General features: G+C 44.8%; 3 protein-coding genes across 3 annotated transcripts; all 3 read right to left on the bottom strand.

Moving 5' to 3' along the window:
• Positions 1–24,739: 24,739 nt before the first annotated feature.
• On the bottom strand, positions 24,740–29,637 carry LOC135885594 (perilipin-3-like). The gene is made up of 7 exons (XM_065413416.1): positions 29,575–29,637; positions 29,006–29,201; positions 27,329–27,411; positions 26,769–27,021; positions 26,116–26,312; positions 25,761–25,883; positions 24,740–25,147 (listed from the first exon to the last, which is right to left on the bottom strand). The coding sequence occupies exons 1-7, from the start codon at positions 29,635–29,637 to the stop codon at positions 24,740–24,742; spliced, it is 1,323 nt and encodes a 440-aa protein (XP_065269488.1).
• A 15,248-nt stretch (positions 29,638–44,885) lies between these two features.
• LOC135884812 (perilipin-3-like) lies at positions 44,886–49,801 on the bottom strand. Its single transcript, XM_065412362.1, has 7 exons — positions 49,733–49,801; positions 49,164–49,359; positions 47,497–47,579; positions 46,937–47,189; positions 46,291–46,487; positions 45,931–46,053; positions 44,886–45,293 (listed from the first exon to the last, which is right to left on the bottom strand). The coding sequence occupies exons 1-7, from the start codon at positions 49,793–49,795 to the stop codon at positions 44,886–44,888; spliced, it is 1,323 nt and encodes a 440-aa protein (XP_065268434.1). The 5' UTR covers positions 49,796–49,801.
• A 6,290-nt stretch (positions 49,802–56,091) lies between these two features.
• On the bottom strand, positions 56,092–60,713 carry LOC135884780 (perilipin-3-like). The gene is made up of 7 exons (XM_065412330.1): positions 60,645–60,713; positions 60,076–60,271; positions 58,674–58,756; positions 58,114–58,366; positions 57,468–57,664; positions 57,111–57,230; positions 56,092–56,499 (listed from the first exon to the last, which is right to left on the bottom strand). Exons 1-7 carry the CDS (start codon positions 60,705–60,707, stop codon positions 56,092–56,094), a joined length of 1,320 nt encoding a protein of 439 aa, XP_065268402.1. The 5' UTR covers positions 60,708–60,713.
• Between the last annotated feature and the right edge of the window lie 235 nt (positions 60,714–60,948).

Below are 60,948 nucleotides of genomic sequence, written 5' to 3'. Positions count from 1 at the left end.
CAGAGGCTATAACAGGGACCCGCAGCAGTGCCGCATGAAACTTAAGGAGCTCAGGCAAGCCTACCAAAGAACCAGAGAGGCAAATTTCCACTCCAGGTCACAGCCCCAGTCATGCCGCTTCTATGATGAGCTGCATGCCATTCTAGGGGGTGCCCCTACAACTACCCCACCCCTGTGCATGGACTCCGTCAATGGATTCTCACGCAACAGGGATGTGGATTTTGGGGACGAGGAAGATGAGGAGGAGGAGGTTGAAGATAGCGCACAACAAGCAAGCAGAGAAACCGTTTTCCCCGACAGCCAGAAACTGTTTATCACCCTGGAGCCAGTACCCTCCCAACCTACCCAAGGCGGGCTCCTGGACCTTGAAGGCGGAGAAGGGACTTCTGGTGAGTGTACCTTTGTAAATATAATACATGGTTTAAAAGCAAGTGTGTTTAATTATTAATTTGCCCTGAAGACTTGGGATGCATTCATGGCCACTACAGCTACTGGAAAAGTCTGTTAACGTGTATGTGGATGGAGTGGAAATCCTCCAGGGACATCTCAATGAAGCTCTCCTGGATGTACTCCCAAAGCCTTTGCAAAAGGTTTCTGGGGAGAGCAGCCTTATTCCCTCCTCCATGGTAGGACACTTTACCATGCCAGGCCAGTAGCACATAGTCGGGAATCATTGCATAACAAAGCATGGCAGCATATGGTCCCAGCGTTTGCTGGCATTCAAGCAACATCTGTTCTTTATCTCTCTGTGTTATCCTCAGGAGAGTGATATCACTCATGGTCACCTGGTTGAAATACAAGAATTTTATTAAGGGGACATTCAGAGGTGGCCGTTCCTGCTGGGCTCTTTGCCTGTGGCTGAACAGAAATCATCCCCGTTGTTAGCCACGCAGTGGGGGGTGGGGTGAAGCGATCATCCCAGAGAATTGGGTGTGTGTGGGGGGGGGTTAGTTGGGTTTGTGCTGCATGTTAACCCGAAAACCTCCTTTTAAATGGCCAACCCAATGGGTGCTTGGTATGCGAAATGAGGGCGCTGCTGTTTGAAACCATTCCCACATGTTATGAAGGTTAAAGAAGCCAAAAGACTGTGGCTTACCATGTCTGCCTGCAAGCCAAATTCTGTTGCCTGCTGGCCCTGCGTGTGTGATCTCTCACACCAAACCGGCAGGCCCTCAATATAAGAGGCAAAATGCGACCTTGTAAAGAAAGCACACGTGCTATGTAATGTTAACAGCTTGGTTCACTGTGAAAGAGTCTACCCATTGTTCTCTAAAATGTGTCTTTTTAAATACTACTCTCCCTTTTTTTCCTCCCGCAGCTGCAAATGTTTCAACGCTCCCCCTATCATTTCCGTCCCAGAGGCTAGCGAAGATTAGAAGGCGAAAAAAACGCACCCGCAATTGAATGTTCTCTGAGCTCATGCAGTCCTCCCACACTGAAAGAGCCCAGCAGAATGTGTGGAGGCAGACAATGTCAGAGTGCAGGAAAGCACAAAATGAACGTGAGGACACGAGGGACGTGCGAGAGGACAGGTGGCGGGAGCAAGAGGAGAGGTGGTTGGATCAAGATGATAGGTGGCATCAGTGTGATGAGAGGAGGCAGGAAGCAATGCTGAGGCTACTGGAGGATCAAACTGATATGCTCTGGCGTACGGTTGAGGTGCAGGAAAGGCAGCAGGAGCACAGACCGCCGCTGCAGCCCCTGTGTAACCACCCGCCCTCCTCCCCAAGATTCATAGCCTCCTCACCCAGACACCCAAGAACGTGGTGGGGGGGCCTCCGGGCACCCAACTACTCTACCCCAGAGGACTGCCCAAGCAACAGAAAGCTGGCATTCAATAAGTTTTGAAGTGCAGTGTGGCCTTGTCCTTCCCTCCTCCCCTTCATCACCCCATCCAGTGCTTCCCTCCTCCCCCACCCCTCTTGGGCTACCTTGGCAGTTATTTCCCCCATTTGTGTGATGAATAAAGAATGCAAGAATTTGAAACAACAATGACTTTATTGCCTCTGCAAGCGGTGATCAAAGGGGGGAGGGGAGGGCGGTTGGCTTACAGGGAAGTAGAGTGAACCAAGGAGGCGGGTTTTCATCAGGGAGAAACAAACAGAACTTTCACACCGTAGCCTGGCCAGTCATGAAACTGGTTTTCAAAGCTTCTCTGATGCGCAGTACGCCCTGTTGGGCTCTTCTAATTGCCCTGGTGTCTGGCTGCGCGTAATCAGTGGCCAGGTGATTTGCCTCAACCTCCCACCCCGCCATAAACGTCTCCCCCTTACTCTCACAGATATTGTGGAGCACACAGTAAGCAGTAATAACGATGGGAATATTGGTTTCGCTGAGGTCTAACCGAGGCAGTAAACCGTGCCAGCGCGTTTTTAAACATCCAAATGCATATTCTACCACCATTCTGCACTTGCTCAGCCTATAGTTGAACAGCTCCTGACTACTGTCCAGGGTGTCTGTGTATAGCTTCATGAGCCATGGCATTAAGGGGTAGGCTGGGTCCCCAAGGATAACTATAGGCATTTCAACATCCCCAGCGGTTATTATCTGGTCTGGAAAGTAAGTCCTTTGCTGCAGCCGTTCACACAGACCAGAGTTCCTAAAGATGTGAGCATCATGTACCTTTCCCGGCCATCCCACGTTGATATTGGTGAAATGTCCCTTGTGATCCACCAGTGCTTGCAGCACCATTGAAAAGTACCCCTTTCGGTTTATGTACTGGCTGCCTTGGTGCTCCGGTCCCACGATAGGGATATGCGTTCCGTCTATCACCCCACCACAGTTAGGGAATCCCATTTCAGCAAAGCCATCTACTATGACCTGCACATTTCCCAGAGTCACTACCCTTGATAGCAGCAGGTCAGTGATTGCGTTGGCTACTTGGCTCACAGCAGCCCCCACGGTAGATTTACCCACTCCAAATTCATTCCCGACTGACCGGTAGCTGTCTGGCGTTGCAAGCTTCCAGAGGGCTCCACCACTCGCTTGTGAACTGTGAGGGCTGCTCTCATCTTGGTATTCTTGCACTTCAGGGCAGGGGAAAGCAAGTCACAAAGTTCCATTAAAGTGCCTTTATGCATGCGAAAGTTTCGCAGCCACTGGGAATCATCTCAGACCTGCAACACTATGCGGTCCACCAGTCTGTGTTTGTTTCCCGGGCCCAGAATCAGCATGCCATGGCATGAACCTGCCCCATTACCACCATGATGTCCAACTTGCCAGGGCCCGTGATTTGAGAGAAGTCTGTGTCCATGTCCTCATCACTCTTGTCACCGCGCTGCTGTCGCCTCCTCGCCTGCTTTTGAAGTTTCTGGTGCTGCATATACTGCAGGATAATGCGTGTAGTGTTTACAGTACTCATAACTGCCATTGCTTTCACGGAGGGAGGGGCGACTAAAATCATGGCTTGCAGGGTTGGCTTACAGGGAATTAAAATCAACAAAGGGGGCAGGTTTGCATCAAGGAGAAACACACAACTGTCACACTGAAGCCTGGCCAGTCATGAAACTGGTTTTCAAAGCCTCTGTGATGTGCAGCGTGCCTTGCTGTGCTCTTCTAATCGCAAACAGCCTAGTCAGCAAACAGCGCCACTGAGCTTTTAAACGACACAAGGCACATTCTACCACCATTCTGCACTTGCTCAGCCTATAGCTGAACTCCTTACTACTGTCCAGGCTTCATGAGCCATGGGAGCAAGGGGTAGGCTGGGGTAGATGTGATCGCACGGTGCTGCTGGCTGGGAGAGCAGCCTGAGGCAGAAGCCTCCAGCTCGCATGATATTCCAGGCAGGACTGAATCTCCATGAGACAAAACTTAAAGAAGAGAATGACCTGGAGTCACTCCCATTTATGTCTAGGCGCCCCTGACCGACCTCACCGAGGCCGGCCGGGAGCACCCATGTCTGCCCAGGCACCCCGACCGACCTCACTGAGGTCTGCCAGGAGCACCCATGTCTGCCCAGGCACCCCTGACCGACCTCACCGAGATCGGCCAGGAGCACCCAGGAGATGACGATGACGGCTAGCAGTCGTACTGCATCATCTGCTGCCGCGAAGGCAAGGAGCTGCTGCTGTGTAGCAATGCAGTACCGCATCTGCCAGCAGCACCCAGGAGACGTACGGTGACGGTGAGGTGAGCGGGCTCCATGCTTGCCGAGGTATATTGTCTGCACAGGTAACCCAGGAAAAAAGGCGAGAAACAATTGTTTTCCATTGCTTTCACGGAGGGAGGGAGGGAGGGGGGCCTGACGACATGTACCCAAAACCACCCGCAACAATGTTTTTGCCCCATCAGGCATTGGGAGCTCAACCCAGAATTCCAATGGGCGGCGGAGACTGCGGGAACTGTGGGATAGCTACCCACAGTGCAACGCTCCGAAAGTCGACGCTAGCCTTGGTACTGTGGACGCACTCCGTTGACTTAATGCGCTTAGTGGGGGGACACACAATCAACTGTATAAAACCGATTTCTAAAAAATCGACTTCTATAAAATTGACCTAATTTCGTAGTGTAGACATACCCCCAGTCTATACAAACACATGATAATACAAGTATGCTAGAAGTGAAACAATAAGAAAGCAGCACTCTACTAGGTTGAATGGAGAGCTTAGCAGACTGAGAAAGAAGAGGCTAACTCATCACGTTATTTTAATTAACTATCTTTTTCTGGGATTAACAGCAGCCTCCCATTCATTTGGAATCACGCTCTGCCTAGCAACCATTGCTAATTAGGAGAAGTTGTTTTTCTTGCTAACAAAGAATAGACACTGAAGGAGCAGCACTGCGTGGTTTCCCAGCTGATTTGCTTTGGGTTATTTAAAAGGGGCATTAGTCTCTCACAAGTTCTAAAAATAATACATTTTAACCATACTAATTATTTGTAGGAGCGTGTTAATGCAATTTATTAGCAAGAGACCTTAGTCTCACCCTAGTTAAGGTTAAAGCTAGCCTTCCATAATCAGTCTGTTTTGAACCCCATTGCCTAAGGCCCTGGTCCTGCAAATACTTGTCCTTTATTAAGGTCCTCCCTTGTGAATAGTTAAGCATGTGCACAAGTCTTTGAACTAAATTTACCAGAAATAAACCAAGTTGTATGACATTTCTCTTATGCCAGGGTAGAATTTTTTTCAGATGTTTGAGACAAATTAGGGAAGGTATGTGGGAGCTCTGCATATACCAAGAGGAGATGATTTTATTTCTTAAAAATGTATCTTTTTGACTTGGCTCAAATTCCAAAACATCTTGGCCGAAACACTCCATGGGATTTGCCTTGGCTAGGGAAAGCAGTTGTATTTAGTTTAGGCTTACCTAATACAAGCCCATCTTTATTCTTAGTATAGATGCAGGAGACTAGGCTATAACTCATCCATCTAAAATTGAGATTAGGTCAGCATGTGTCAGGTCACGTAGGTCCAACCCTAAACTCAATCTCTTTACCTAGTCACGACATTTATTCTCCTCTCTTCTTTTGCAAGGTGGTGTGTGGGTTGTGGAGGGGATCATTGGTAACTTTGATTATTTTTTCTTATGGCCAGGGGAGTTATTAAAGGCAATTTATGCATTCATAAATTCTGGGGTCCCTATATTTTCTTGTTGATTATTACAGAAACTAGGAATTTAAGAACAGCTAGATCAAGTATAGGAGTTGCATCTCGCACAGCTTTCGGCATGTGGGATTTTTATGGAGCAGAGTTACATTATACAAACTCCTGTAGTGATTGTGCCCCTGCTGGGAAGTTCACAATTGCAGCCCAGTAGCACCTAGAGGCCCCACCTGAGACTGAGCCCCATTGTGTTAGTTACTGAGTATAAGCACAGCGAGAGCTTTCAAAGTACTTCATAAGCGTCATCATTCCCATTATACAGATGGGAAATGGAGGCACAGAGCATTGAAATAACTTGCCCCGAGTCACATGATGAGTTAGTGCCAGGACCAGGAATAGCAATTCAGATCCCTGAATTATAGTGCAGTGTCCTATCTTATCCATGGGATGACACTCCTTCACCCTGCTCAACTCTTCCAGGTGCCCCTCTGAGTTTTGTCTTGGCTTTCAGCTTGAAGTGCAGCTTTCTTTGGAAGGCTTGGTTTCTTGGAGTTGGCAGTGTATTAATGCACAGAACATAGGCTATATTTGCAAAGTCATGATAAGAATGTAAAGAGTGCACTTAAGAATCAGGCCATGACAAAATTAAGCTCACATTTACAGATTTAACTGCATCTTCTTTACATGGATGCAGTATGGTACAGCCTTACATACATGATCACATAGCATTTATCCCTTCTCTCTAAACCTGACAGAGTTGCAACTTTTTCCAGTCATGTATATTTATGTTTAACTATTTTCACAGAAATGTCCAGTTTATCTTTAGATTTCTTACCTGTGTATTTAATCATTACCCATATAGCATACAATTTATTTCTTCCGCTTTAAAATCTGACGGCTGCTTCTGAAGTACAAGTGAGGAGCATAAGGAAGCGAATTATGAAAAGAGCTATATGCCAACTGCATTTGCAAGTCAGAGAGTTCGGTTACATTTGTTTGGTGTAATGTTACACAATAATGGTTACTGTGTATATTTCATACACGAGTGATAGGAAGAGTGTTTGACAGGTAGACCAGAGGTTGTGGAAGAGCTATATTACTTAGTATGCAATCTAAAACTATCACTTTGTAATGCCTGCTACGCACAAGGGTTAGAATTGAATGGACAGCCTCTACTTTGGCATTTCCTGTGCTTGAGTGCTGAAGCATGCAACCTTGATAGAGCATCCAAGTGATTTACAAGGTGTTCAAGAGTACTATAGCATGGAACTGTGGGGCTATATGCCACTGAGAGACAAGGTGGGTGAGGTACTATCTTTTATTGGACCAGCTTTTGGTGGTGGGAGAAACAAGCTTTCGAGCTACACAGAGCTCTGCTTCAGCTCTGGGAAACATACTCAGTGTCACAGCTAAATACAAGGTGGAACAAATTGTTTAGCATAAGTAGTTAACACATTTTTTTGATAATACATACAATATAGGAGTAACATTTCACAGGATCATCTGTAGGAGAGAGCTCCTCGAATGCTGGCCTTGGAAACATTTTATGAAATACACCTCTATGAAGTCTTTATTAATGTTTCTCTATAGAGATGAGTCAGACAGGCACTCCTGTCATACGGTGTGTAGTGTACCTATGCTAGGAAGAGTGGCAGGAATTTTACTAACTGTACAGTGGGAAGAGAAAAAATAAGGAGAGGTTGGGAAATTTCAGCAAATTAGGACAAATAATTAGTCCTTGGCCGTCCCATTGATATGTCCAGTGTGACTAGTTGAAGCTGTTCCACTGTGGATAAATACTTAGAGTCACTGGGGCAGAGAGAGAGAGAGAGAGAGAGAGAGAGAGAATGACTCTGGAGCCTGGCAAGTAGGGCATCCAGCTGGCAGAGTTGGGGGTAAAGCATACAGGGTCCAGTCTCCCGGCTCCAATCACTCAACCTAGAAACAACTCAGCTATCTAAGCCACCTGATTCCAGGACAGGGGCACTCAGTCGTGGATCACTAGCAGAGATAGGCATTTAGCTCTATTAGAGGGATGTGGCTTACGACACATACCCCTGTTACCAGTATCTCCTATTTGACTAACTTAGGTGGCTCCCCACCTAATGCACTGGCTCCTATGAACTGAATTCTAAGGTGCTTAGCTCTCCCCCTTCATTGCATAGGGAGCCTAGATGCTTAACTTAGGAAGCTTCTGCTACTCCTGTCCACAAAGCCTAAAAGTGTGTGGGGGCTATTGGCACCTGAACTGTAGTCCCGCCCCCCATGCCGCCCCTTCCCCCTGAGCCCCCACCCTCCTTCCATCCCTTCCCCCCCCCAGACCCCATCCCCCACTCACTCCTCTCTGCCCCCTCACCCATTGCTCGCCCCTATGGCCAGTAAAAAGTGATGGGACCATGACCTCCTGCCCCCCCCCCCCCGTTCTGGCACCCCTCTTTGGGGATTGCAGTGGTGTTCCTGTGATTGTGTAGGCCCTAAAAGTTGAGCATTGCAAATGCTCAGCATTCCAATGCCCTAAATTCCTTTGAATGAAGCCCCAAGTCATTACTGCAAGAGTTTGCAGATTCTAAAGACTGGAGGAGCATAAATAATGAAGAGGGTTACTGATGCAGAGTGATCTTGATTGCTTGGTAAGCTGGGTGCAAGCAAATAGTATCCATTTTGACATGACCAATTGTTATAGGTAAATAGTTATCATTTAAGAACAAAGAATGTACGTCATATTTCCAAGATAGGGGACTATTCTGCTAAGCACCAATTGTGAAAATGACTAGGAGAGCATAATGGATAATCAGCTGAACATTATATCCCAGTGAGACACTGTGGCCAAAAGGGCTAATGCAATCCTTGGATGTATAAACAGGTGAATCTTAAGTAGAAGAGAGGTTATTACCTCTGTTTAGCATTGGCAGAACTGGCACTGGAATTCCTTGTTCAGTTCTCCTGTCCACGGAATTCCTTGTTCAGTTCTCCTGTCCACAATTCAGGAAGGATGTTGAAGAATTGGAGAGTATTCAGAAAAAAAGAGAGTCTTGAGAAAGATTTAAAAAATTCCAAATCATTGTTTCAAAAATTTTACTTTAAATTGGAAAAAAAAAAATCTAGAAAATTTTGGTGTACATTTTTTTATTAAAGTTCTCTTTTAAAATTTTCATTGTGGGAGTTTTTCAAAGTGTTTTCATTACGAATCAGGGGAACGAGATTTGTAGTGTCAAAATTTCCCACAAAATGGAAATTCTGAATTTTGACCAGATTTGGTTGCCATACTCTTCAATTTTCATATCTTCCCTTTCTCTTACTGAAGTCAATGGCAGAAGCCTGACTTCAATCAAAACTCAATTAGGCCCTTACATTTTACAGACTGGTAGTTTTGAGGAAAGATCAAATTGGCTCAGTTAAAGATTTTTCTTTAATAACCTACTGGGCTAATATGGTGAAATTGTAAAATAGCTTTACAGAAAGCTATTGGTTTTCAAATCATTTGGCTCCTATGGGTATGTCAGTTGGTTCCTGGATTTAAAAAAAATATTTGAAGTATTTGTTCTGTAATGGAGCTGTGTAACAATATAATGCTGAATGCAGGAAGTTGGTTTCTTTTTGGCCTGCAAGTTTTATTTCAGGTGCCCCCACATACCAAGGCATACACAATGCCACTAGGGCAGTGAATGCCAAATATTGATGGCTTTTTTCAGAATGCTGGCAGATCAATCAGTATGCAAGCCACTGCCTAAACACAGCCAAGCATTCTATAAATTAGCTGCACCATAAATGTAGTGACAAAGGAAGGATGCTCATGAAGGTAATTGAAACCTATGGAGGACCTCCCTCCCAAGACATGTAGTCCTCTGTTTTCACACAATCCTTTCCCACTCAACACATCCTCTTCCCTGATCCCTCCCCAAAGTCTTCCTGTACAGACCACCTGATGGCCTCAAATAGTAGGGTATGAATATATTGTTTACACACATACACTCACTCCACATCCATAATAAATGTAGACCCTCTTCCACTATCCAGCCCAAGCCAAATTGTACAAAAGGAGCCCCTTCCTGCAGCTGCCACTGACTGGCTCACAGTTCACAAAATGCAGCAACTCCTTTTGAGAAAGGAAGGGCTAATGGTTTCTACTAACAGTGGCGGAGTACCTTCCTGTGGTCAAGCAAGATTCAGAAAGTGCATTTCCCTCTATGAAAATGGAGATTCAGGCACCTAAAATGCAATCAGGAGGAAGATACCATTGACATATCGTGTAGAGTTACTGCAAATGGTGGATCATCCTCTCTTGCCGATAAATCACAGTGAAACCGTAAATCCAAGAGGAAAAATGACCTATAGCCATCAAACCAAGATGACAAATCAACCTGGCACAGACTTATCCAAAGAGAACTTAAGGATAACTGAACCAGCCACATGCACACCCTCATATAAATAGCAAAGTTTAATTGTTAGGATACAATTTCAAAAGTCTCCAGAAAACACATTTTGTATCAAATAATAGAGAGACAACAGGTGGAGGTTCAAAAATCCTAGTCAAACAATGCCTCATATGGCTGCTTTCCCTCGTGCGTTATTTAGTACTACCCCCATAGGATGGTTATTTTTTAAAATCTTGACCAGTAAAACACGTAGAGTATTATAAGAGATACAAGATACCATATGCTCTCTTCTTCCCTCCCTAGCCATGGTGACTGATAACAAGGCTTGTTCCATTGCCACTCTCTGCAAGTGAGAGCTACACTAGGCAGGAGCCATCTCTTATGACTCCAAAGAGCAACTAACCCTCTGGATCACATGCAGTTATCACCAGTGTATGTAGAAGCATCTACCTTTTCTACACAGGGTGTGGCAGAGAAGGAGCTATCTGGCTGTGCAGGGACAGGCCTAGGAGGCTGGCTGAGGAGATTAACTATTGCTTCCAGCTGTTTATAGATGATAGCTGAGGCTACCCCCATGGCCCTCAGTTGTGTTTCCATGCTCTGTATGGCCTCAGAGTCTTCCCGATGGCTGGTTTCTAAGAACTCCAGTACTTTCTTACTTGTTGCACATGTGACCCTCTCACTCTCTGTAAACTGAAATGTTGTCATCTCCTCCTGAGCTTGATGGCTTGGAGAAGCCTGGCCCCCTGGTGCCGCTGCTGGGGGGTCATCCCCTTCTTTGAGGTTGCTCTTCCCAGTAGGTACATCACAATGACTCGGTCCTGCAGCAAACCTGTTACAAGCAGTATCTTCCGATTTCTCTCTGTCCTCCAAGCCGAATACAGGAATTATACTTCCTTCATGCTCCCCTTTAAGGTCAGAGAAATCCAGGATTGAGATGTCATCATCCTGGCTGCCATGTCTAATATTCACTTTGTTGCTCCCACTCTCAGGATGGCTGGACAAAGCATGAGCTGCCACTGAAAGCCCAGGTTTACTAGCATGTGCATTGCTGCTGGTCTGTGATGGTCCAGCCTTCTCCCCGTCGCTTTCATGGCTCTGACCTAACACACAAGAATGATTATTCTTCCAAAACAGCATTCCAAGATGCTGGCCGGTGCCAAGACCTAACCATGCTTTTCGCTCTGAACCAAGAATACACCACAGCAATATATCTTCAGAGGCCATATTAAGACATTGCATTTCACCTGGAACTATTGGAAGTACAGGTACTAGCTGAAAGTGTAAAGAGAAGTTCTAACAGATATGTATCTTGAATGCATACAATATACTAAGAGCATGAGGTGGGTGTATGGAACTGGGATACTTTGTTTTTTCATTAAAAATGTGACTCAGTCCCTTCTCAATTGGTTGTGTTACTCTCTGGTTGCAAAGGAGTTAATTTCTTTCTTGAACAGACAAGCAATGTAGTGCCGGGGGAAGTCACCACATAAACGTGAATGAACTATCAGGAGTTGTCAACCTATGAACTGAGCAATAGAATCATGGAATGTTCAGAGAGCACAGTATCAATTTAAAAAGTGATATTTGTATCGGTCTGAGCTAGGGAGTAGTTACTGGACTTTCCTGCAGGAAGTAAAGTGACTAAGGGATAATGAATACAAATGTCCAAGCCAGTAAGCCTCACCCCTCTTGGGGGAAACTGCTTAGTTGTATGGTATGACCTGGTTGAGAAGCCTGGCAAACAAGGAATCGAAAATCTGTACAAAGCAACCACCCTGATTTAGGAAGAGTGGGTCGCTCTGATTTACCCATGAACTGACACAGCAACCACAAGAGGGACAGACCCTATGGAAAGGATCTGAAGTACTTTGTTCCTATCAAAGTCTCCATGTGGAAGATGGATGGCTGCCTGATAAGACAAGCCTGACATGTAAACTGTTCACTGTTTAAGAAGTAATGCTTTTATTCTGAACAAATGCCTTGCTTTGTGAAGGTTGGATGGTCACTGGTTAACCCTGTCATGGCCCGTGAGAGAACAAGGCTACAGGTGTTGAACTGAAGTGAGGCTTGCTATTCCCATGAATTCAATTTCTTTAAACTGTATTTCAATTGAACATAAAACCAAACCAAAGGGCAGGAAGAATTGCAGCTTAAATCCCCAGTCTAGAGGGAGAGTGTCATGGGACTCCTCCTCAAGAAAGACAATGGCTGGAGGTCTGAAACCTATATAGGGTGCCTTCAAGGAGATCATGAAGGGATCAGAGGTGCAATTACCTCAGGAACCGTGACAGTTGGTACAAGGTGTTTTTGAACATTTTAAGATGTAATAAAAATCACTATATTAAAAAAAAAGTTAGTTCTTACACATACTACATGGTGTGGTGCAAAGGTTCTCCCCAGGAGGTGGGCACTTTACCCTGAGTTACAGAAAGTGTGTGAGGGAACATAAATGTTTTTAAAAGAATTACGGGGGTGACTCTCTCTCTCTCTAAGGGTAGGTGCCTTCATTACCATGTGCCTGATTTTTTCATAAATGCTGGGCACCCACAACTCCAGCTGTAATCAAGGGGAATTGTGAGGATGGGGTGGGAATACAGATTTATGATCCAGGGCTCTGAGGGAACTATAAAGGATTTGCCTTGAAAGAGAATGAATGCATGGCAAACCAGGGTGTAAATCTACAGCACATTAGAGTGCTGCACACTAACTGGCCATATGGACCTTGCTGCCGTGGACTAAATATTTTCCAGTGCACACTGATCTGCCCCTCTTTCAAAGAGTAGTATGTCATTGCATACTAGGTAAATTTTACTGCATAGTGGCAGGGTCCACACAGCCAGTTAGTGCGTTCGAGATTTACACCTGGTTTGCCACACACAAAGTCTCTGTCTCGACAAGTCCAAAAAGTGACTTCAAATAACTCTCTACATAGAAGTGCCTCTTCAGATCCTCTACACCTTCAGTCATCAAGACTTTCCAGGGCTAGAAGCAAAGTGCCTTCCCTATTAACAGCTGGGAATTGCCTCTTTTAAATTCTCTAAAATGCTCATCCTAGAGGGCTGAGAGATCTGACTTTAAGGATGGACATAGCGAGGTGAATATGGCCTCAGACAGAGTAATTTTGGGAGACAGAAGTTCCACATTTTTGGAAGTTAGAGAAAGAGGAAATGTTTTAGTGGCAAGCAGTTTTTCTTTTTTTTTCCTTTTTTTGTTTTAAAACCCATCAACCACCCCTAAGTTTGGAATGTTCAAATAAGTCCCAGAAGACTAGGTGAAATAGGGAGCAGAGAGGAGGGATGGTGGTCAAAGATTCATGAGTAATTAGCTGGTTACAGTTTTTCACCTACACTTTCTCTCTGTGTGCCTCTTCCCTGCATTGTGCCTTTATTTCTGCCTCATTTTTAATCTTTCAGAAAAAATACTATTCCCGTGAATTTGATTTCCTTAAACTTTGTTTCAATTGGACTTGAAACCAAACACAGACACAAAAACCCACCATAAACAAATTATTGAGAGGTTTGAGTCACAGGACCCTACAATATCAGCCTTATCATAATTTCTGGTAGGCTCTTTTCAAGGCCATATTACGATTGCAGCAGACAAAGTGAGGAAGAGCAACATGTTGACACTTTTGCTCTGCAGACATTTCCATTAAGTCATGTTGCAAGCAACACATTTTTATCCCTTCTTCTAAAATGTACCTCCAGCACCCTTCCCATTTGCGCCAGATATTACAATATCCAGTTCATGAAACTCAACCCACTTTCTCTTCCATCCCACACTTGCAAATCCTGCTGTGATCTCAGAGTTATAACTGCGACTTTAAAGCTCTGTTCTGACTAGAGTGTGAGGGAAGGTAATAGTAAGCTCACAGTGCTATTCATCTGTAAATCTCAAACTAATTTACAAAGGAATTCAAATATCATTGCCTCCATTTTATAGGAGGGTGGGGAGGGAAGCAAGGCAGAGATGTGAAGTAACTTGCCTAAGGTCACACAGCAGTCGGTTTTCCACATAGAAAGCAGTACATTCTAGTTGCAGGTCACCTCTGAGATAAGTACAGAAATCCAACTTCATCCCATGGTTTACTCACCTTGAGGTTCAAGTGTAGTCATAACTGGGGGTCTAGCACTGATGGCAGGATCACAGGCAAATGTGATGTTTCAGTGGTGCTCCTTTTCAGAGGTGGAAGCATGGAACCCAGGCCATGGGCGGCATGGACTAAGACCTGACTGAGGACCTTGCTGAATACATCCTACAAAAAGAAGCATTATGTCATTGACTTGGAGGAAGGACTGTCACTGTGGAGATTGAATCACCTATGTTTCCAGGAAATCAGTCCCTTTGGAGCTGTTGTGGATATTGACAATAGAAGTCTCTGTGGGCTGAAGACTCAAATTAAATCAAGCTACTTCACGAGTCTAGGTATCCACTGCAGGGATCTATTTAACTATGAGTAGTAGCCAAGGTAAGAGTACTTATATTGCTAGTTTGATGTGACTTGCAAGAGGCATTTATTAAAAATTGGGTGTGCCTTTTTGCTTCCTTATCATGTTTCCAAAGAAGGCTTAAACAGCTTTGTTATTCTTCTTGCCTATATCTCCATAGCATCACTGCAGGGGAGGAGGCAGAAGAGTAAGTCTGCACGTTTTTAATCTTAGAAATATTAGACTAAAATTTCCCTAGGTTTGCTGGAGTACCTAGGAGGAGAGGGGTGCTTAGAAAATGGACATTGTGCACTTCCACATCTTCCTTGAATTGGGAGAATTAAATCTTTTTAAATAACTCTCTTTTCCCACAAGTTGTATTATGTGTTAGACTTAGAAAGGTGTTAAGAAACAAGTTAACAGTATGACTAAACATCTCTTTCCCTCAACTGTCCAGTTTACTGTCTCTGTGTGAAAATGAAAATCTCAATGAGAGAAGGGTTAAAATTTCAAAAGATCGCCAACCAAGATGACTCTTCTGGAGAGGTCAAAAAAAAAAATCCTTTCATGTTGTTTCCATGTATTATAAAGCAGGGAAAAAAAGAGGAGGGCATAAGCTCATTCCCTCTCCGCAGTTCTCTTTCCAGGTTCCCTTAATATTTAGGGTCTTCCACTTTGAAAGCTAGAGGGTCATTCAGCTCAGATTGGACACATAGCTCTTCCAGGAACTGCCCCTCAACAAAAATGACTATTACCATTAATAAAATGTGGTTGATTGAGTCGTAATAACATCTGGGAGTAGCATTGTGCTTCAACATCATCTACAATTACCAGCCTTTCAAGTTTTTTCTAGAGCTGATTGGAACATTTTCAACTAAATGTAATTTCACCTCAATATGCTATTTAGTCAAAGCCAGAACATTCCACAGAAACTTAGCAGTTTCAACAAAGTTTCTGATGGGAAGGCCTCATATCAAGGGCTCCCTGGTCACTTCTGACCAGAGAGAGATCAAAAACCTGACCTTTTTGATCGCAAGACACATGTTTAACACAATTCTGTTTTGTGAAAACATTCCAAACTTTTGTTTTCGTTCTAATGTAGGACAAAAACAAATATTGAAACCTCAAAAGTTTTCGTGAGACCGAACTGTCATTCTCTGACCAGCTCTAGATTTTTCTGAAGCCACTACAGCAATAACAAGGACCAGGGCCGGCTCTGGCTTTTTTGCCGCCCCAGGCAAAAAAGCCTCCGGCCGCCCCCCCCCCCCCCCACGGGGGGGGGGGGGGGGAGGGAGGGAGGGCGGCCGGAGCCCCGGGGGGAGGGCGGTGAGCCCCAGCGGGGGCTCCGCTCTCCCCCCGGCGGCCGGGGGAAGGGCACCAGGGGGGAGGGCGGCTGGAGCCCCGGGGGGAGGGCGGCAAGCCCCGGCGGGGGCTCCACTCTCCCCCCGGCGGCCGGGGGGGAGGGTGGCGAGCCCCGGCGGGAGCTCTGCTCTCCCCCGGGCGGCCAGAGCGCCGGGGGCAGGGCGGCGAGCCCCGGCCGGGGCTCGGCTCTCTCCCCAGCGGCCAGAGCGCCGGGGGCAGGGCGGCGACAGGGCGGCAAGCCCCGGCGGGGGCTCCGCTCTCCCCCCGGCGGCCAGAGCGCCGCGCCGTCCCCCTCCAGGTGCCGCCCCAAGCACCAGCTTGGTTGCCTGGTGCCTGGAGCCGGCCCTGACAAGGACTGTATAATGTGACTGGTTTCTAGAGAGTAATGATACTGAGTACAACAATCAACTGGTGGCTAACACTCAAGAGTTCAGATCAGTAATTTACCTACAGAAGCCTAAATTTCTACTGAAGGCACCTACCTGCTTTGATTTCTTATTTGGCTGGGAAGATGTGTTCTAGTCAGATGAAACTGAAAAGCAAGAAAAATTATTGCAGGTCCAAACTGCAGAGTAAACAGTAGCCCAGCACCATACAAACAAAACACTGCAGCACAAGAACATTACATGCTTTCTATGTAGACAGAGACAGAAAGTAAGTCCCAACTGTACCCTTCTTACAAGAAGCTACTACAACTAGGATCTAAAGCAGACAAAAGAATAAAAAGGGGAGATGCATCATATCCAAATGTGTTTTTTAAATACACAAGAAACAACAACCACCAGCTCTTAAAGGTTGTGAGGCAGGCTTGACAGAGTCCAGGATTGATTAGTGGACAGACGGACAAACCAATAAAATCCACCTTCATTTCAACTCCCTGTTCAAGCCACATAGTTAGGGGCCACACCCACGCAGTCTGAATACAATTACAGTAGACATAAAAATAGCAAAGCAACACATGGCAATAACCATTTTTCTCCTGTATCTTTTGATATTAGCAATAGCTATAATCTGTGCTAGTTTTAGATCTTCCCATTTCACTTCAGACCTGTAGCAAGACAAAGATTTCACACAACATTCATAGAGAAAGTTAATTTACAACCGACCCCTCCAAGAACAATAATATAAGGAGCACCCCAGAACACAGATATATACTAAAAAGGAAGACATTCAACAATTTCTTTTTATGAAAACTCAAACATCATAACCCCTTTAATTATGGAATATAGAAATGTGAGAAATCTGAAACGGTGTTGCCTAAAATAAATGGTGAGTATTGTACTTCAGATTAGGAGGAGATCAAAATATTTGATCTAAAATACTATATCTAAAGGAAGCTAACACACGGATGGGGTGGGTGTGAGGAGAGAAAGGGAAGAGAGAAACATACTTACCAACCACCAAAGTCACTCTCACCACAAAAAGTTACTTCAAAATCTTGGAGACCTAAAAGAGAAAGATAGTAATTAAAATAATGTATGAGGTAGCCTATTTCTTTGACTGGCACTATTCTTTCATTCAACTGGACTCCTCTAGGATGCCACACCCTGCCTAGCAATTATTGCTAATTAGGAGAAGCTGTTTTTCCTTGCTAACAAAGACTAGACATTAAGGGAGCAGTGGTGTGTGGTTTCCCAGCTGATTTGGTATGGATTATTTAAAGTCTCTCACAACTTCTAAGAATACTATATTGTAATTATACTAATTATTTGTAGTAGAGTGTTAATGCAGTTTAATAGCTAGCGATGCTGGCCTTCCATAATCAGCCTGTTTTGCACCTTATTGCCTAAGACCCATGTCCTGCAAATACTTGTTCTCTGTTGCACAAAGTCTTAACCCTAAATTTACCAGAAATAAACCAAGCTCTATGACATTTTTCTTATGCCAGGGCTGAATTTGTCTCAAAAGTTTGAGGCAAACTTGAGATGGTATTTGGGAGCTCTGCATATAACAAGAGGTGTTTTCACTTCTTGAAAATTTACCTTTTTGATTTGATTTATCATAATTCCTAAACGTCTTGGCGAAACTGTGAAACACTCTGTAGGTTTGCCTTAACTAGGGAAAGTTTTGAAGTTACTTCAGACTTAGCTACACCTTGGTAGCTAAAGCCAACCTTTTTTTTTTTTAATATAGATACAGGAGCCTAGGCTAGAAATTGACCAGCTAATATGTTAAAGATGTTGCCCTGCGTCTGCACTAGGAAAATAGCTGAGTTTAGATCACTTAACTAGTATGCATTAGGTTACATGGGTCCAACCTAAACTCAAACTTTTTCTAGTTATTTTTTTCTCCTTTCTTCTCTCACAGAAGGTTGGGGGAAGAACTGGTAACTTTTCAGGAAAGAGAGAGGTAGGTGTCTTGGGATAATAGTTAAGGAGTTATTAAAGGTAGTTTATGCATACATAAGGAATTCTGCAAGGTTAATAAATATCTTGTCTAGTCTGCCTTTTGCTGGCATAACTGTCAGTTAGGAATGCTATACCAACAAAAGCACCCTGTATAGATGCAGATATACTGGGTAGGAAAGCCCTTTGCAAATATAGCTTATTTCTAGGGCTGCCAAGCGATTAAAAAAATGAATCACCATTAATCGTGTGATTAAAAAAAATTATTGCAATTATGTTAAACAATAATGGAATATAATTTATTTAAATATTTTTGGATGTTTTCTACATTTTCAACTATATTGATTTCAATTACAACAGAGTATATAAAGTGTATAGTACTCACTTTATATCAGGCCTGCACAACTCGTAAAGCGGCGAGGGCCATATTACTCCAAAGAAAATAGCCGAGGGCCGAAACCCCCCGGCCGTACTGAAACGCCCCCCCCCCCCGCGCCACCCAGCCCCGCCGAACCCCATCTCCCCCCCCCAGCGCCGCCCAGCCCCCGTGTAAGCAAGCAGGACTCACCCCGGCGGCGCCTCCTGCTGGTCTTCTCGGGAATTAGCTCATCCAGCCGTTGGAGGGTCCGGGGGCATTAGCTGCCTTCCCCGCGGAGCCTCTGGCCCCCCGGCCCGCTGGAGCGCAGCCGAGCGGGAGAGGTGCGGGGCTCCCTGGCAGCGGCGGGGAAGTTTATCGGTTTGGGGGACCCTGACCGGCTCCTCGCCCCTGTACGCCGGCCGCCCCGCCTGGGACAAGTCTCGCCCCGGCAGCCCCTCTCCGCCGCGTGTCTCTGATGGGTGGCCCACACCCCCGGGCCGCGCCGCCCACCCGGGCCCTGCCCGCTCCGCGCTGCCCCCGGACGCACCGTGCTGCCCCGTGGGCTGCAGGGCTGGAGCAGCCGCCGTGCTGCACTGCAGCGCTCCCGGCCCCGGCCGGCCATGGCCCGTGTGCCCAGGCTGCTGCACAGGGGCATCTCCTCCCCAGGCCCGGCTCCGGATCCAATGGGGCAGTGAGGGGGCGGGGCTGGGGGCAGGGATTTGGGGAGGGATCCAATGGGGGAAGGAGGAGGCGGAGTGGGGCGGGGGGGGGGGCTTGTGCGCCGGAGCAGAGGGCAAAATTGTTTGTTTGTCCAGTGTCCCGACCGAACATCGTTCAGGACGCGGGACAAACAAGCAAATATCAGGACAGTCCCGATAAAATCGGGACGTCTGGTCATCCTAGGAGCAGCCCTGGACAGCGCTGCAGCGGCGCTGCTCCAGAGAGGCCTGAGCTCCTCCCGCTCAGAGCCGTGTGGTAAGAGGGCGGGGCTGCGAGCTGCAGCCGAGCAGCGGGAGCTCACGTCCCGCTGGAGCCAGGCCGCTGCAGCGCTGTCCAGGGCCGCTCCTGGACGCGGCGCGCTGAGGCTCTGGGAGACGGGGGAGGCGGGGGTAAGCAGCATGGTAAGGCTCTCTGAGCTGGGCATCCCCCCCCAGCCCTGACCCCCAGCTCCGAGCACAGCCCCTGTGAGCTGAGCAGCCCCCGACCCCATCCCCCAGCAGCCCTGACCCCCAGCTCCGAGCACAGCCCCTCTGAGCCGGACACCCCCTGACCCCAGCCCCCCCCGGCCCTGACCCCTAGCTCTGAGCCCAGCCCCTCTGAGCTAAGCACCCCCCAACCCCATCCCCCAGCAGCCCTGACCCCCAGCTCCGAGCACAGCCCCTCTGAGCCAGACACCCCCCCGACCCCATCCCCCCGCAGCCCTGACCCCTAGCTCTGAGCCCAGCCCCTCTGAGCTGGACATCCCCCTGACCCGGACATCCCCCTGACCCCAGCCACCGTGAGCTGCGGCTAGAGCCCAGGCCGGATGCCTCCCCCCTCGCTCGGACTTACCAGGTCTGCCTCGTGCCCAGCCAGCGCTTCCCGCCTCAGCAGCCCTGGAAGCAGGGCCGGCTCCAGGCACCAGGCAACCAAGCTGGTGCTTGGGGCGGCACCTGGAGGGGGGCGGCGCGGCGCTCGGGCCGCCGGGGAGACCGGGGCCACAGCCGGGCTCGCCGCCCTCCCCCCTGCGCTCTGGCCGCCGGGGGGAGAGCCGAGCCCCAGCCGGGGCTCGCCGCCCTCTCGCCGCCCTGCCCCCGCCGGGGCTCGCCGCCCTGCCCCCGCCGGGGCTCGCCGCCCTGCCCCCGGCGCTCTGGCCGCCGGGGGGGGGAGAGCCGAGCCCCCGCCGGGGCTCGCCGCCCTCCTCCCAGGGCTCCGGCCGCCCTCCCACCCGGCGCCCTCCCCGGGGGGGGGGGGGGGGGCGGCCGGAGGCTTTTTTGCCTGGGGCGGCAAAAAAGCCAGAGCCGGCCCTGCCTGGAAGTGACGCTGGACGCCAGGCAGGAGGCGCGGGAGATGGCGACGCGTGTGCGGGGGGGGGGGGCGACCTCACAGCCCGCGGTGGGGGGCAGTTTCCGAGTTCACCCCCTGCCCGGGGGGCCCGACCTCACAGCCCCGCGCGCCGCGCTCTGACTGCCCTGACAGTCAGAAGCGCGGGGCAGGGGGCGAACCCGGCAGCCCGCTTCTGACTGTCAGGGCAGTCAGAGCGCGGCGCGCGGGGCTGAGGTCGCCCCCCCCCCCCCGCGCGCCGCGCTCTGACTGCCCTGACAGTCAGAAGCGCGGCTGCCGGGTTCGCCCCCTGCCGGCGGGGGGGGGGGGGGCGACCTCAGCCCCGCGCGCCGCGCTCTGACTGCCCTGACAGTCAGAAGCGCGGGGCAGGGGGCGAACCCGGCAGCCGCGCTTCTGACAGTCAGAGCGCGGTGCGCGGGGCTGTGAGGTCGGGCCCCCCGGGCAGGGGGTGAACCCGGAAACCGCCCCCCACCGCTTGCCCGCGGGCCGCACAGTGGGCCCACGCGGGCCGCATGCGGCCCGCGGGCCGCGTGTTGTGCAGGCCTGCTTTATATTTTTATTACAAATATTTGCACTGTAAAAAACTAAATAGTATTTTTCAATTCACCTCATACAAGTACTGTAGTGCAATCTCTTTATCATGGCAGTTGAACTTACAAATGTAGAATTATGTACAAAAAATAACTGCATTGTTTTATTTTCAATGTCCTACAAGTCCACTCAGGCCTACTTCAGCCAATCGCTCAAACAAACTTGGATACAATTTGCAGGAGATAATGCTGGCTGCTTCTTGTTTATGTCACCTAAAAGTGAGAGTGGGCATTTGCATGGCACTATTGTAGCTAGCATTGCAGGCTATTTATGTCCCAGATGTGCTAAAAATTCATATGTCCCTTCATCTTCAACCACAGTTCCATGGGACATGCATCCATGCTGCTGATGGGTTCTGCTCGATAACTATCCAAAGCAGAGTGGACGGACGCATGTTCATTTTCATCATCCAAGTCAGATGCCACCAGCAGAAGGTTGATTTTCCTTTTTGGTGGGGTGGGTTCTGTAGTTTCTGCATCTGAGTGTTGCTATTAAGATTTCTGAAAGCATTCTTCACACCTCGTCCCTCTCAGATTTTGGAAGACACTGCTGATTCTTGAACCTGGGGTCAAGTGCTGTAGCTATTTTTAGAAATCTCACATTGGTACCTTCTTTGCATTTTGTCAAATCTGCAGTGAAAGTGTTCTTAAAACAAACATGCTGGGTCATCATCTGAGACTGCTAGAAAAATGAAATATATGGCAGAATGTGGGTAAACCAGAGCTGAAGATATACAGTTCTCCCCAAGGAGTTCAGTCACAAATTTAATTAATTAATGCATTATTTTTTAACAAGCATCATCAGCATGAAAGCATGTCCTCTGGAATGGTGGCAGAAGCATGAAGGGGCATATGAATGTTTAGCATATCTGGAACATAAATACTTTGCAACACCAGCTACAAAAGTGCCATGCAAACACCTGTTCTCACTTTCAGGTGACATTGTAAATAAGAAGCAGGCAGCAGCATCTCCTGTAATAGAAACAAACTTGTCTGTCTTACCAATTGGCAGAATAAGAAGTAGGACTGAGTGGACTTGTAGGCTCTAAAGTTTTACATTGTTTTGTTTTTGAGAGCAGTTATGTAACTTAAAAAAAGGCTACATTTGTAAGTTGCACTTTCCTGCTAAAGAGATTGTACTTCAGTACTTGGAGGTGAATTGAAAAATACTATTTCTTTTATCATTTTTACAGTGCAAATATTTGTAAGAAAAGTTATATAAAGTGAGCACTGTACACATTGTATTGTGTTGTAATAGAAATCAATATATTTGAAAATGTAGAAAAACATCTAAATATATTTAATTGGTATTCTATTGTTTAAAAAAAACTGCTTAATTGCACTGTTAATCATGATTAATTTAAGTTAATTGTGCAAGTTAACTGCAATTAATTGATAGCCCTACTTATTTCGTTTGCTGAAGTCAAATGATATTGGAAACAAACTTTTGCTGGAATATGCTGCATCTCCCTTTCTAGCGTAGGCAAGGCATTCATGGTGGTTTTTATAGAATGTAGGTATTCCAGAACCACTAGATCAGTTTTCCCTCTGTAGAAAGAGTGGCTTAGAAAAAAATGCATCTGGAACAGCTTTCCCATTGACTTTGAGTACAGCTACATTGTGCAAACTTTAGCACTTGTGCACATTAAGAAGTTCACAGCTGTAATAGTTGCAGTTGGGGCCTCCATGTGCTACTCTGCCGCAACTGGGCCCCCTTGTGCTAGTTACTGAATATAACCAGATTTCAAAATACTGCATGATTACAGTGAATGGTTATCCCCATTTTACAAGTGGTATCATGTGGCCCTTTCACAGAGGCACAAAGCATAGAAATGACTCAAGGGCTGGGAATAACCTAGGATCTAGGTGGTAAATGAGGGTGCTATGATAGCTTAAGTTTGGCCTGGGTTTAGAAATGACTCACGGGAGTAGCAGGGCTGTGAATAACCTAGGACATTATGATAGGTGGTAAATGACCTATGTCCTAGGTTATTCACAGCCCTGCTACTCCCGTGAGTCATTTCTAAACCCAGGCCAAACTTAAGCTATCATAGCACCCTCAAGTTTGGCCTCGGTTTTAGATTAAAGAACTTTAAAAATAAAACTGGGCTGCTCTGAACTATAAAGTGTTTAAACACTGCTATGCAAGACCCATGTGACAGCAATACAAGTCTCATTTTCAAAAAGTGACTTCAGCACTTAGTGCCTATATCAGTTGTAAATGAAAGTTGTGTCTCAGGGAGGTCCTGCAATGCTGAGTGGAGCAATGCCTAAATACCTTTAAGCACACGGGCCCCAATGTTTTGGCTTTCCCAGGGTATGTGGTGCACTAAAACAGAACCCATATCCTCTGTACTATGGGCACCATAGCACCTTCATTTGAAATTCAAAAGCTCTTGTTTTAATCTGTATTATGTTACAAAGGTGGTTTGTAATGTATTTTTCATAGCAGTGATTGATACCTTTCCTAGTTGACAGGTAGATCTGAGGCTGTGGGAAAAGCTGAATTACTCACCCCTTTAACAAAAGGAATGAGGAGTCTGGTGGTACCTTAAAGGCAACAGATTTATTTGGGCATACACTTTTGTGGGTAAAGAACCCACTTCTTCAGATGCATCTGAAATGGGTTCTTGACCCATGAAAGCTTATGCCCAAATAAATCTGTTGCCTTTAAGGTACCACCAGACTCCTCAGTCTGTATCCACAAAAAGAACCCAATCACTGCTACCCCTCTGATACTTGTCACCCTATGATGTGGATTTAGAGGACCTGCTGTGCCTAAGGGCTAAAATTGCATGTATAACCTTTCACATTTCTAGCTGTGAAGTGTGGATTTATGCAACCTTATTACAGACTCCAAGTGATTTTGTAGGTGTTTGAGATTTATACACACTATGGCACATTACCCACCAGAATAACCAATATTTCATAGGCTGTGACATTTATGCCCTAGAGAACCTCTAGGGCCAGCCCTGTTTTATGAGGCATGCCTGGATTCCTTTGCCTCATTTTCTCCTGGCCCCTGCCCCAGGATTGAGCAACCCAGGTAGTGTCTAGCCAACCTGAGCTAGACTGGTGGTAGGAATCTTAAACTAACTGCCCTGTTCGCTTTTCAGAAGTGGTTACCTGAAATCCCAAGTGCAATTCTACCAGCCATATGAGAGCAACAAAAGTAACTTATTTCTGTTCTAAGTTTAACCAGAAACTAAAGCTTGTTTACAGGTGTGAGTAGTTGATCGAGAACTACTTAGAAATTAAGGCTCTAGATTTGGGTCTATGGTATATAGGGGAAGCTTCCCAGGCTTCTAAGTGTCTACATACTAATGCCAGTGGTTGCCACTACTGAGAAACAAGGCTACATATAGCATGACTAACTGCAGGCACAGATTTCTACTATAGAACTGGAAATCACCTCTTAGAAAGAGCAGATTAGACCTTCATTCAAATGCAGTGACATTTTATTTTGAAGACAGGGATATTAAACACAATCAAGTAGTATCAGAGCTGAGAAGTGATCTACATTATAGCAGTCACACACAACCTCCAGAAATTAGTAGAGATCTAGGCACAGTGCTTACTAGTACTAGCCATTGGTGTCTTTCCTGCAGAAGGATGCTAGTACACATGAAGTCAGAAGGAAGACTGAATGAATTCGCCTTCTTCCTCAGAAGTTGAAGTTTCATGTTTCTAGGTCACAGGTCCTCCTTAGCCTTGGAGGCTGTGAGGACTTCAGCTTCCTCAGCCTCATTTTCTTGGTTTTGTGGTTCAATGGAATCTGCAGACACCTTACCAGATGGGGTGAACGGTCCCACAACCCAAGACAGAGGAGTATTCTCCATCATGTATGCCATCAGCTCATCTACATATTCCTGGGCCTTGGTCACCATCTCCTGGCTCTGGGTTAGGAGGCTGCTGGAGAGATCCTGGAAGGAATGGGCAGTGGAGAAGGAAGCATGAAGCTCTTCCATGTTGTGATACACCTGTTGCACCTTATCCTGAAAGTTGGTGGGGAGACCTTGAATGCTGGATACTAGCATCTGGCAGGCATCCTGCAGCTGCTGGATAATGCTGCGGGACATAGCCAAAGTCTCCGACTCCATCTGTTGGAGAAATAGAAGTTTAATCCTAATGTTCAAAACACAATAAGATAATCAAACTTGCTGCTGTCGCCACCACCTCAGGTGATGTTGAAAGGTACTAATGGCAGTCATCAAGGAGGTCTGATGGAAAAACCATTGTCACCAACAAGGTCTGAAATAAGTGTGCCATACTCTTTCAGGAGAAATATAAAGAAACCAAATTGCGCCTTCCTTAAGAGAAGCAACTTGTGACAATGGAGGCTAACACCAGAAGCAATAAGCCATGTAAGCTAGGTCAAAACCGAGCTAAGCCAAGTTAGTTAACGGGTTTCACTGGTTGTAGATCATGGGTTTGTAATCAGTTCGCAGACTGTGCTGAGGGTTTTTAAAAAGAAAAAAAAATGAATCTAAAGAGACTACGCTTCTTGGGCAGACCTTGTTGGTGTGACATCACTTTAGGGATGTCTAATCAAGGAAGCCACCCATTATGCTCAAAGGGGACAACTTTTTGTAATAAAACTAAGATCATCTGAATTTATCAGCTACTTATCCAAAGATAAGCCAACCTGCAAGGCTCAGAATAATGGCTAACCTCTCAGACCAGAGCTGCCCTCTCCCCCTGAAATGTACATACCTCTGGTTTTGCCAGATCTTTGATCTCACTGCCTTTTGTCTGCTTTCTATTCCAGCTCACCCATATGTGATGGAACTTCTCCTGGACTTCTTGAAGAGTAACACCTTGCTTAAGGTATTCAATCTAGAAGTGGATTAAGAATATTGAGACATTTGCACATCAGTTATTCTAGTTCCACGGTTTATGACATGCCTTCACCCCAGAGTGGTATGCTCAATGCATCAGGAGTAGAAGGGTCTAGTTACATAACCATGAATGAGGTCTCAGCCACATTGTACCACATTCTATACAGGTAGAATTCGAGGTGTTCCCTGCCCTGAAGGGCATCAGTTTTAAGAGATAGTGGAGTTCCTACCAGTCCCATGGTTTGATGAAGCTGGGAAAGAGCCTCTCTGATGCTTTGACTGGTATGTCTCATCTTGTTTAGGGAATAGTGGTAGGCACGTTGGCGAAGTTTGGTTGACAGGGAACCTAAACGAACGAAGTAACTCCGACGCTCTTGTGGTTGTGCTGAAGACACTTCAGCCCCTTCCACAGATTCAGCAAGTTCAGCTAGAGGGAAGAAAGCTCAGGTTGTTTACCAATCTCTTAATCTGAGAGGGTGAAGGAGTACAAGCCATACTGATCTGCTAAATCTTAAGCTCCCTTGTAACAAGCATTTGTCTTAGCACCTATCAAGTACCACAGAGGTAACTTCAGCCTTAACACACACACACACACACACAAAACAAAAACCCATGCACCATACACTGCATACTTTGATAATGAAACTGACTAATGAATAGTCATGCCCATTATTCCTTCTAGTACCACCATCCCCACTTTTTGCTCAAATCATTTTATGCCCACCAACTAAAAGCAGAGACTGAGGGTTAAGATATGAAAATGCTGTAGGATGAGCCTGCATTTGGTGACATAAGACTGAGAAGCCTAGAGAGAAGTTTGGCCCAAAGGGAGGATTACCCTAAACTTTTAAAGATAATAGACCTGTCATTCATGTGTTCTGACCTAGTTCTTCATCGGTCATGGGAAGATAGTGATCCAAAAGCTCTTCAGATTTCTCCAGTACTGCTTCCATTCCACTTATGGCCAATTGGCCCATTCTTGATTCCACAACTGTGCTCATGCTGTCAGTTACCACTGATCTGGTGGTCTTCATACTGTCCTGCACAGCCTCTTTGGTCATATCTGCCATTCTGATCATGGTCTCCTTGACATCTGTCAGTCTGGAAGATGCCAACTCCTGTGTTTCAGATGTAACCTAGAGAAGGGTGATCAAGGAAGACATTATACAGTATTCAGGGTGATAATACCCCATTGACCCAGAGATTGCGGTTGGGGAGGGGGATTACCACCTGCTCTGCCCCATAGATGCTAAATCTTCAGGGGAAGAACTGCATCTTGCTGTTAAGCACCAGACCAGAGTTATGTTTAAACACTAGCTCCTGCCTCTTGACCACTTTTAGGATGGAGTGTTCCTCTGCTGGAGGAAGCATCTCATTATTGGCACCCCTTTCATAAAGGCATGACAGTGTCATTTTGTCTAGGGAGAGGGTGGTGAAAGTTACCTCATCAGCAGTCTGTTGAGGGATTGGTAGACTATCCTCCACTTTGTCAGGTACTTCAGAAGTACACTCCTCTGCTGTTGTCACTATAGAAAAACCAGAGTTTAGTTGCTTAATTGGTCAATTTTGTTACTGCAATATTGACAGAACCTGGCTCACATCTGTAATGAGAGCATCGGTTCTCCAACATGTTCAGGCAGCAATAGTTCTGGGTTGTAGGTGCTGCAACAGGGTCGGCTCTAGCTTTTTTGCCGCCCGGGGGGGGGGGGTGGCGGGGAAGAGAGAGAAAGCAGCTGCAGGGAGCACATGGAGGGTGGTCAAGGCGGCTTGCAGGGGGGTGAAGGGCCCGTGGGCAGCCCTCTGGCCTCGGGGTGCCTCTCCTGGCCAGGCAGAGGGAGCTCCCGGGGGCTGCAGAAGGTGCTGGCTCAGCCGCTCCTTTAAAGGTGGCTCGGCCGGGCTCAGAGCAGCGCAGGAGGCAGAGGCCGGTGCAGGCGGCGGCGAGTGGCGCATCCCGGGGAGCCTGGCGGCACGGCGGGGATCGCTAGTTTGTGCCCCTGCAGGGCTGGCCGCCCTAAAATTAGCAAGAATGCTGCCCCTTACAATGTGCCGCCCCAGGCACGTGCTTTCTCGTCGGGTGCCTGGAGCTGGCCCTGGCTGCACATTTACACTTGCAGTGATTCAAGACCTTCAGGGGGATTTTATTTCCCCCTTCCTTCCCCATGCAAGGTGGTTCCCTCCCTCTCCCCCAAGTTATGAACTTTTTGTAAAAAAAATTTCATGAAAAAGAGTGTCCCCTTCAATAGTTCATAGTTCCATGTTTCCTCCCATGCATCTTAATTCAGTTACCCAATCAAGATTGTTATGACTGGCATCTGAATACTTTCTCTTCCTATCTATACTGACTGCAGAATTGTCTCTTGCCCAAGCATTCTAGGCATTACTTTCCAGGCTCCCTCTCCAAGTGAGAGGTTTTTATGTTTTGAATAAAGCGCAATGATCTCACTCCACAGTCTTACAGCTCTGAAGCTTTTTGATCAAATGTTCAAGATCCCTCTAGAAGGCACCAAGAAGTTTTCGCAATGCCTTGGCTGCGATAAGTCCAACTAACTGTTCTCATGAAGGAAGCAAGTTAGGGAGTGGCTATTGCTACTGAGCTATTGCCTGATGTTAAGAAAAGTTTAACAGTTGTAATCTGTTTGCAGTGTTGTTGCAGCCATGCTGGTCCAGAGATTAGACAAGGTGGGGGAGGTAATCTTTTGTTGGACCAATTTCTGTTGGTGACAGACTAGATTTTGAGCCTCTCTAGTTGCAGAATGAGGAGATCTCATTTTGCAGTTAGGTACCTTTCAAAGGGTGTTGCTCCTTAAATGGAAAGAGCTTAACCCTAATCTCACCTCCTGGCTACAGTCAAGGAGGGTGCAGGTTCAGCAATAGTAATTAGTGTAAACAAAGCCCTTTGTTAGCCTCTAGGGGAAGTTAGTTTACATGCACCGGCTACTGTATTATGCCTGTATAGTCACACAGGCCCCACTGCCAGCTTCTCCCCCAGTACTGAAGGCATACTGATCTTCATGGCATACTGAGTTTTAGAGATGGAAGCTTCCTGACAGGGTGTCAAGATCCTACTGTTGAGAAATTGTACCATACAAACAGAAAGGTCTGCATATATGCTTTACTCACCCTCAGGTTCAAGTTTAGTTACAACTGGCTGTGCACTGCTAACTGCAACATTGGTTATGGACGTCACTCCCTTCTCTGCCATGTCACAGATGGACCTCACATAGGGATGGCTCTCCTTGGTGGAAGCGTAGGCAGTGGCAGCCAGATCATAGGCAGAGTTGACTAAAGGTAGGCTGGCCACCCTCCTCAAGACATTCTAGTGAGGCAAGGGACAGAACAGTGAGTCAGGGAGGCAATGTTCTATACTGAGACTGAACCATTACTTTTTCAAGTGGTTTTACCCTTGGATGTGTTAGCCCCCAATCAAAGGATTGTTTAATGGTCAAAAATCTGAAGAGCTAAGAGGCCCAACAGCTGCTTCTGAAGTTAGAGTACTGGATCACAAGGTTAACTAAAGCAAGAAGAATTTTTAAATATTCTAAACCAAGCTATTTTGCAGCATCTGGAAGAGCAACTGCACAAATCTCTAGACATTGAGGTGTGCATATGTGAAGCCTGCTACCAGATAACAGCCAGCCATCTTTTGTATTCACATGTTGAACCAGCAATGCTTAAAAGGGAGCACTTACCTGTTGCTCTTCCTCTCCATGCTCTGGGGACGCCATAGTTGTCTCTTTTCCATTAGAAGCCATGGTATAATCAGATATACCTGAAAAGGGCAAGAAGAAAGGCCTGAAGTTACAAGTTAAGTTTCTTAAGGAAAAGTTACAGCACCCTACTGTAGTTCTACTACAGCTAAGGAGAAAGGAAGCAGGAGGATTCCTTCTCATGGCACAAAGTGATTGAAAACCTTCCATTTTTTTGAGACTACATTAAAGGCAGTAGGTGTCATTACTGCTAAAGGCCATTTAATAGTTTTAACTACAGGGGAGGAAAGTTAAGAATGTGATCCTGTCTCACCAGCTAAGAGAGCTAAGGCCAGTGAGCATTAAGTTCCCCAGACTCAGTTTCCCCAATCCCTGTCCTACCCACAGCTTCTTAATACAGACATTTACACATCCAAATGTTTCTTAATAGCATAACTGCAAAGCCCTGACAAAGGAATTGTATAAACCATGGGGGGGGGAAAAGACTAAAAAGCCTCACCAACAAGTCCCACTCTTTCAAGAACCAGCCCCAAACCAACCCACTGACCTTTCTCAGTACTCCAGACAGTGCTTTACTCCACTCACCCCCCTGGTCAGATTTTATACACCCCTGGTGATGTAATTGTGAGGGGAGGGAGTGAAATACTCAGGACTGACAGTTCAGGGAATCAGTGAAAAGAAGGCTTTGCTAACCAATAGGAGAATGCAAATCCTTTGGGGCCTGCAAAGATTGGTAGTGAGTTATTCCCCAAATGTGATTCCAATTAACCCCACTGGGTCTTTGCTGTCATCCAGCTGAACTCACTTTGAGTCCACAGCCTGCCTAGAAACAGTTGCTAGTTAGGATGGGTAACATTTCAAAAACACCTATGTGACTTAAAAAATCATTGATTTTCATTGCCCTTTCCAATGGGAAAAGGGAGAGAAAAGTTCTTTTTAAAAGGTAGAGAAAAGGGTAACAAATTGAAACAGAACTTTTCATTTTGTTATGAAAAATCTAAAAAAAAACATTAAAAACCCAAACAAATAAAAAATCAGCCAAATATAGACCATCTCTGGTGGTTAGGTTGCAGATAGCAATGTGCCTGCTTCACCTGCATGTTGGCTATAGTTACAAAGTAAAAACTGGCACACTGGAACAAGGAGTGGCATATTGAAGACAGGTAGTTTTTTCTAGTGGTTAGGATACTAGCCTAGGATTTGAGCTGGATTCAATTTTAGGCTCTACCACAGACTTCCTGTGTGACCTTGTGCAAGTCACTTAGCCTCTCGGTGCCTCAGTTTCCCCTCTGTACAGTGGGGATAATATGGCTTCCATGCTTCATAGAAGTTTTGTGAGGTGCTCAGATACTCTGGCAATCAGGGTTATATAAATACCTTAGATAGATAGTGAAGCATTTTGTTGGGAAACAAGAGTTAGGTAGGGTAACTGGAAGAACTTGCCCTTCTCCACCTTCATCCCCCTTTCAGAAAAAAGGAAAAGTGTGCCACTTTCTGTTTCAGGGAAGGCTGGGAGAAAAGTGTTTTTATTCTTCTGTCACCCCTTCATTGTTCTACTTCAGTGTTTGAATTGGAATTGGATTGAATTGGGGAAAAAAGGGGTGTTACTGTCCCAAGCCCTGCCCACAATCCAAGCTCTGCCTATATGAGATGCTACTTTAGCAGATTGTGCTGGTGTACAAAACATGAGAACACATACTCTGCTGGTTTCCCCTTGGGGCTTGGGTCCCTCTCTGTAAGGTTCAGCTACACCACTGGATATGACCAGATTAAGATGGAGGCACAATAGCCACATGCCTGGAACCCAGTCATGTGATTATGTCAATCTCGGCTGTTATTTAAAAATAAATGTTTCTACTCCACATGGCTGCAAAGAAAAGCTTGAGATTATCCACTGAATAGAACTGAGACCGTGATCATAGACTATCAGGATTAGAAAGGACCTCAGGAGGTTATCTAGTCCAACCACCTGCTGAAAGCAGGACCCATCCCCAAACAGATTTTTGCCCTAGATCCCTAAATGACCCCCTCAAGGATTGAACTCACAATCCTGGGTTTAGCAGGCCAATGCTCAAAACACTGAGCTATCCCTACCCCCCCAAAGTGATGTCTGCCTGTATCTGCCCCCAGCCTCCTACGGAGGGAGAAGCAGCATCCATACCAAGGGAGGTAACTCTTTACCCCCGACTTGGCCCTTGCTGTTCTTGGTGTTCCCCCACCCACCTTCCCAGGACTTCGACACGTAAATGCCTAGCTGGCCTCTGTGGGATTGGTGGCATCTGGTCGTTTAGCCCCAATGGTCAGATGTTGGCCATGGGAGTGTGAATAGTTCCCTAATGACATCCACTCTCACCATGAAAATGAGATGCCACCCTAGGTAGATTATGCAGATCTGCAATCCTCCTTCTTTTTCCTTGCTTACTTTGATCAGCAGTGAAATAGTTAAAAATCTAGACATGTATATCACCAACACTTTGCATTGGAGTTACCCCACTTTGATGAATGGGGCAGTTCACACCTCTCTGAGCTCCTGTGTCAGGCTCTCTGCAGAGGCAGGCAGATGCCTGTGCATCCGTTTTTGCTCTTTTCATGTTTTCAAGGTTTTTTCCATAATCTGTTGCCACATTATATTGATAGACTTTAGCTCCATTAGCACTTGAAGACCAGCCACTCCAGATAAGGCAAGAAACACAGAAATGTAAGTCTGGATGGGACCTCTGATGCACCCTGACTGTTTTGGGGTTCTCCCAGAATGAGGCCGCTTTATCATATAACTCGCAAGGCACAACGTTTTCCAAGTAACTGAATTTGGAAGTATTTTACTGTTCATTCTAAACATATGAAGCTGCATTTCTCAAATGTGCTTTCTGGCTGCATTTTGTAATGCTTAAGGAAAAGGCCTCTCCCCTCCATTGACAGTTTATATGCCTTCAATACAGATAAATATCAAGGAAATGGTAAACATTTGTAAAATGAGCATGACTGCATGGAAATACAATTTCCCATTGGATTCCTTCTTGCTCACTGGACAGTACAGCCTTGTGGCACAAACCACTTCATGGCATTCCTTGTGATATTTTTGAAGAGGTGTGAGGTTCTGGTGCAGTTAGTTGGGGCAGCAAAGGAGTCATGGATAAACCAGAAGCAACTGAGTTTCTTTAATTTTGATACCCTAACCAGTGCTGAATCCATCTTAATTCCCACCCTTGTAGTCTTTTTATGTTAGTGCTATTGTAACCCACACATCTTCTGGGTGTGGTGTTCTGTCCCATCGAGTGGCACCGAGACCACTTAAAGAGAGAGCAATTAATGAGTCTGCTCTACAGCCTTAGCTAAGGGCCAGTTGACTTTTAGCTCATGCGGTAGAGGCTCATGCACTAAGCTCCAGAGGTACCCAGTTCAATCCTGGTGACTGGGGTTTGTCAGCGTTACACTATCACCGTCCCTTCTAAATGTCTATCCCAAATGGGCAACTAGATTGAGATTCTGAGATGCTGCCACCTTTCCCACTTGACATTGTCATGCAACAATAAAATATTTGCTTGCGGACTAGGACTGAGCAAATAATGAATTTTTCATTTCTGGGGCTGCACAAAAAATAAAATTAAAAACAATCAGATCAAATCAAAACGGATTTTATTTTTCAGTTTTTCCTCATCTTAATGGAATAAATGAACAAATGAGTTTCAAGCCAAAGAAAACAATTCATTTGACGCTAAATGATTTATTTATTTTTTCAGTTTTTCATTTCATGTAGGTTTTGAGTGCTTTTTACCCTCTCCATTTTTTTAAATCTAGCTAAATTTTGAAAAGAAACACCATTCCAAAATGAAAAAAAAAAGTGTTTCATTTCCAAATGGTCAAAATGACACTATTTGAAATGAAAAGTCAAAACATTTCATTTTGAAATGACCAAAACAAACTGTTTTGACCTTTTCAATTTCTTCTGTGTTCTGAAAAATGCATTTTTGGACAAATTTATGATTAAAAAATATTTTATCCAGCTCTAGTGAGGATTCTTCATCCTGTGTCAAACTGAGCCTCTGTTACCTGTGCTGAAGAATCCAGCTTCCTTAGCAAACTCATACACTTCTTTAGGTGGACTGGCTACTGGGGTGGTGGACAAAACGCCCTACTGTGTTAGGCTGGGTTACACTACCATTCTGATGTGGCAGCATTTCACACGCACTGTGCACAGGGGTAAATGACTACACAAGGTGCAAAGCAGTGGAGAAGCAGGCCTGTATTGTGCAAGTGACCCAGGACATATAGTGAAGGTCTATATATTCTTCTGTCTGGTCTGCCCACTCTCTTCCCACCTGCACTGGGGAAGGCAGTAGCAGCCCCACAGAGCCTAATATCCCATCAGCCACAGAACAGTGATTCCCTACTCAGCCACTCCTCCTGACCTACCTGGCTATGTAGGGCAAATCTCAATGTTGCCCTTAAAGAGCTTTCTACTCACAAGAGGAGACAACTGGAACTCTAACAGAATTTAAACTACAACAGGGTTCAAAAAAGAACAAGATAAGTTCATGGAAGATAGGTCCATCACTATTAGCCAGGATGGACAGGGACAGTGTCCCCCCTAGCCTCTGTTTGCCAGAAGCTGGGAATGGTGACAGGAGATGGATCACTTGGTGATTACCTGTTCTGTTCCTTCCCTCTGAAAGCACCTGGCATTGGCCACTGTCGGAAGACAGGATACTGGGCTAGATGGACCTTTGATCTGACCCAGTATGGCTGTTCTTATGTTCACAAAGTTCAAAGCTTTCGTTTGACAAACTTGACAGTTCTACAAATAAATTAGCTCCACCGGGAAGTCCTGTCCTGTAACAGCTTCCAAACTTATGCAGTCTAAATAGTGTCACTTGTTATGTGCGCCTTCTTATCCATATTCTGCAGTTTCTGTGGAGTCTGCTTATGTTCTACCTTTTAAAGCATTGAAGGGTCCCACAGACCAACAGAGAGGTGTACTGTACACCACATACTCCAGCAGCTCATTCATATGTTCCTCCTCCTTGGTCACTTTCTCCCATATTTGGGAGAGGATTCGTCTAGACAGATCTTGGAAGGAATCAAGAGTGGAGACTGAAGCATGGAGCACTTCTGTTGTATGGGAAACTTGTTGCATCTTGTCCTGAATGTTGACGGGAAAGTGTTCAATAATAACCAGTAGGATCAGGTAGATGGTCTTCAGGGGTTGGGTAATTGTATGAATCAAGGCAATGATGCAATATTTCAGCAACTGCAAGAAGCAAATTAATAGTGTGAAGGTACAATTTTTAGAAATATCTCTTGAAATGGGAGACGTCTACAACTACACTATTGTTTGATCCTAAAAGTGTTCCCCAATACAGAACCTTTGTTCCTGCGCTCTTTGATGTTTTCCATGCCAATCCAGCCCTGTTTGGTATGGTTCCCCCTGACCATTGAGGAGCTTCTGCTGAAACTATATACCAGTGATACTCAGCGTTCAGTGGTCCAGGAGCCACATTAGAGATCAACATTACCCAGTAGTGTGAATTCATTGTTTCATTTACTAGAGTACTATATTACATTTAGTTTTATATATATATTACTCACAAAGTAAATCAGTTAATAACTTAGTGCAAGTTGATAACTTAATTGGTTAATAACATAGGAAAAGCATCCTGATTGGTAAATAACTTAGATTGGTTAATAATTAAATCACAGTGTTTTAAAATATCCCATGCTGCAAAGAGCCACAGGAGACACATTAAAGAGACACTTGCGGCTCGCGAGCCTCAGTCTGAGTATCACTGCTATATACGGTCTGGAATGGGCCTAGATAAATAAGAAGTCTTGCAATCTTTGACTCTCACAAAGACTGGATTGCTACAGAAAAAAAACCTACTGGGACAAAGAACAACAATGAAGCTGCCAAACCTGAAAAAGATAAGTAAAAACTGTCTAACTGAAGAAGCCAACTAACACTAATCCTAATGAAGAAGGCACTGGATGATATATTGTGACAAAACTGGGTCCATGGACCAGGTGAGGTTCCCGTTCCGTCTGCCACCATGGCTGGAAGGAACTGTGACAGTTGGTGCTCCACACCACTTTTATTGCTCTGCCCCGCAAACATTTGGAGTCACAAGAGGAGGGTGTAAGGTAGTGTTCCAATGGCATTGGAAGGTTCCACTGATCCTGGCTGTGCCACAGGTACATTCAGTGCTTAATTTGTGTCAGGGCTTGCCAAGGCTGAGCCCCGGCACCTTTAGGCTTGGCAGTTCATAACCTCAGCACTTCTGGGCTTGCCGTATCAGTTATGAAAGTAAAAAAATTCTTGATCGCCAGCACTTAATTGCTTGAGCCCCAGCACTGCTTTTATTACAAATTAAGCACTGGGTACATCTCAAGAGTGGGAATATGCAGAGGCCACTCAAAGAAGAAGATTAGTTATATTGTGGTCCTGCCCAGAACATCTCTGGGATAAGGATGAAGGGGAAAGAACTTTGTTCCTACCAGGGAACTAGTTTGAAGAGCCTCCCAGATGCTTTGGCCGGCATCTCTCACCTTGCTCTGGGAATGCTGGTAAGCACATTGCTGGAATTTGGTCATCATGGAGCCCAAACGCACCCAGTAACTGTCATAATCTTGCTGCTGCTGAGCAGAAGCCATTCCATGCCTTTCTGCAAAAGCTGTAGGTTTAACTGAAAGAAACAAGAGAATAAGGTTATTCTGCCAAATGAAAGGCGATAATGTCAGAATGGACCACAGCTTCCCCAAATCTTCATTTGAAAGCCTGACTCATAGATTCATAGATTATAAGGCCAGAAAAGCCCACTGTGGTCATCTAGTCTGACCTCCTGTATAATGCAGGCTATAGAACTTCCCCACACAGGGCCGGCTCCAGGCACCAGCGGAGGAAGCACGTACCTGGGGCGGCGAATGCTTATGGGCGGCATTCCATCCATTCTTGGGGCGGCAAACCGAGCGGCCTTTTTATTTATTTATTTATTTTGCTTTGGCAGTTCGGGCAGCTTTTATTTTTATTTATTTATTTATTTATTGCTTGGGGCAGCAAAAATGGTAGAGCCGGCCCTGCCCCCACAATAATTCCTAGAGCAGAGCTCTTAGAAAACCTTCGCAGCACATGTTCTACCTGCACCTGAGATACTAAGGGTCAGATTTTCAAAAGTATTTAGGAACACAGAAAGGTAAATCGGCACCTGGTGGGATTTTCAAAAAGTTCCTAGGCACATAATTCCCATTGATAGAGATAGGCACCTTGCATTTTGAACATCTCACTAGATCCCTATCTGCATCTTTAGGTGCCTCAATACCTTTAAAAGGCTGGCCCTTTTGCAATAGCACTACTATTACCACTGTTTGCCACCAATCTAGTGATGGAATTGTTTTAATGAGAAATTGGGTAAACTACTATTGCTGTTATTTGTATTATGGCAGCGCCTGAAGTCCCCAACTGACTCAGGTCTTGTTGTGCTAGGCAGAAGCAGAAGACGGTCTCTTCCCCTAAGAATTTATAATCTAAACAGACAATGGGTGGAAGAGAAGATTATCCCTATTTTACAAATGGGAAACAGAAGCACAAAGAACTGAAATGACTAGTCTGAAGCCCTACAGGAATTTGTGGCAGAGCTGGGAATTAAACCCAGATCCCGCGTGTGTAACCACTTTTCCTCTGAAATTAGCCGGTGCTTTTCTAGAAAGGTCAGTGGTCCTTAAAGTATCTCCTCCCCATTTACTACCATTTACCCTTTGGTAAGAAACATAACCATTGACCACACACTTATATTTCCCCTATCCATGAAGCATTAACAACCTCCAAGTGACAGCATGTGCTCCAGGATGTAAACACACTCAGCACCAGTCATAGTTTTATGGCTTGGGATCTTGCTCTCCCAGATATGTGCATTTTACTGAGCAATCTTCAGGAAAACAAATGTTACATAACAGCTTAACATATATCATCGCAGCTGTGGCCAAGTCTCACTTCACAGCATGCCTGGGGACATATTTTGAACTCACTCTCTTCTGTCAGTCAGATATTTGTCTTCCTTTTACACCCCAGTGTGTGAATGGATGAAAGCAAGGACTAGAATGAAGGAGTAGCTCATGGCTTAAAGCTAGTTCAAGTGGGAATCCTGTTAATTATTTGGTCTTATCAATGCAAGGGGCCCTTTATCCATTTACTGGCTTGTTATTATATCAGCCAGCTCCAAATAGAGGGAAAGTCTAAGGTAACGAAAAGAGTGGAACATTGGGATGCCCCCATTTTATTTTGGAGCTATGGCAAAAATATTGACACCAGGACTGGAATTTTCAAAAGCACCTATGAGATGTAGGTACTCAACTTTTACTGGAAATCAGTAGAAGCTGAACACTGAACTCCCTTAGGCTTCTTTGAAATTCCTAACCTGGGTGTGACCCACACAAGTTCTTACCCACTTCACCAGCTGTGGGGAGGTAGGGATGTGCTAGTTCTTCAGCTGTCTCCAGCACGGCTTAAACTTCATTCTTGGCCATCTGACTAAAGCTGGTCAGGAATTTTTCAGCAGAATGTTTTTATATTGGAAAAAACAGATTCATGAAAACCATTCACAGAAGTGTAGTGATTTGGATGGAACTTTGATCGTGAAGGTTTCTCAGCTCCAAGATGGAATCAACCCCAGAACAGCCAACTCCCTGCTCCAAATCAGGCAGAGCAGGGACTTGAACTTGGGTCTCCCATATGCCAGACTAGTACCCTAATTACCAGGCTATTTTAGGTTGGGACTTGCTCCTGTTTTTTAATGAACATTTTTGAAAGGTCTCATTTTCATTCCACTGTGGAACAAAAACTAATTTCAAATCCTCCAATTTTGTTCTAAATCAGAATTCTTCTTTCCCGGCCAGCCCTACATACTTTTCATCCCATGACTGTACTCATACCATTAATCACTGCTGATTCGGGGGTCTCCATATTGGTCTGGATGGCTTCTTTTGTCAGGCCGACCACTCCTATGATTGTGTTGGTCACTGCATCATTTTCACCTGTCACTTCGGAAAACCTCATGAAGTCCTTTACATCTGAAACAACCTGAAAATAAAATAGAGGAAAGTTGGTTTTATACTAAAAAAAAAAAAAAAGATCTTGGACAAAGTTTTCAGACGTGGGTGCCCAAAGCTAGGCTGCTAAATTCATAATGAGAGTATCTAATAAGGTGGGGGCAATTTTCAAAACTGCTGAACAACGGCAGCTGCATTTCTTAACGCTTTGACCTAAGATCTCATCTCAAAATAGGGTAGATCTCAATTGATGAAGGGACATCACTTTCCGCTTGTGGTGAGCTTTAATCTTCCATACAGGAAACATTTCAACATAATGTTGTCCTGGAACCTCTATGAAACGGGGCTTGTGTCATCCAATTTTATCTCCCCTTTCCTAGTTTGCAGTCATCAGAAAATGTGTGTTTGTCCACTGCCCCAACATTCCCTCCAGTGTTTGAATTGAAACTGCATAGACTCCTGTTATTGTCTAGTGAAATCCACAATTACCCATTTTTTGATCAGATACGTTCTTGCAAAATAGGGTACAACTATCCACACCTCTCCGGCAAGGCATTCAGCTGCCACCACAGCTCTAGTCACTCTTGCTAATAGATCAGATCATAGCCTTCCCCTTTAAGGAGTCTCTAGTTGAATAAAAGATAATTACCTGATCGGCATTTTGACAAAGTATCGGCAGCTTCTCCTCCACTCTAGACCCTTGCAGCTATAGAGAGGTAAATTGAATTAGTTTCTTAACTCTCTTTCAGTGTGAATCGGAATAGATTGGCTTATGTTTATATGCCATCGTTCTCAGATCAGCCATATCAGAAGTGGAGACAGGAGGCCAATTTTCCAGCTGGTTTTAGGCACAGAAGTTGCTGAGAAATTGCACACCACCTATATGTGACAGTCAGGACTGAATGAGGAATTTCCCACTGAATTTTTATTTTGAGTTACACTTTCCCTTCCCACTGAGAAAAGCTTCTCTATCCTGGTTTACTTACATTGAGGTTCCAGGGTATTCAGAACTGGCTGTGCACTGCTGACCACAACTTCATTAATGGTCTTCACTCCTTTCTCTGTTCCAGTACACATAGATTGGTTGTACGAGTGTCTCTTTTTGATGGAAGTATATTTGGTGGAAACCAAGTGACAGACAGTGCTAACGAAGGGTAGGCCACTCGGTTTCTTCAAGACATTACACTGAGGCAAAACAGGAAAAGTCACATCAGCAAAGATTCACTGGCAGGTTAAGAAGCAAATTCAAAACTCTGATTGATCTATCTGGCTTTCCAAAGGTTTAGGACCAGCTCCAGAGCTAGTTTAAATGGCAGCACTTCACTGAAGTCAATGGAGCTACACCATGTACAGTGGTTGTGGAACTGGAGTTGCAGAGGAAATGAAATCCTGTCATCTACTCAAAGAAATTCAGAATCCATGGTCTGCGTCAATACGTCTTTTTAAACTAGGTAATTTGAAAAGTCTAATAAAATCAAACATCTAGTCCTACTTCACATTTCTGAGCAATAAGTACTGTATATGCATACACTGAGAAGACATTGGGTTTTGGAGGTGGAGGACGGGGGTTTACAGCAATTTGAGTCCAGGTACAACTTCTACTAGTTCTGTCATTGAACTCTTTAAACAGAAAATTAGGATGAACCAAAATCAAAAGATTATTTTACCCCTTGCCCTTTAAGGATGGGGTGGAATACTTAGTTATGACTGGTTTCAGAGTGGTAGCCGTGTTAGTCTGTATCAGCAAAAACAACGGAGGAGTCCTTGTGGCACTTTAGAGACTAACAAATGTATTTGGGTATAAGCTTTTGTGGGCTAGAACCCACTTCATCAGCTGCATGGAGTGGAAAATACAGAAGCAGGTATAAATACATGAAAGGATGGGAGTTGCCTTCCCAGGTCTCGTTAGTCTGACCTTACACTTGAGAAAGCAACTCCCATTCTTTCATGCATTTATACCTGCTCCTGTATTTTGCACTCCATGCAGCTGATGAAGTGGGTTCTAGCCCACGGAAGCTTATACCCAAATACATTTGTTAGTCTCTAAAGTGCCACAAGGACTCCTCCGTTGTTTTTAGTTATGACTGTTTCTAGTCTTAGTCTAGACCATTTCTAATCTAATCTAGTGTGACTAATTTAGTAACTAACCGTTTTGATTTGGTTTATCATAATTCCCAAACATCTAGGCTGAAACTGTGAAACACTCTGTAGGGTTTGCCTTACTAGGGAAAGTTTTGAATTTACTTCAGACTTAGCTACACCATGGTAGCTAAAGCCAACCTTTTTTTCTTAATATAGATACAGGAGCCTAGTCTAGAAATTGACCAGCTAATGTGTTAGAGATGTTGCCTTGCGTCTGCACTAGAAAAATAGCTGAGTTTAGATCACTTAACTAGTATGCATTAGGTTACATGGGTCCAACCTAAACTCAAACTTTTTCTAGTTATTTTTATTCTCCTTTCTTCTCTCACAGCAGGTTGGGGGAAGAACTGGTAACTTTTCAGGAAAGAGAGAGGTAGGTGTCTTGGGATAATAGTTAAGGAGTTATTAACGGTAGTTTATGCATACATAAGGAATTCTGCAAGGTTAATAAATATCTTGTCTAGTCTGCCTTTTGCTGGCATAACTGAGTTAGGAATGCTATACCAACAAAAGCACCCTGTATAGATGCAGATATACTGGGGAGAAAAGCCCTTTGCAAATATAGCTTATTTCTAGGGCTGTCAAGGGACTAAAAAAATGAGTCACGATTAATCGTGTGATTAAAAAAATTATTGCAATTGTGTTGTTAAACAATAATGGAATACAATTTAAATATTTTTGCATGTTTTCTACATTTTCAAATATATTGATTTCAATTACAACAGAATACAAAGTATATAGTACTCACTTTATATTTTTTTATTACAAATATTTGCACTGTAAAAAACAAAATAAATAGTATTTTTCAATTCACCACATACAAGTACTGTAGTGCAATCTCTATAATGACAGTTGAACTTACAAATGTAGAATTATGTACAAAAAATAACCGCACTGAAAATAAAACAATGTAAAGCTTTGTCCCACAAGTCCGCTCAGTCCTACTTCAGCCAATCGCTCAGACAAACAAACTTGGATACAATTTGCAGGAGATAATGCTGGCTGCTTCTTGTTTATGTCACCTAAAAATGAGAGTGGGCATTTGCATGGCACTATTGTAGCTGGCATTGCAAGCTATTTATGTCCCAGATGTGCTAAAAATTCATATGTCCCTTCATCTTCAACCACAGTCCTATAGGACATGCTTCCACGCTGACGACGGGTTCTGCTCAATAACTATCCAAAGCAGAGTGGACGGATGCATGTTCATTTTCATCATCCAAGTCAGATGCCACCAGCAGAAGGTTGATTTTCCTTTTTGGTGGTTTGGGTTCTGTAGTTTCCACATCTGAGTGTTGCTCTTTTAAGATTTCTGAAAGCATGAAATATATGGCAGAATGTGGGTAGAACAGAGATGAAGATATACAGTACTCCCCCAAGGAGTTCAGTCACAAATTTAATATTTTTTAACAAGCATCATCAGCATGAAAGCATGTCCTCTGGAATGGTGGCCGAAGCATGAAGGGGCATATGAATGTTTTATCTGGAACATAAATACTTTGCAACAGCAGCTACAAAAGCGCCATGCAAACACCTGTTCTCACTTTCAGGTGACGTTGTAAATAAGCAGCAGGCAGCAGCATCTCCTGTAAATGTAAACAAACTTGTCTGTCTTACCAATTGGCAGAATAAGTAGTAGGACTGAGCGGACTTGTAGGCTCTAAAGTTTTACATTGTTTTGTTTGAGCGCAGTTATGTAACCAAAAAAATAAAAGTCTACATTTGTAAGTTGCACTTCCCTGATAAGGAGATTGTACTACAGTACTTGTAGGAGGTGAATTGAAAAATACTATTTCTTTTATCACTTTTACAGTGCAAGTATTTGTAAGAAAAATATATATAAAATGAGCACGGTACACATTGTATTGTAACAAAGCAATATATTTGAAAATGTAGAAAAACATCCAAAAATGTTTAATTGGTATTCCATTGTTTAAAAAATTGTGCTTAATTGCACTGTTAATCATTAATTTGAGTTATTGTGTGAGTTAACTGCAATTAATTGTCAGCCCTACTTATTTGCTAAAGTCATAATGATACTGGCAACAAAGTTTTGCTGGAATAAGTTGCATTTCCCTTTCTAGTGTAGGCAAGGCATTCATGGTGGCTTTTATAGAATGTAGGTATTCCAGAACCACAAGATCAGTTTTCCCCTCTGTAGAAAGAGTGGCTTAGAAAAATGCATCTGGAACAGCTTCTCTCCCATTGATTTACAGTTTGTACAATGTAGCTGTACTCAAGCACTTGTGCACATTCACAGCAGTAATAGTTGCAGTTGGGGGCCTCTGTGTGCTACCCTGCTGCAACTGGGCCCCTTTGTGCTAGTTACTGAATATAACTAGATTTCAAAATACTGCATGATTACAGAGAACAGTTATCCCCATTTTACAAGTGGTGTCACGTGGCCCTTTTATAGAGGCACAAAGCATGGAAATGACTCACGGGAGTAGCAGGGCTGGGAACAACCTAGGACATAGGTCATTTACCACCTATTATAGCACCCTCAAGCTTGGCCTGGGTTTTAGATTAAAGAACTTTAAAAATAAAACTGGGTTGCTCTGCACTATAGAGTGTTTAAACATGGCTCTGCAAGACCCATGTGACAGCAACACAAGTCTCATTTCCAAAAACTGACTTCAGCACTTAGTGCTTATAATCACTTGTAAATGAAAGTTGTCTCAGGGAGGTCCTGCAACGCTGAGTCAAGCAATACCAAATACCTTTAAGCACACGGGCCCCAATGTTTTGGCTTTCCCAGGGTATGTGGTACACTAAAACAGAATCATATCCTCTATTATGGGCACTGTGCCACCTTCATTTGAAATTCAAAAGCTCTTATTTTAATCTGTATTATGTTACAAGGTGGTTTGCTATGTATTTTTCATAGCAGTGATTGATCTCTTTCCTATCTGACAGGTAGATGGGAGGCTGTGGGAAAAGCTGAATTCTCATTCCTTGTTATCAAAGGGTGAGTGAGTCTGGTAGCACCTTAAAGACTAACAGATTTATTTAGGCATAAGCTTTTGTGGGCAAAGAACCATTTCAGATGCATCTGAAATGGTTCTTTGCCCACAAGTGTATGCCCAAATAAATCTGTTAGTCTTTAAGGTGCTACCAGACTCCTCAGTCTGTATCCACAAAAGTCCAAACACTGCTACCCCTCTGATACTTGTCACCCTATGATGTGGATTTAGAGGGCCTACTGTGCATGAGGGCTAAAATTGCATGTATAGCCTTTTACATTTCCAGCTGTAAAGTGTGGATTTATGCAGCCTTGATACAGATGCCAAGGGATTTTCTAGATGTTTGAGATTATATCTACACACTATGGCACATTCTTCACCAGAATAACCAATATTTCTTAGGTTGTGACATTAAGGCCCTAGAGCCCCTCTAGGGCCAGCCCTGTTTTATGAGGCATGCCTGGATTCCTTTGCCTCATTTTCTCCTGGCTCCTGCCCCATGACTGAGCAACCCAGGTAGTGTCTAGCCAACCTGAGCTAGACTGGTGGTAGGAATCTTAAACTAACTGCCCTGTTCGCTTTTCAGAAGTGGTTACCTGAAATCCCAAGTGCAATTCTACCACAGCCATATGAGAGCAACCAAAGTAACTTATTTCTGTTCTAAGTTAAACGAGCTTTAGTTTCTGGTTAACAGGTGTGAGTAATTGATCTAGAGCCTTAATTTCTAAGTAGTTCTAGATTTGGTTCTATGGTATATAGGGGAAGCTTCCCAGGCTTTTAAGTGTCTACACACTAATGCCAGTGGTTGCCACTACTGAGAAACAAGGCGTGACTAACTGCAGGCACAGATTTCTACTATAGAACTGGAAATCACCTCTTAGAAAGAACAGGTTAGACCTTCATTCAAATGCAGTGACATTTTATTTTGAAGACAGGGATATTAAAACACAAACTAGTATTGGAGCGGAGAAGTGATCTACATTATAGCAGTCACACACCACCTCCAGAAATTAGTAGAGATCTAGGCACAGTGCTTACTAGTACTAGCCATTGGTGTCTTTCCTGCAGAAGGATGCTAGTACACAGGAAGTCAGAAGGAAGACGGAATGAATTCGCCTTCTTCCTCAGAAGTTGAAGTTTCATGTTTCTAGGTCACAGGTCCTCCTTAGCCTTGGAGGCTGTGAGGACTTCAGCTTCCTCAGCCTCATTTTCTTGGTTTTGTGGTTCAATGGAATCTGCGGACACCTTACCAGATGGGGTGAACGGTCCCACAACCCAAGACAGAGGAGTATTCTCCATCATGTATGCCATCAGCTCATCTACATATTCCTGCGCCTTGGTCACCATCTCCTGGCTCTGGGTTAGGAGGCTGCTGGAGAGATCCTGGAAGGAATGGGCAGTGGAGAAGGAAGCATGAAGCTCTTCCATGTTGTGATACACCTGTTGCACCTTATCCTGAAAGTTGGTGGGGAGACCTTGAATGCTGGATACTAGCATCTGGCAGGCATCCTGCAGCTGCTGGATAATGCTGCGGGACATAGCCAAAGTCTCCAACTCCATCTGTTGGAGAAATAGAAGTTTAATCCTAATGTTCAAAACACAATAAGGATCAAGCTTGCTGCTGCCACCACCTCAGGTGATTTTGCAAGGTGCCAAGTTATGCTGCAAGGTACTAATGGCAGTCATCAAGGAAGTCTGATGGAAAAAACCATTGGCGCCAACAAGGTCTGCAATGGGTGTGCCATGCACTCTTTCAGGAGAAAGAGAAACCAAATTGCTCCTTCCTTAAGAGAAGCAACTTGTGACAATGGAGGCTAACACCAGAGGCAATAAGCCATGTAAGCTAGGTCAAAACAGAGCTAAGCCAAGTTAGTTAACAGGGGGTTCACTGGTTGCAAACCCATGATTGACAATCAGTTCACAGGCTGTGCTGAGGGTTTTTAAAAAGAAAAAAAAAATCTAAAAGAGACTATGCTTCTTGGGCAGACCTTGCTGGTGTGACATCACTTAGGGATGTCTAAGCAAGGAAGCCACCTATTTATTATGCTCAAAGGGGCCAACTTTTTGTAATAAAACTAAGATCACCTGAATTTATCAGCTACTTATCCAAAGATAAGCCACCCTGCAAGGCTCAGAATAATGGCTAACCTCTCAGACCAGAGCTGCCCCCTCTCTTCCCCCCCCCAAATGTACATACCTCTGGTTTTGCCAGATCTTTGATCTCACTGCCTTTTGTCTGCTTTCTATTCCAGCTCACCCATATGTGATGGAACTTCTCCTGGACTTCTTGAAGAGTAACACCTTGCTTAAGATATTCAATCTAGAAGTGGATTAAGCATATTGAGACATTTGCACATCAGTTATTCTAGTTCCACGGTTTATGACATGCCTTCACCCCAGAGTGGTATGCTCAATGCATCAGGAGTAGAAGGGTCTAGTTACATAACACAACCATGAGTGAGGTCTAAGCCTCATTGTACCACATTCTATACAGGTAGAATTCGAGGTGTTCCCTGCCCTGAAGGGCATCAGTTTTAAGAGATAGTGGAGTTCCTACCAGTCCCATGGTTTGATGAAGCTGGGAAAGAGCCTCTTGGATGCTTTGACTGGTATGTCTCATCTTGTTTAGGGAATAGTGGTAGGCACGTTGGCGAAGTTTGGTTGACAGGGAACCTAAACGCACGAAGTAACTCCGACGCTCTTGTGGTTGTGCTGAAGACACTTCAGCCCCTTCCACAGATTCAGCAAGTTCAGCTAGAGGGAAGAAAGTTCAGGTTGTTCACCCTCTCAGATGGAGGTTGGCAAAGGAGTACAAGCCCCCTACTGATCTGCTAAATCTTAAGCTCCCTTGTAACAAGCATTAGTCTTAGCACCTATCAAGTACCACAGATGTAGCTTCAGCCTTAAAAACAAAACAAGAACCCATGCACCACACACAGCATACTGTGATAATGAAACTGACTAATGAATAGTCATGCCCATTATTCCTTCTAGTACCACCGTCCCCACTTTTTGCTCAAATCATTTTTACATGCCCACCAACTAAAAGCTGAGACTGAGGGTTAAGATATGAAAATGCTGGAGGATGAGCCTGCATTTGGTGACAGATAAGATTGAGGAGAAGCCTAGAGAGAAATTTGGCCCAAAGGGAGGATTACCCTAAACTTTTAAAGATGATAGACCTGTCATTCATGTGTTCTGACCTAGTTCTTCATCTGTCATGGGAAGATAGTGATCCAAAAGCTCTTCAGATTTCCCCAGCACTGCTTCCATTCCACTTATGGCCAATTGGCCCATTCTGGATTCCACAACTGTGCTCATGCTGTCAGTTACCACTGATCTGGTGGTCTTCATGCTGTCCTGCACAGCCTCTTTGGTCATATCTACCATTCTGATCATGGTCTCCTTGACATCTGTCAGTCTGGAAGATGCCAGCTCCTGTGTTTCAGATGTAACCTAGAGAAGAGTGATCAAGGAAGACATTATACAGTATTCAGGGTGATAGTAGCCCATTGACCCAGAGCTTGTGGTTGGGGAGGGGGATTACCACCTGCTCTGCCCCATAGGTCCTAAATCTTCAGGGGAAGAACTGCATCTTGCTGTTAAGCACCAGACCAGAGTTATGTTTAAACACTAGCTCCTGCCTCTTGACCACTTTTAGGATGGAGTGTTCCTCTGCTGGAGGAAGCATCTCATTATTCGCACCCCTTTCATAAACACATGACAATGTCATTTTGTCTAGGGAGAGGGTGGTGAAAGTTACCTCATCAGCAGTCTGTTGAGGGATTGGTAGACTATCCTCCACTTTGTCAGGTACTTCAGAAGTACACTCCTCTGCTGTTGTCACTATAGAAAAACCAGAGTTTAGTTTCTTAATTGGTCAATTTTGCTACTGCAATATTGACAGAACCTGGCTCACATCTGTAATGACAGCTTCGGTTCTCCAACATGTTCAGGCAGCAATAGTTCTGAGTTGTAGGTGCTGCACACAAGGTCGGCACTAGCTTTTTTTTGGGGGGGGGGGGGAGAAAGCAGCTGCAGGGAGCATGTGGAGGGTGGTCAAGGCGGGTTGCAGGGGGGTGAAGGGCAGCACCCGCCCGCTCCCTCCACCCGTGGGCAGCCCTCCGGCCTTGGGGTGCCTCTCCTGGCCAGGCAGAGGGAGCCCCCGGGGGCTGCAGAAGGTGCTGGCTCAGCCGCTCCTTTAAAGGTGGCTCGGCCAGGCTCAGAGCAGCGCAGGAGGCGGAGGCCGGTACAGGCAGCGGCGAGTGGCGCGTCCCGGGGAGCCTGGCGGCACGGCGGGGATTGCTAGTTTGTGCCCCTGCAGGGCTGGCCGCCCTAAAATTGGCCAGAATGCTGCCCCTTACAATGTGCCGCCCCAGGCGGGTGCTGTCTCGTATGGTGCCTGGAGCCAGCCCTGGCTGCACATGTACTCTTGCAGTGATTCAAGACCTTCAGGGGGATTTTATTTCCCCCTTCAAGGTGGTTCCCTCCCTCTGCCCCAATTTATAAACTTTTTGTAAAAAAAGTCAATGAAAAATAGCATACCCCTCAATAGTTCATAGTTCCACGTTTCCTCCCATGCATCTTAATTCAGTTACCCAATCAAGATTGTTATGACTGGCATCTGAATACTTTCTCCTCCTATCTATACTGACTGCAGAATTGTCTCTTGCCCAAGCATTCTAGGCATTACTTTCCAGGCTCCCTCTCCAAGTGAGGTTTTTATGTTTTGAATAAAGCGCAATGATCTCACTCCACCGTCTTACAGCTCTGAAGCTTTTTGATCAAATGTTCAAGATCCCTCTGGAAGGCACCAAGAAGTTTTCGCAATGCCTTGGCTACGATAAGTCCAACTAACTGTTCTCATGAAGGAAGCAAGTTAGGGAGTGGCTATTGCTACTTAACATCAGGCAATAGCTCAGAAAAGTTCAACAGTTGTAATCTGTTTGCAGTGTTGTTGCAGCCATGTTGGTCCAGAGATTAGACAAGGTGGGGGAGGTAATCTTTTGTTGGACTAACTTCTGTTGGTGACAGACTAGATTTTGAGCCTCTCTAGTTGCAGAATGAGGAGATCTCATTTTGCAGTTAGGTACCTTTCAAAGGGTGTCGCTCCTTAAATGGAAAGAGTTTAACCCTAATCTCACCTCCTGGCTACAGTCAAGGAGGGTGCAGGTTAAGCAATAGTAATTAGTGTAAACAAAGCCCTTTGTTAGCCTCTAGGGGAAGTTAGTTTACATGCACGGGCTACTGTATTATGCCTGTATAGTCACACCACCCCCACTGCCAGCTTCTCCCCCAGTACTGAAGGGGTACTGATCTTCATGGCATACTGAGTTTTAGAGATGGAAGCTTCCTGACAGGGTGTCAAGATCCTACTGTTGAGAAATTGTACCATACAAACAGAAAGGTCTGCATATATGCTTTACTCACCCTCAGGTTCAAGTTTAGTTACAACTGGCTGTGCACTGCTAACTGCAACATTGGTTATGGACGTCACTCCCTTCTCTGCCATGTCACAGATGGACCTCACATAGGGATGGCTCTCCTTGGTGGAAGCGTAGGCAGTGGCAGCCAGATCATAGGCAGAGTTGACTAAAGGTAGGCTGGCCACCCTCCTCAAGACATTCTAGTGAGGCAAGGGACAGAACAGTGAGTCAGGGAGGCAATGTTCTATACTGGAGCTGAACCATTACTTTTTCAAGTGGTTTTACCCTTGGATGTGTTAGCCCCCAATCAAAGGATTGTTTAATGGTCAAAAATCTGAAGAGCTAAGAGGCCCAACAGCTGCTTCTGAAGTTAGAGTACTGGATCACAAGGTTAACTAAAGCAAGAAGAATTTTTAAATATTCTAAACCAAGCTATTTTGCAGCATCTGGAAGAGCAACTGCACAAATCTCTAGACATTGAGGTGTGCATATGTGAAGCCTGCTACCAGATAACAGCCAGCCATCTTTTGTATTCACATGTTGAACCAGCAATGCTTAAGAGGGAGCACCTACCTGTTGCTCTTCCTCTCCATGCTCTGGGGATGCCATAGTTGTCTCTTTTCCATTAGAAGCCATGGTATAATCAGATATACCTGAAAAGGGCAAGAAGAAAGGCCTGAAGTTACAAGTTAAGTTTCTTAAGGAAAAGTTACAGCACCCTAAAGACAAAAGTCATGTTCTACTCCAAAGAGGGAGTAGAAGAAATGGCAGGGCCCTCATCAGATTAACAAGGAATATTTAGAGCAATAGTGAGCTAAATACATGGTCACTGCTTTTCTTTTCTTTTTTTTTTTTTTAAAAACCAAGAAATATTTCAGTTCTACTACAGCTAACGAGAAAGGAAGCAGGAGGATTCCTTCTCATGGCACAGAGTGATTGAAAACCTTCAATTTTTTGAGACTACATTAAAGGCAGTAGGTGTCATTACTGCTAAAGGCCATTTAATAGTTCTAACTACAGGGGAGGAAAATTAAGAATGCAATCCTGTCTCACCAGCTAAGAGAGCTAAGGCCAGTGAGCATTAAGTTCCCCAGACACAGCTTCCCAACACCTGTCCTACCCACAGCTTCTTAATACAGATATTTACACATCCAAATGTTTCTTAGTAGCATAACTGCAAAGCCCTGACCAAGGAATTGTATAAACCAGGGGGGGGGGGGAAAAGACTAAAAAGCCTCACCAACAAGTCCCACTCCGTCAAGAACCAAACCACACCACTGACCTTTCTTAGTACTCCAGACACTGCTTTACTCCACTCACCCCCTGGTGAGATTTTATACACCCCTGGTGGTGTAATTGTGAGGGGAGGGAGTGAAATACTCAGGACTGACAGTTCAGGGAATCAGTGAAAAGAAGGCTTTGCTAACCAATAGGAGAATGCAAATCCTTTGGGGCCTGCAAAGATTGGGAATGAGTTATTCCCCAAATGTGATACCAATTAACCCCACTGGGTCTTTGCTGTCATCCAGCTGAACTCACTTTGAGTCCACAGCCTGCCTAGAAACAGTTGCTCGTTAGGATGGGTAACATTTCAAAAACACCTATGTGACTTAAAAAATCATTGATTTTCATTGCCCTTTCCAATGGGAAAAGGGAGAGAAAAGTTTTTTTTTTAAAGGTAGAGAAAAGGGTAACAAATTGAAACAGAACTTTTCATTTTGTTATGAAAAATCTAAAAAAAAAACATAAAAAAACCCAAACAAATAAAAAATCAGCCAAATATAGACCATCTCTGGTGGTAAGGTTGCAGATAGCAATATGCCTGCTTCACCTGCATGTTGGCCATAGTTTCAAAGTAAAAACTGGCACACTGGAACAAGGAGTGGCATATTGAAGACAGGTAGTTTTTTCTAGTGATTAGGATTCTAGCCTAGGATTTGAGCTGGATTCAATTTTAGGCTCTACCACAGACTTCCTGTGTGACCTTGTGCAAGTCACTTAGCCTCTCGGTGCCTCAGTTTCCCCTCTGTACAGTGGGGATAATATGGCTTCCATGCTTCATAGAAGTTTTGTGAGGTGCTCAGATACTCTGGCAATCAGGGCTATATAAATACCTTAGATAGATAGTGAAGCATTTTGTTGGGGAACAAGAGTTAGGTAGGGTAACTGGAAGAACTTGCCCTTCTCCACCTTTATCCCCCTTTCAGAAAAAAGGAAAAGTGTGCCACTTTCTGTTTCAGGAAAGTGTGTTTATTCTTCTGTCACCCCCTTCATTGTTCTCCCTCAGAGTTTGAATTGGAATTGGATTGAATTGGAAAAAAAGTGGTGGTACTGTCCCAAGTCCTGCCCACAATCCAAGCTCTGCCTATATGAGATGCTTTAGCAGATTGTGCTGGTGTACAAAACATGAGCACACATGCTCTGCTGGTTTCCTCTTGGGGCTTGGGTCCCTCTCTGTAAGGTTCAGCTACACCACTGGATATGACCAGATTAAGATGGAGGCACAATAGCCACATGCCTGGAACCCAGTCATGTGATTATGTCAATCTCGGCTGTTATTTAAAAATAAATGTTTCTACCCTACATGGCTGCAAAGAAAAGCTTGAGATTATCCACTGAATAGAACTGAGACCGTGATCATAGACTATCAGGATTAGAAAGGACCTCAGGAGGTCATCTAGTCCAACCCCCTGCTGAAAGCAGGACCCATCCCCAAACAGATTTTTGCCCTAGATCCCTAAATGACCCCCTCAAGGATTGAACTCACAATCCTGGGTTTAGCAGGCCAATGCTCAAAACACTGAGCTATCCCTCCCCCTCAAAGTGATGTCTGCCCCCAGCCTCCTACGGAGGGAGAAGCAGCATCCATACCAAGGGAGGTAACTCTTTACCCCCCACTTGTCCCTTGCTGTTCTTGGTGTGCGCCCACCCACCTTCCCAGGACTTCAACAGGTAAATGCCTAGCTGGGCTCTGTGGGATTGGTGGCATCTGGTCGTTTAGCCCCAATGGTCAGATGTTGGCCATGGGAGTGTGAATAGTTCCCTAATGACATCCACTCTCACCATGAAAATGAGATGCCACCCTAGGTAGATTATGCAGATCTGCAATCCTCCTTCTCTTTTCTTGCTTACTTTGATCAGCAGTGAAATAGTTAAAAATCTAGACATGTATATCACCTTCACTTTGCATGGGAGTTACCCCACTTTGATGAATGGGGCAGTTCACTCCTCTCTGAGCTCCTGTGTCAGGCTCTCTGCAGAGGCAGGCAGATGCCTGTGCATCTGTTTTTGCTCTTTTCATGTTTTCAAGGTTTTTTCCATAATCTGTTGCCACATTATATTGATAGACTTTAGCTCCATTAGCACTTGAAGACCAGCCACTCCAGATAAGGCAAGAAACACAGAAATGTAAGTCTGGATGGGACCTCTGATGCACCCTGATTGTTTTTGGGGTTCTCCCAGAATGAGGCCGCTTTATCATATAACTCGCAAGGCACAACGTTTTCTAAGTAACTGAATTTGGAAGAATTTTACTGTTCATTCTAAACATATGAAGCTGCATTTCTCAAATGTGCTTTCTGGCTGCATTTTGTAATGCTTAAGGAAAAGGCCTCTCCCCTCCATTGACAGTTTATATGCCTTCAATACAGATTAATATCAAGGAAATTGTAAACATTTGTAAAATGAGCATGACTGCATGAAAATACAATTTCCCATTGGATTCCTTCTTGCTCACTGGACAGTACAGCCTTGTGGCACAAACCACTTCATGGCATTCCTTGTGATATTTTTGAAGAGGTGTGAGGTTCTGGTGCAGTTAGTTGGGGCAGCAAAGGAGTCATGGATAAACCAGAAGCAACTGAGTTTCTTTAATTTTGATACCCTAACCAGTGCTGAATCCATCTTAATTCCCACCCTTGTAGTCTTTTTATGTTAGTGCTATTGTAACCCACACATCTTCTGGGTGTGGTGTTCTGTCCCATCGAGTGGCACCGAGATCACTTAAAGAGAGAGCAATTAATGAGTCTGCTCTACAGCCTTAGCTAAGGGCCAGTTGACTTTTAGCTCATGCGGTAGAGGCTCATGCACTAAGCTCCAGAGGTACCCAGTTCAATCCTGGTGACTGGGGTTTGTCAGCGTTACACTATCACCGTCCCTTCTAAATGTCTATCCCAAATGGGCAACTAGATTGAGATTCTGAGATGCTGCCACCTTTCCTACTTGACATTGTCATGCAACATTAAAATATTTGTGTGCGGACTAGGACTGAGCAAATATTGAATTTTTCATTTCAGGGGCTGCACAAAAAATAAAATTAAAAACAATCAGATCAAATCAAAACAGATTTTGTTTTTCCTCATCTAAATAGAATAAATGAATAAATATGTTTCAAGCCAAAGAAAACAATTCATTTGACGCTAAATGATTTATTTTTTCAGTTTTTCATTTCATGTAGGGTTTGAGTGCTTTTTACCCTCTCAATTTTTTTAAATCTAGCTCAATTTTGAAAAGAAACACCATTCCAAAATGAAAAAAAAAAAGTGTTTCATTTCCAAATGATCAAAATGACACTATTTGACATGAAAAGTCAAAACATTTCATTTTGAAATGACCAAAACAAACTGTTTTGACCTTTTCAATTTCTTCTGTGTTCTGAAAAATGCATTTTTGGACAAATTTATGATTAAAAAGTATTTTATCCAGCTCTAGTGAGGATTCTTCATCCTGTGTCAAACTGAGCCTCTGTTACCTGTGCTGAAGAATCCAGCTTCCTTAGCAAACTCATACACTTCTTTAGGTGGACTGGCTACTGGGGTGGGGGACAAAACGCCCTACTGTGTTAGGCTGGGTTACACTACCATTCTGATGTGGCAGCATTTCACACCCACTGTGCACAGGGGTAAATGACTACACAAGGTGCAAAGCAGTGGAGAAGCAGGCCTGTATTGTGCAAGTGACCCAGGACATATAGTGAAGGTCTATATATTCTTCTGTCTGGTCTGCCCACTCTCTTCCCACCTGCACTGGGGAAGGCAGTAGCAGCCCCACAGAGCCTAATATCCCATCAGCCACAGAACAGTGATTCCCTACTCAGCCACTCCTCTTACTGCATGATTATAGAGAACAGTTCTCCCCATTTTACAAGTGGTATCACGTGGCCCTTTTATAGAGGCACAAAGCATAGAAATGACTCTCGGGAGTAACAGGGCTGAGAATAACCTAGGACATAGGTGGTAAATGACCTATCATAGCACCCTCAAGCTTGGCCTGGGTTTTAGATTAAAGAACTTTAAAAATAAAACTGGGTTGCTCTGCACTATAGAGTGTTTAAACATTGCTCTGCAAGACCCATGTGACAGCAACATAAGTCTCCTTTTCAAAAACTGACTTCAGCACTTAGTTGTCTCAGGGAGGTCCTGCAATGCTGAGTTGAGCAATGCCTAAATACCTTTAAGCACACAGGCCCCAATGTTTTGGCTTTCCCAGGGTATGGGCACTGTACCACCTTCATTTGAAATTCAAAAGCTCTTGTTTTAATCTGTATTATGTTAAAGTGTGGTTTGCTCTGTATTTCATAGCAGTGATTGATCTCTTTCCCATCTGACAGGTAGATAGGAGGCTGTAGAAAGCTGAATTACTCACCCTTTGATAACAAAAGGAATGAGGAGTCTGGTAGCATCTTAAAGACTAAGATTTATTTAGGCATAAGCTTTTGCAGGCACAGAACCCATTTCAGATGCATCTGAAGAAGTGGGTTCTCTACCCACAAGTGTATGCCTAAATAAATCTGTTAGTCTTTAAGGTGCTACCAGACTCCTCAGTCTGTATCCACACACAAAAAAAAACCAAACACTGCTACCCCTCTCCTCAATATATGTTTCACTCTATATGCATCCGAAGAAGTGGGTTGTAGCCCACGAAAGCTTATGCTCTAATACATTTGTTAGTCTCTAAGGTGCCACAAGTACTCCTGTTCCCTCTGATACTTGTCACCCTATGATGTGGATTTAGAGGGCCTACTGTGCATGAGGACTAAATTGGCATGCATAGCGTTTTACAGTTCCAGCTGTGAAGTGTGGATTTATGTAGCCTTGATACAGATGCCGAGGGATTTTCTAGATGTTTGAGATTATATCTACACACTGGCACATTCTTCACCAGAATAACCAATATTTCTTAGGCTGTGACATTTAGGCCCTAGAGCCCCTCTAGGGCCAGCCCTGTTTTATGAGATATGCCTGGATTCCTTTTCTCCTGGCTCCTGCCCCATGACTGAGCAACCCAAGTAGTGTCTAGCCAACCTGAGCTAGACTGGTGGTAGGAATCTTAAACTAACTGCCCTGTTTGCTTTTCAGAAGTGGTTACCTGAAATCCCAAGTGCAATTCTACCACAGCCATATGAGAGCAACCAAAGTAACTTATTTCTGTTCTAATAGAAACGAGCTTTAGTTTCTGGTTAACAGGTGTGAGTAATTGATCTAGAGCCTTAATTTCTAAGTAGTTCTAGATTTGGTTCTATGGTATATAGGGGAAGCTTCCCAGGCTTCTAAGTGTCTACACACTAATGCCAGTGGTTGCCACTACTGAGAAACAAGGCTACATATAGCATGACTAACTGCAGGCACATTTCTACTATAGAACTGAAATTCACCTCTTAGAAAGAACAGGTTAGACCTTCATTCAAATGCAGACACATTTTATTTTGAAGACAGGGATATTAAACACAATCAAGTAGTATCGGAGCTGAGAAGTGATCGACATTATAGCAGTCACACACCACCTCCAGAAATTAGTAGAGATCTAGGCACAGTGCTTACTAGTACTAGCCATTGGTGTCTTTCCTGCAGAAGGATGCTAGTACACATGAAGTCAGAAGGAAGACGGAATGAATTCGCCTTCTTCCTCAGAAGTTGAAGTTTCATGTTTCTAGGTCACAGGTCCTCCTTAGCCTTGGAGGAGGTGAGGACTTCAGCTTCCTCAGCCTCATTTTCTTGGTTTTGTGGTTCAATGGAATCTGCAGACACCTTACCAGATGGGGTGAACGGTCCCACAACCCAAGACAGAGGAGTATTCTCCATCATGTATGCCATCAGCTCATCTACATATTCCTGGGCCTTGGTCACCATCTCCTGGCTCTGGGTTAGGAGGCTGCTGGAGAGATCCTGGAAGGAATGGGCAGTGGAGAAGGAAGCATGAAGCTCTTCCATGTTGTGATACACCTGTTGCACCTTATCCTGAAAGTTGGTGGGGAGACCTTGAATGCTGGATACTAGCATCTGGCAGGCATCCTGCAGCTGCTGGATAATGCTGCGGGACATAGCCAAAGTCTCCGACTCCATCTGTTGGAGAAATAGAAGTTTAATCCTAATGTTCAAAACACAATAAGGATCAAGCTTGCTGCTGCCACCACCTCAGGCGATTTTGCAAGGTGCCAAGTTATGCTGCAAGGTACTAATGGCGGTCAAGGAGGTCTGATGGAAAGACCATTGGCACCAACAAGGTCTGCAATGGGTGTGCCATGCACTCTTTCAGGAGTGATATAAAGAAACCAAATTTCCCCTTCCCTAAGAGAAGCAACTTGTGACAATGGAGGCTAACACCAGAGGCAATAAGCCATGTAAGCTAGGTCAAAACAACTAACTTGGCTTAGCTCTAACAGGGGTTTCACTGGTTGCAAACCCATGATCTACAATCCGTTCGCAGGCTGTGCTGAAGTTTTAAAAAAGATCTAAAGGGACTACGCTTCTTGGGCAGACCTTGCTGGTGTGACATCACTTAGGGATGTCTAAGCAAGGAAGCCACCTATTTATTATGCTCAAAGGGAAGAACTTTTTGTAATAAAACTAAGATCACCCGAGTTTATCAGCTACTTATCCAAAGATAAGCCACCCTGCAAGGCTCAGAATAATGGCTAACCTCTCAGACCAGAGCTGCTCCCAAATGTACATACCTCTGGTTTTGCCAGATCTTTGATCTCACTGCCTTTTGTCTTTCTATTCCAGCTCACCCATATGTGATGTAACTTCTCCTGGACTTCTTGAAGAGTAACACCTTGCTTAAGGTATTCAATCTAGAAGTGGATTAAGCATATTGAGACAAACTGTTGAACTAGAATAACTGATGTGCAAATGACATGCCTTCACCCCACAGAGTGGTATGCTCAATGCATCAGGAGTAGAAGGGTCTAGTTACATAACACAACCATGAGTGAGGTCTAAGCCTCATTGTACCACATTCTATACAGGTAGAATTCGAGGTGTTCCCTGCCCTGAAGGGCATCAGTTTTAAGAGATAGTGGAGTTCCTACCAGTCCCATGGTTTGATGAAGCTGGGAAAGAGCCTCTTGGATGCTTTGACTGGTATGTCTCATCTTGTTTAGGGAATAGTGGTAGGCACGTTGGCGAAGTTTGGTTGACAGGGAACCTAAACGCACGAAGTAACTCCGACGCTCTTGTGGTTGTGCTGAAGACACTTCAGCCCCTTCCACAGATTCAGCAAGTTCAGCTAGAGGGAAGAAAGTTCAGGTTGTTCACCCTCTCAGATGGAGGTTGGCAAAGGAGTACAAGCCCCCTACTGATCTGCTAAATCTTAAGCTCCCTTGTAACAAGCATTAGTCTTAGCACCTATCAAGTACCACAGATGTAGCTTCAGCCTTAAAAACAAAACAAGAACCCATGCACCACACACAGCATACTGTGATAATGAAACTGACTAATGAATAGTCATGCCCATTATTCCTTCTAGTACCACCGTCCCCACTTTTTGCTCAAATCATTTTTACATGCCCACCAACTAAAAGCTGAGACTGAGGGTTAAGATATGAAAATGCTGGAGGATGAGCCTGCATTTGGTGACAGATAAGATTGAGGAGAAGCCTAGAGAGAAATTTGGCCCAAAGGGAGGATTACCCTAAACTTTTAAAGATGATAGACCTGTCATTCATGTGTTCTGACCTAGTTCTTCATCTGTCATGGGAAGATAGTGATCCAAAAGCTCTTCAGATTTCCCCAGCACTGCTTCCATTCCACTTATGGCCAATTGGCCCATTCTGGATTCCACAACTGTGCTCATGCTGTCAGTTACCACTGATCTGGTGGTCTTCATGCTGTCCTGCACAGCCTCTTTGGTCATATCTACCATTCTGATCATGGTCTCCTTGACATCTGTCAGTCTGGAAGATGCCAGCTCCTGTGTTTCAGATGTAACCTAGAGAAGAGTGATCAAGGAAGACATTATACAGTATTCAGGGTGATAGTAGCCCATTGACCCAGAGCTTGTGGTTGGGGAGGGGGATTACCACCTGCTCTGCCCCATAGGTCCTAAATCTTCAGGGGAAGAACTGCATCTTGCTGTTAAGCACCAGACCAGAGTTATGTTTAAACACTAGCTCCTGCCTCTTGACCACTTTTAGGATGGAGTGTTCCTCTGCTGGAGGAAGCATCTCATTATTCGCACCCCTTTCATAAACACATGACAGTGTCATTTTGTCTAGGGAGAGGGTGGTGAAAGTTACCTCATCAGCAGTCTGTTGAGGGATTGGTAGACTATCCTCCACTTTGTCAGGTACTTCAGAAATACACTCCTCTGCTGTTGTCACTATAGAAAAACCAGAGTTTAGTTTCTTAATTGGTCAATTTTGCTACTGCAATATTGACAGAACCTGGCTCACATCTGTAATGACAGCTTCGGTTCTCCAACATGTTCAGGCAGCAATAGTTCTGGGTTGTAGGTGCTGCACACAGGGTCGGCACTAGCTTTTTTTTCGGGGGGGAGGGGAAAAAAGCGCAGCTGCAGGGAGCATGTGGAGGGTGGTCAAGGCGGGTTGCAGGGGGGGGTGAAGGGCAGCACCCGCCCGCTCCCTCCACCCGTGGGCAGTCCTCCGGCCTTTGAGTGCCTCTCCTGGCTGCACATTTACTCTTGCAGTGATTCAAGACCTTCAGGGGGATTTTATTTCCCCCTTCAAGGTGGCTCCCTCCCTCTCCCCCAATTTATAAACTTTTTGTAAAAAAGTTCAATGAAAAATAGCGTACCCCTCAATAGTTCATAGTTCCACGTTTCCTCCCATGCATCTTAATTCAGTTACCCAATCAAGATTGTTATGACTGGCATCTGAATACTTTCTCTTCCTATCTATACTGACTGCAGAATTGTCTCTTGCCCAAGTATTCTAGGCATTACTTTCCAGGCTCCCTCTCCAAGTGAGAGGTTTTTATGTTTTGAATAAAGCGCAATCATCTCACTCCAGTGTCTTACAGCTCTGAAGCTTTTTGATCAAATGTTCAAGAGCCCTCTGGAAGGCATCAAGAAGTTTTCGCAATGCCTTGGCTGCGATAAGTCCAACTAACTGTTCTCATGAAGGAAGCAAGTTAGGGAGTGGCTATCGCTACTGAACTATTGCCTGATGTTAAGAAAAGTTTAACAGTTGTAATCTGTTTGCAGTGTTGTTGCAGCCATGTTGGTCCAGAGATTAGACAAGGTGGGGGAGGTAATCTTTTGTTGGACCAACTTCTGTTGGTGACAGACTAGATTTTGAGCCTCTCTAGTTGCAGCATGAGGAGATCTCATTTTGCAGTTAGGTACCTTTCAAAGGGTGTTGCTCCTTAAATGGAAAGAGCTTAACCCTAATCTCACCTCCTGGCTACAGTGAAGGTGAGTGCAGGTTCAGCAATAGTAATTAGTGTAAACAAAGCCCTTTGTTAGCCTCTAGTGGACGTTAGTTTACATGCACAGGCTACTGTATTATGCCTGTATAGTCACACCACCCCCACTGCCAGCTTCTCCCCCAGTACTGAAGGCATACTGATCTTCATGGACCTGAGTTTTAGAGATGGAAGCTTCCTGACAGGGTGTCAAGATCCTACTGTTGAGAAATTGTACCATACAAACAGAAAGGTCTGCATATATGCTTTACTCACCCTCAGGTTCAAGTTTAGTTACAACTGGCTGTGCACTGCTAACTGCAACATTGGTTATGGACGTCACTCCCTTCTCTGCCATGTCACAGATGGACCTCACATAGGGATGGCTCTCCTTGGTGGAAGCGTAGGCAGTAGCAGCCAGATCATAGGCAGAGTTGACTAAAGGTAGGCTGGCCACCCTCCTCAAGACATTCTAGTGAGGCAAGGGACAGAACAGTGAGTCAGGGAGGCAATGTTCTATACTGGAGCTGAACCATTACTTTTTCAAGTGGTTTTACCCTTGGATGTGTTAGCCCCCAATCAAAGGATTGTTTAATGGTCAAAAATCTGAAGAGCTAAGAGGCCCAACAGCTGCTTTTGAAGTTAGAGTACTGGATCACAAGGTTAACTAAAGCAAGAAGAATTTTTAAATATTCTAAACCAAGCTATTTTGCAGCATCTGGAAGAGCAACTGCACAAATCTCTAGACATTGAGGTGTGCATATGTGAAGCCTGCTACCAGGTAACAGCCAGCCATCTTTTGTAGTCACATGTTGAACCAGCAATGCTTAAGAGGGAGCACCTACCTGTTGCTCTTCCTCTCCAAGCTCTGGGGATGCCATAGTTGTCTCTTTTCCATTAGAAGCCATTGTATAATCAGATATACCTGAAAAGGGCAAAAAGAAAGGCCTGAAGTTACAAGTTAAGTTTCTTAAGGAAAAGTTACAGCACCCTAAAGACAAGAGTCGTGTTCTACTCCAAAGAGGGAGTAGAAGAAATGGCAGGGCCCTCAGATTAATAAGGAATATTTAGAGGAATAGGGAACTAAATACATGGTTAATGCTTTTTTTTAAGCCAAGAAATATTTCAGTTCTACTACAGCTAAGGAGA

Source organism: Emys orbicularis, chromosome 1, assembly GCF_028017835.1.
Source record: "Emys orbicularis isolate rEmyOrb1 chromosome 1, rEmyOrb1.hap1, whole genome shotgun sequence".
NCBI classification, from domain to species: domain Eukaryota; kingdom Metazoa; phylum Chordata; order Testudines; family Emydidae; genus Emys; species Emys orbicularis.
This window is presented reverse-complemented; position numbering and strand designations above follow the sequence as displayed.

What these genes read in the sequence shown, in the direction of transcription:
- LOC135884780 (XM_065412330.1), bottom strand. Translation starts at nt 60,707, where the DNA reads ATGGCTTCTAATGGAAAAGAGACAACTATGGCATCCCCAGAGCTTGGA. An exon ending in AACTAAACTTGAACCTGAGG is followed by an intron (nt 58,757 to 60,075) that starts GTGAGTAAAGCA and finishes GTTTTTCTATAG; the next exon opens with TGACAACAGCAGAGGAGTGT. An exon ending in AAGATCTGGCAAAACCAGAG is followed by an intron (nt 56,500 to 57,110) that starts GTATGTACATTT and finishes TTTCTCCAACAG; the next exon opens with ATGGAGTCGGAGACTTTGGC.
- LOC135885594 (XM_065413416.1), bottom strand. Translation starts at nt 29,637, where the DNA reads ATGGCTTCTAATGGAAAAGAGACAACTATGGCGTCCCCAGAGCATGGA. An exon ending in ATGGAGAGGAAGAGCAACAG is followed by an intron (nt 29,202 to 29,574) that starts GTAAGTGCTCCC and finishes TTGCCTCACTAG; the next exon opens with AATGTCTTGAGGAGGGTGGC. An exon ending in AACTAAACTTGAACCTGAGG is followed by an intron (nt 27,412 to 29,005) that starts GTGAGTAAAGCA and finishes GTTTTTCTATAG; the next exon opens with TGACAACAGCAGAGGAGTGT.
- LOC135884812 (XM_065412362.1), bottom strand. Translation starts at nt 49,795, where the DNA reads ATGGCTTCTAATGGAAAAGAGACAACTATGGCATCCCCAGAGCATGGA. An exon ending in CTCAACAGACTGCTGATGAG is followed by an intron (nt 47,190 to 47,496) that starts GTAACTTTCACC and finishes ACTCTTCTCTAG; the next exon opens with GTTACATCTGAAACACAGGA. An exon ending in AAGATCTGGCAAAACCAGAG is followed by an intron (nt 45,294 to 45,930) that starts GTATGTACATTT and finishes TTTCTCCAACAG; the next exon opens with ATGGAGTTGGAGACTTTGGC.